The 72,089-nt window shown below is 37.0% G+C and overlaps 1 protein-coding gene and 1 long non-coding RNA gene across 2 annotated transcripts; one reads left to right on the top strand and one right to left on the bottom strand.

Moving 5' to 3' along the window:
- The first annotated feature begins 639 nt into the window (after positions 1-639).
- On the top strand, positions 640-50,440 carry hip1rb (huntingtin interacting protein 1 related b). The gene is made up of 32 exons (XM_039690609.2): positions 640-965; positions 14,208-14,271; positions 15,682-15,824; positions 23,636-23,692; positions 23,785-23,871; positions 24,934-25,010; positions 26,535-26,596; positions 26,840-26,980; positions 29,099-29,156; positions 29,694-29,769; positions 29,889-30,047; positions 30,221-30,273; positions 30,422-30,494; positions 32,194-32,377; positions 32,457-32,545; positions 32,686-32,802; positions 32,881-32,982; positions 33,123-33,317; positions 36,190-36,337; positions 36,455-36,541; positions 36,640-36,747; positions 38,054-38,190; positions 38,645-38,755; positions 39,074-39,132; positions 39,259-39,289; positions 40,079-40,141; positions 40,405-40,505; positions 40,613-40,718; positions 43,052-43,175; positions 43,290-43,351; positions 45,776-46,009; positions 49,261-50,440. Exons 1-32 carry the CDS (start codon positions 873-875, stop codon positions 49,267-49,269), a joined length of 3,210 nt encoding a protein of 1,069 aa, XP_039546543.2. The 5' UTR covers positions 640-872; the 3' UTR covers positions 49,270-50,440.
- On the bottom strand, positions 17,265-18,628 carry LOC120463959 (uncharacterized). The gene is made up of 5 exons (XR_005618586.2): positions 18,588-18,628; positions 18,434-18,485; positions 18,281-18,324; positions 18,093-18,153; positions 17,265-17,991 (listed from the first exon to the last, which is right to left on the bottom strand). It is a non-coding gene; the product is annotated as an uncharacterized LOC120463959 (long non-coding RNA).
- Positions 50,441-72,089: the final 21,649 nt, after the last annotated feature.

Raw genomic sequence — 72,089 nt, forward strand, 5'->3', positions numbered from 1 at the left:
TTTAATGCAAACAGTGGCAGATACTATTTGCACCTCACTATATTGTAGTAGCTACATACAAACAGTATGCAATAATAACAATGTAATATGCAATGTATATGATTATATTCATGAAATGATTATTTATTCTGCCTTTTATTGTTTTGCTTCATGATGACTAAAACCGTCCGTCTTCTCATAGCTTTTTCCAGCTCTGACTAGCTTGGCATTTTCCTGGTTTCAGATAAATCATGAAATAAAGCTTAAACTGAAGGCCTGACTGGATATAACCGTATACATGGTATTGTTTGGTTCAAAATGCTCCCCTGTTGATCAAAAATTGTATTTAACTTGTACCAGATTTTTTTTTTTCTTTGTTTTGTTTTATTTTGTGACTTTGGAAGTAGCCTTAATTTTTGAAATAGGCTTATATTTTATCATTTTAATTATAAACTCTAATGTAACTTGTTCATTAACTTTTTGATAACTGAAAGTAGACCTGCTGGAATGTGTCCTCTGAATAGAAATGGAAGCTAATTGTAAGTTTTAGGTGGGGTGGACTGTATACTAGGCGTGTGACGCAAAGGTAGCACCTCTGACTGTGATGATTTATTTATATGTGAACACTTATGACCAAATGTTAGTTTTGGTGTTATTAAAAGGCGCATTATTACTCCTCCCACAGACAGCAATGCTGTGATACGACTCAAACCGGCAAGCCACGAAGCCAGAACAGGTTTTTCCTCCATGTCCTACTTAGCGTCGCAACACGCAGGAAAATAACCCTCACACAGCCACACTGGATTGTCTAACGAACGACGGATACTTTGGAGCATACCAAGATACGACAGGGAACTGTTTGTTAAGCACAAACCCCGAGAGCACCATAAAGGATGAATTCAATACGACAGGTGCCTTCGCGGGTTAAAAGCAGAAGGACGGAAACGATTTTAGGAGCCGAGAGAGATCATTTCGAAAAACAGCAGGTATGGCAACCTATGTATAGTTGATATCTTGTAATGATGCTAATGGTTAGCGTTCTTATGTGGATACTGTGCTAGCAACGACTATTATACGACATAATATGGTGCACACGCTAACCAGCAGAATAGCCTACATTATTGTGGATGCACGATTACAAACACAGCTTGCGTAGGCACTTTCTCATCTACACTATTGCAGTTATAGCGTATTTCCAGAAATGTCGGCCGTTAATACATTCAAGTGTATTTATTTATTTAAAGTGTTAAACTCTAACTTGCCGAAACGAAACAATAGGTTTTCAACAACTGGCAGGACCAGTTTGTATTTGACACATAACGTCATCCGGGGACTCGTTGAACCTGATACAACGTTACCTACAAAATGATAAGAAGAACACCAATGTTCACCACGTGATATTAACATATGTTATTCTTTTGGCAAGGATTATTCATTCTAGACTGCTTCCAGGATTATCTGACTGGACTATGTGATTTGTGATGCTCATGATGTGCACTGTCAGAGTAAAAATAAATGGGATGACGTACACTGTATCAAAGTAAAACGATGTATAGATTGTTTTTACGGTTTCTTTAGATTTAGCAAACTACAGTCACATATTTCTCTATTATTTGCCACAAAAAAAGCTACTATACAATACAAATCACATCAATTGAATTGGGATAATACATGGGCAGGCATGCATTTATGGGCTGAGCTTGATTTAAAAAGTTTAAATGGACAGATTGATGTTTACAAAAATTATAATAAATCTGAAAGCATGTTAATGGATATTCCTAATTTTGGAACCTTTCAAGGGAATTAAACAGGAATCAAATAAGATCAATCTGAATAAAGAAAAAAAAACTGTAGTATTCACCGATTATTATTTATTTTTTGGCTTTTTGACCAGGAGAATATATCTTGTGTTCAGGCCATTAAATATTAAACTCTTGATGTCACAGAAGTATTTCTATGTCTGGTATTTGTCCCTTAACCCCAAGTATATGTGGTTAGGTTTATTGTAAGTGTCTTCGCAAGTTGATTATATGTCAATACCAACCTATAGTCAATATCTTTTCAGTTGTCAGTTTCCCTGGTCACAGCATTTTGAACAGTTCTGCTAAATAATGCGACAAATAAGTTGAATAATAAATTTCTGTCATGGAAGTAATTGTTTATGCTTCCAAGCAAATTATTGAATTATAAATAAGTAAATAAATATTAAGGTTTACTGTGGTATATCCATACATTTTGATATTTTAATTCAATGATACTTTATAACAGCAATTATACTTTCCACATTACCTATTAAGTTGCTGTTAGAGGGGGACAGAATTTGTGTGATAAAGCATCATACATTTGATTAATTATATATAAAAGGGTTACACTTTATTTTAAGGTGTAATTGTTTTACAGCAATTAGCTTATACGAAAGCATGTGATGTTAAAAAGCTGCATTTTCCCCCCTTAGTTATGCAGGCCCGAGAACCTGGTTTGGCAGGTTGTTCTTCCCTTTTGCTTTGTATTCGACACATAGTGTTGTTGCTGGTTGAAAATGGTGAGGACCAGTCAGTACTAAATTGACTTGAGATATCAGGTAATGGTTTGCATACTATAAGTAGCTTGTCAACTTAATCTCATTAAAGTACTTTTAGGTTAAGGTTAGGTGTTGGGTAAATGGAATTAGTTGACATATAAAGTTACTTATAGTTAGTAGGATGTATTTTGGGTCAGCAGATATTAGGTAGACAGTTTACTAAACTAAAGTGTACATCGAAATAAAGTATTACCCAGTTAATTAGTAGTTTTATGGTAATTTCTTGCAAAAAAAAAAAAAAAGAAAATTAAACCATGAAATATTTTCAGAAATGTTATGTGCTTCAAGAAAGGTACAGTATGTAATTTAATTTAAAGGGATAGTCCACCCACAATTATAATAACAAGTGTAACATGTTCTGTAGCACAAAAAATAAATGTAATGCAGAATTTTAATGACTGACAGCCTCAGTCACCATCCGCTTTCAGTGCAACGTGTCTGTCTCTAAGGCCCAGTTGTTCAAAAGCAATGTAATGAGATTTTGGTTTTCGGACTGGCTCAAATCTTGAAAAAAGTTCAAAAGTCTTCTGAAATCGGATTAGTTCACGTAATCTGGATCAAACCCTCTGTATGTGTTCAAAACTTTTTAGTAAGAACACCTTTGATCCTAAAAATCTGTATTATCCTGATCCCAGCAGAAGGATTCAGGATTAATATAAGACAGAAAATGCAAAACTTGGTCAAAAATGGCAATGTTTCTATTCATGTAGTAAATGCACACATTTATGTTTTACTCTTCATTTGTTTAAACATAGCTTTAGGCTATCGATCAAGCATTGCAGTATAAAGTTGAAAACAATTGAGATTGTGTCCCCATAAAATGATCCAGCTTTCCCTTATTGCATGTATATATTTATTTACTTGGTGTGGGTCAACCCATATGTAGTTCCAAACCTGTATGAACACAAAAGATGTTTGAAAAAATGTTGGTAACCAAACAGTTGATGGTAGACTTTGACTTCCATAGTATTTATTTCCCCCAATGGCTTCTATCGACTCAACTGTCTGTCTTCAGAAATATCTTCTTTTGTGTTCTAAAGAAGAAAGAAACTCATTTTTGTAACAACCTGAGGGTAAGTAAATGATGACAGAATTTTCATTTTTGGGTGAACTTTAATTGTGCTGCTTTCAGTCTCTTCAATTAAATGATTAGTTCACTTTAAAAAAAAAAAAAAAAAAACCTTTTGCTGATAATTTACTCACCCTCATGTCATCCAAGATGTCCATGTCTTTCTTTCTTCAGTCGAAAAGAAATGAAGGTTTTTGATGAAAACATTCCAGGATTTGGAATGTTTATTGGGACTTCACAAATCTTTTTTCGAGTCATTTCGTTCATTTTGTTGGTTGAATGAACCAAATGACTCAAAAAAGATTTGTTCGTTGTCTTGAACGAGTTCGAACAGGAGAATCACGAATGTGCATCACAGAACAGAGCAAGGCGAGCATTTGTGCTTATAAAACTTAATTTTTTTATTTATTTTTGAAATGACCGATCGTTTCGCTAAATAAGACCCTTATTCATCGTCTGGTGTCGTTTAAAGCACTTTGAAGCTGCACTGAAACTGTCTTTTGGACCTTGAATCGTTTGGTTCCCATTGAAGTCCATTTATATGGAGAAAATCCTGGAATGTTTTCATCAAAAACCTTAATTTCTTTTCGACTGAAGAAAGAAAGACATGGACATCTTGGATGACATGGCGTGAGTAAATTATTAGCATACATTTTTTTAAAGTGAACTACTCCTTTAAAAAAAGTGACCTAGCTAGTAGCCAACATTATGATATGTAGTCTTATTTAGAGATCTGGAAATAGGGATTTGGTAAAGTTTGTATCTAGATCAGGGTGATCGGGTCCAGAATTTCTTTTGGCACAAAAGTAATAAGAATTATCTGGATGGCAAAATATGACATTTCCCTATTTAGATCCAGATTTAAGTTTTTAAAAAACTGGGCCTAAATGAAAGAAAGTCATCATGAAAGTGAGGGTGTTAACTGACCTTTCATTTTTAATGGGTCTGTTATCTCACACAAAACGTCAGAAACGATCTCTCACAAAAGCCCAACGTTCTTTTCGCACTGAGTGGTAAAATATGCCACATAGTCCTGTCTGTTTACTTTGCAGGCCTGTGTGTTTGGCGTCAGTCTGCTGTATGCTCTCGCGTGAGTTGGGTCGCCCTGCGCTGACAAATGTTGCCAAGCAACCGACTGCCTTTGTGTTATCTCTCTGTAAAGCGAGAACTCAGAGGTGGTGAGTATATGTCAGCCTACCGTAGGGATGTCCTTGCACGAGTGTAGGTTGTGTCAGGAGGGGCATCCAGCATACTGTAAAACATATGCCAAATGTGAATGATCCTCTGTGGTGACCTCTAGCGGGATCAGACGAAAGTGAGAGTGCGAGAGAGATGTCCTTGCTTCAGGAGTGTGTATGCAGAGGAAGTTACCTTGAAAGAATAGAGTGTATTGTACACTGCTGACGTGCTGAGCTTTTGTTGGTAACCAGACTGTTGACTGTAGCCATTCATTGACTTCCATAGTATTTTTTTTCCCCACTCTGAAAGTCAATGGATTGCGTCAACTGTGTGATTACCAACATTCTTTTAAATATCTTTTGTGTTCAGCCATAGAAAGAAACTCATACAGGTTTGGAACAACTTGAGGGTGAGAAAGTGATGACAGTTTTTGGATGAGCTATCCCTTTAATATTGCAGCAGTGCTACTGAAGATACTGAGGATATTCACACACAAGCCCTAAAACATAACAAACCGCAACTATGACAACACAAAATATGGTACAAACATATTACACGTTAGTAATACAACTTTTGTGTTTGCAAAACAACATAGATTGTACTCGGATAGGTGTGTCAGCATATTTTATAATGGCTTTCAATGTGGCCAATCAAACCAGAAATGAAAATGTATGAAAATCTGAAGTTGTCTGTCTGTCAGTATGTAATGTTTTACCAGTGTTCTTGTACCTCAGTTTCACACAGTCGTTCTTTCTTATTAAGTAGGTATAGGATGCCATCCTATTCACTGAGAGCAGGAAGGGCAAACTCAGTTCTGGCTCGGGTTTCCTTCAGTGTTGAGTGTTTAGCCGCCTCTATTTGGTGACACAAAAAGACAGTAGGGAAAATGAGAAGCATGTGAAACAAAGTCTTCCCGGGACAGTTCCTCTGCTAAAGGAGCACTTCACCCATTTCAACATTTAATCTTTATTGAAAGTGGATCATATATGTAGTCGAAATGTAAAATAATTTTTGACCGAGAAAAGACTGAAGGGCACATTTGTTTGCAAGACAACAACTCCCACAATGCAACACATTGCACAGCTCCGCAAGCCACGCCCACTAATCCGGAACCGCGCAAACAGAGAAATCACACTTCCGTCTGCATGGCTAACGTTAGCTGTCACCAGAGTTTGAAACTCATTTCACACAAATTTTCTAGTTAGTTGGCTGTGGCGAGCAGGACGAGGGCGAGGGATGTGAGAGGACGGCGTGAGTGATAATGAAAGCCACCTGTGAGGTGCGCGGCGGTCTCGCGTCTCTTACGGAGAAGCGACGACGGCAGATCGAGAGAGAAACAGGTTGTGTGTGGACGGCAGTCGTCAATGAGGGTCTGTTGGCTTATACTTTTGTTTAGTATTTGTTCAATTTACTGTTTAAATGTTCGCCTGTTCCCGCCTCCTCCTTCCCACAACAACGAACTCCGTTAACGTTACATTGGCAAACTCATTAGTGAATTACTCCTCGTTTGTGTTTCTTTCTATATGGTGAATTACTGCATGATACCTGGATGTTCAGTCATGCGAAACTAAGATTCACATCACTAGAACCAGACCGATATATCGGCAGGCCGATATTATCAGCCGATATTAGGCATTTTCCAAACTATCGGCATCGGAAGTTATAATGGCCGATAAATGAATATTTCAAAAATAAAATAAAAATGGATGAAACATGCTTGAACCATGTCATGAATGTTGGAGTTGTATAGTTTGTCCACCAGAGGGCACTCTACACCGTCCCTGTTGGCAACACTCGTTGAATTGTTCACGATACATCCATTGCTTGAATAACAATTAAAAGAACATCCCATCAGTTCTCTTAACTCTAACAAGCATGACAAAATTTGTGACTATCATGTCCAGTTTTGCTGCTGTTAAATAAGCCGAGAGTGAAGTGGAATTAGCTAGTAATAGTTACGTTGCGTTATAACAGTATAGTTGACTGACTGTCCTTTTAACTTTTGACAATGTGACTAAAGTATTTCTTTAATAGCGCGTGACAGTTATAGCAATGGGACGGATCATCTCTCTTTGGCCTGTTATATTTGAAAATGTATGTTTTACAATTATGACGTTATCCATTGCTTAATTATGGCTCATCATAGACTACCTAACCATAAAGCTAGCTAATGCCATTCTCATCAGTCTGTTCTGTTGTGACATTAAAAGAAAAAAGTTTCTTTTTAAAATGCATTATCATATTATTTTTGTTAACTCAAATAACTAATGTTAGGGAAATCTGTTAATGTTTTGTTTTGCGTTTCTGAAATAAAAAAAAAATATCGGCCGATATATCGGAATATCGGATTTTAAAGCCAAAAAAATATTTGTATCGGTATCGGCCTTCAAAATCCTTTATCGGTCGGGCTCTACACATCACAACACAAACATCCATGTGCTCGTCTGATTCAGAGATTTCGTTCAGGAGAAATTGGCATTGTTGAAATTCTTAGTAGCTGACGGACTCTATCTGTGTTTGTAGTTCACAGCGAGAGCACATGCACAGCAGTCCGCCTCAGCTTGAGCCAGTGCTCTTCACTATACTGCGACTTGTAAAGATAGCCACGAACATCGGATTCGAGCAGCAAAATTTCAAAATCCTCTTCTTCCATATCATGTTTAGTTTCTTCCATCATTATCATAACTTCATATCTCCACAGCGCTTGTTAGCTTAGCTCCCAAACAAGATGGCGGATATTGATTCATTATTTGCAAGTAAAGTCCCACCCACTGATCTGTAATAGGCCTGTAGGGTGAGTAGTTCCCACACCCTGATATAATAATGAGCTAATGTTTGTAGTCTCTACAATTTTCAATGAAATGTGACTTCCTGCTTATTATGACGCAAAATGACGATTTTTATGTCATAATAAGCATGAGGTTAAACACTTAAATCACTATTTCTTCCATCTCAGGGGAAAATAAGGGAATTAAATATCACCATTCAAAAATATGCTTAAAGGCATACTCCACTTTTTTTGGGAAATAGGCTCATTTTACAACTCCCCCAGAGTTAAACAGTTGGGTTTTACCGTTTTCGAATCCATTCAGCCAATTTTCTGATATTTAGAAGAATATCAGTAAGCAAACAGTTTCTAGTCACATTGACTTCCATAGTAGGAAAAAAATATATACTATGGAAGTCAATGAGACTTAATAAATATATATCAGATAATATATCAAATAAATATCAGAAACTCGGCTGAATGGCTTCAAAAACGGTAAAACTTGACTGTTTAACTCTGGGGGAGTTGTAGAATGAGCCTATTTCAAAAAAAAAAAAGTGGAGTATCCCTTTAATGCAAATGGGTGAAGTGTCCTTTAATAGTCAAGTTAAATTTTATGCTCTGGAATGTTTTTTTGTAAAACGTACATCCATTTTTTTTTTTTTCCATTTTAATGGTTTAATTAAATTAAAGAGGTCATCTATTATAACCTTTTACAAAGTCTTGATTTTGATTTTGTTGAATAGGTTTTCATACTTCACATATTTTTCATTATTGCAGCGCATTTATGCTAGACTGTAACACTTTTGTTTAGTTCCTGTCACTATGAACCCAAGTGCAGTGTGCTCTGATTGGTCACTGGACCAGTGGGTTTTGATTGGCCATCCGCTTCGCCACGCCCCTTACCATAACCACGAGTTTCAACACACTACTAATGTAGCTCAACCAGGACTTGCCCTTATTATTTTTCTTTGCATATGCCTTGGTTAGGAATTATTTAAATGAGGAATAATGACACGTTCATTCCCAGAAGAAAACTTCCAGGGCGCTTCAGCCTTCAGGGAGTTCAGGCGTTTCAGGGAGTGCACACACTGATATAGAGAATTACTCCCTTTGGAGTGACTTTGTGCTTTGTGACTTTGCAGAACTACAGTAAATAAATGTAAAAGAAGCACAATAGTTTCTCTTTAACTTATTAAAACATGTCAATTGAATTCATAAAGCTTAATTTAATCAATATTTTAAAATCCAATGAAATGAAAATATAACAATTCATTTTCAATGAAAATTGTATTATACAATAGTAAGATATTTCTATATTAATTTATTTAGATTAACCAGACTTTTGTGAAGATTCTGTTTCTGTGTGTGCAATAATTACTGACGCATATCTTGAATTTGGGATTTTCATAAGCTGTAAGCCATAATTTATGACATATCTTGATATATTTATCACAAACTTTGCATAATGAGTCTATATAATATATTAGTTTCATTACTGTAGTTGAATTACTGAACCTGTACGTAAATGCCTCATTAGTGTGGGTTTCTGCGGGCCGCTAAACGTCCACCTTATTGGAATGGTCGAATCTGGTCCGTGAGCTCTCAAGATTAAGTTACTGCATCTGCAACCTAGTTATTCACAAATTTGAATATCTATATGTGCAATAGGCATTAGCAGATGATTTTCACAGCATTCAGTTTATCATTAATGTGATAATTCTGCATACTACTTATGACGTTATACATAAAAACACAAACCAGCACATTCTCACCTTTGAAAGGTTATCCCATTTCAAATGGTGGTTTTTACAGCCATAGAGATGTATAGTAACGAAGTAGAACTACTTAAGTACTAAAATGCTGTATCTGTACTCTACTAGAGTATTGTTTTTTTCTCATACTTCTACTTTTACTTCAGTAGATATTTTCGATGAATTTAATACTTTTACTTCGATTTTTTTTTAATGTTCTGCTAGTTACTCGTTACAATTTACAAAAAAATTACGAATCATTCGTTGCAAGTTGGCTTTGATGCTGCCTAAATCACATGCCAGTTTTCTTGGGTAATGGTATTGATTGACACACACATTGACAACTAATGCAGGGGTTGTCCTGCAATGGCCGCCAAAGCGCCTTGTTTGATTGCTAGCTCAAACTTTTGACTGCTTTCTTTAATAATTACATGACACAATACTTGTACTTCTACTTTTAGTACTTAAGTAGTGAATTTTAAAATAAACTTGCAATACTTAAGTACAAAAAATGTTGAATACTTTAGTACTTCTACTTAAATGTGGTGCTTAAAGAGCACTTCAGCCTCTACTCAAGTCACTTTTTTGATAGAGCACTTGTACTTTTACTCAAGTCCAGGTTTCTAGTACTTTATCTAGTATCTCATAGTCTTCACAATGATGTGATATTTTCTATGAAAATTCATTGATTTGTTAGTATGAAGAACAGCATCGTGTTAACATGTTTCCAAGATGGCCGACGCATCAACGTGTGGTCGAATGTGGCATCTACGTATCTATGAAAAACCTGGCAGTTTAAACCAATGTGACAAGACTGAGCCAGCTCTTTACTTAAAGTCTGTGTGAACCGGAAGTTGAAACCGGCTTTACTTCAGCGTTTTGACGTATTTCTTAATGAAACTGACATCATTGGTAACAATCTTCCACTATCTTTCCAGTGAGTGCGCTTAAATGTCATTCTCTGCATCTGTTTGGTGTGCTGTAAAACAGTGTATTTGGTGATGTTCTGGGGAAATCACACAGATCTGATCCTCTGATCAGACCGCTCGCACCCGGAACTTTCTGGATATATCCATTATAAACACACTTCATGTCATCCCTCAATGATATTCTTTAAGTATGTAATATGCACAGTTTAACAAACCCATTAGTAGTATTTCTGCTCATTTCATAGTTTCTCATGCTTATAGATTATTGCAAAGACTCATGGTTTTGTCTTAAATAATGTATTATGTTTATTAGTTTAATATGTTAGGATACATAAAACAGGATAATCTAGATTTTTGGGATCAAAGGTGTTCCAATCGTACTAAATAGTTTTGAACAACACATACAGAGGATTTGATCCAGATTATGTGATCTAATCCGATTTCAGAAGACTTTTTTTTTTTCTTTTTAACAACCCATTTTCAAGATTTGAGCCAGTCAGAAAACCAAAATCTGATTGCATTTCTTTTGAACAACTGGGCCTTAGAGACAGACTGATAAAAGTTGCACTGAAAGTGGATGGTGACTGATGCTGTCAGTTTAACCATGGAGGGAAGGACCCCCCAAAATGGGGACTATCATGAAAGTTAGCCAATAGGAAGACCATCTGTCTAAGACTGTGTGCCAGCGTTTGGCACATAGCCAACCCAATTCCTGGGGCTGACATGCTTTGTTCTGCACAATCTGCTCTTTGTGTTGTCCATTGCCTTCATTTTGTTCTCCCAGTTTTGGGGCCGACCAACACAATCTCACTTGCACATTAATGAGCCACAGATCAACATTCAAAGAAATGCACACTCAATCCTGTGCAAAAACATCTTCCAAACTCAAGATTAAGTTGTCAACGTTTTATTTTGTTATATATATACCTTGGCTGTTTTATATATACATGGAAGAGAATTTATGAAATTATTTATTTATTTTTTGCATTATTTTTTCATTTTCAAGTATGTAATTAATTATTTAATTAATGTAATGAAGATTAATGTTATTTCTAGTAGTATAATTTGGAAGACTTATTAGATTATTAGTGAGCAAGTGATAAAGAGTGGTTGTTTTATTAGAAGTAAAGATATTTTCTGTGTGCAGCTTTAAATTGTACCTTTTGCCACACAAAGGTTTATCTAGTGTAAAATCCATAAATTGGATCATATTTAATTTAGGCGGTGGTTACATTGAGAAGACATCATTTTTCTGTGATGCCACAGCACGTCATGTGACGCCTGATCCCAGAACCAACCCTGAAACTATATTCTGGACAAATGTGGGCAAAATAGTTTTGATTTATTTTTAAAAAATACTTCCCTTGATCTGAGCGGTACAAGACTTGGCTACTTGTCCAATTTTTTTTGACTCAATTCTACAATGTTAAGTAGGTGAAAAGAAAAAACCTCCTTAATCTTGTATTTGGGTCATAAATGGGCACCCATAGAAATGAATGGGAAAAACTGTAATTTAGAGCATTTTAAAATGAGCCAAAATAAGACACCAGGTGACAGCAAGGTCACTTCATCTTTAGGTTTTAGCTCTAAGAACTTCTTGGAATGATATTTTAATGTAGTTAAAAAAAATATATAAAATAAAACATAAAAATAAGCATAATTTACATAGAAAATGTGGTACTTTTTGAAGTAAATAAATTCAAAAATACACCCAAAATGAATAAAAACACAATAAATGGATAGACAAAACTTTATTGAAGACAGTGATATAACATATATAATAAATAAAAATTAGGTTCACGTCTGACTGAGTCCTCTGTGCCCACATTTGTCCACAATTACAGGAATAAGGGCTATAAAGTGAATAAGGTTTGAGGGCTACGACGTATCGCTACAATGTGATGAGACGGTCAAAATGGCAGCAGTTTCAGCTGTAAAACGTAGTTATAATACTGATTATTTTTAACGTCTTAATAATGTAAAATAATCAGTTTAATGTAGCTATTTTAGAGTTAATGTTTTAAATAAGGTAAGTAAACTTTAGGCATTTGCATGACTGTTACTTGCATTGTGGTTGTTGTACACATTGTGGCGCTAATATTATGTTTAATTGAGTTTTTGAAAGGAAAGATAACACGGCTGCGAGGGATGAAGTACAGTGAGCCACAGACCAACATTCAAAGGGTTCAATGTTCAATAGATTGTACTGTTGACCGAACAACAGACCGATTGTTCAGCTGGCATAACCACTTTCCAAAAAAGTAGACAAACACGTCATAAAACAGTTTTGAAAATTATTGAAAATTACATGACCTGGGACGTTGTCGTGTGCCATTGTAAATCGATAAGTTTTTTCATGTTTTTAAAAGAAGTCTTTTTTTTTTTTTACCAAGGCTGCATTTATTTGATTAAAAATACAGTACAAAAACAGTAATATTGTGAAATATCATTATAATTTAAAACAACTTTTTTAGTTGAATTGAATATATTTAAACCTGTAATTTATTCTTATGATGCAGAGCTATATTTTCATCATCATCAGTCTTCAGTGTCACAGTGATTTGCTGCTCAATAAACATTTATTTTTATTATCAATGTTAAACGGTTGTGTACATTTTTGTTTTCAGGATTCTTTGATGAACTTAAATTTCAAAAGAACAGCATTCATTTGAAATAGAATCTTTTATAAATGTATTTACTGTCACTTTTGATCTATTTAATGAATCCTTGCTGACTTTTGAACTGTAGTGTATAATGTTACACAAGCTTTCTATTTCAGATAAATGCTGATCTTTTGAACTTTCTATTTGAACTTTCTCAAATAATCCTGAAAAAAATAAATAACACAACTATTTTCAACATTGATAATAATCAGAAATGTTTCTTGAGCCACAGATCAGCATATTAGATTGATTTCTGAAGGATCATTCAGCTTTGCATCACAAGAGTAAATGACATTTTGTTATATATTCAAACAGAAAACAGTTATTTTGAATTGTCATAGTATTCCACAATATTACTGTTTTTCTTGGCGAGCAGAAGAGACGTATTTTAAAAACTTTAACTTATTTTGTATTTATTTATAGATATGCATGCATGTATAGATTTAAGAATTATTTGCACGTAAATACCGTGTATATATCAATACATAATCTATATTATATATAAGTACACTGTAAAAAATATTTTCAAGATTTGTTATCACAACATATTTTCTTTTGTCAAATCAACTTTATAATAATTTATTTAGTTGAGATAACTTATTATTTTGAGTTTCTGATGATTAAATTAATCTCCAACTTTTTCCAGTTCAATCAACTTAGAATTTTAAGGCAGCCCAGGTTACTTACTTTTTTTAAGTTAAACCAACAATATTTTTTTACAGTTTAGTAATCACAACATTTTTTCTTTTGTCAAATCAACTTAAATAATTTATTTAGTTCAGATAACTTATTATTTTGAGTTTCTGATGATTAAATTAATCTCCTTCATTGTATTAACTCACTTTTTCCAGTTCAATCAACTTAAAATTTTAAGGCAACCAGGTTACTTACTTTTTTAAGTTAAACTATCAATATTTGTTTACAGTGTATTAATATTTTATATATGAAAAGCACATTTTCTTAAATATATACATGCATGTGTGTATTTATATATGCAAAATAATTATACACAGCAGCACACAAATTTATTATGTAAACACGCACTTTTATTTTGGATGCAATTAATCCTAATTAATCTTTGCACAGCATAATATATATATTATGGAGCCTTCACATGACAAGACACTACGCCTAATGTTTTTAGTTTACTGTTTTTATATTTTTATTTATTTGACAGGGAAACCTTGAAAAATTACTTTGAAAAGACATGAGGATAAATAAATAATCACATAATTTAAAGAAACTTGCAAAGTAATTTTTTTTGATTGTTTCTCTTTCCTTTACAGCTCAGCAGTATCAGTAAGGCCATCAATTCCACAGAGACGCCGCTGAAGGAGAAACATGCACGCAGTATCCTTAATTCAGACATCTATTTATTATTGTTTATTCAACTATTATCACATCAGGTAGGTCAACTGAACCCTTAACTAGAGGATGAGGAGTAAAACTGCAATCCGGTTTGAACTTCTGTTTGTTAATAAGTGTTTCAAACTTTGGTGTCTGATAATGCTGTTAATGCATGTCATCTCATTGAGTGTGTTGACACGTACGTTTTTAAACCGGTTATAATAAGCCGACATCATGCGTGGCCATATAAACACGTTAAATTTTTTTCCTTTATTGGTGTAAGATCATAAACGGCTTAAGAATAAAGTGATCGACAGATCTAGATGATTGACCATTACCTGGATTTCACCCAGCATGTAAACACCTTAACCTGTTCTGTCAGTTTATTAAAATGCGCACGTGGCAGGAAAACGTCCTTATATACACGGAAGGCTGCTCACTGCAGAGCAAATGGGTGGAGCTTACATCTAGCTCCTCCTCAATAGACATCCAGCGGGGAGGAGTGAATGTAATCTGGGCCTAATGGGTGGAGCTTGAATATCCAACACATCCTAACTCTACCCTCAACTCTATCTCTCCACTCCGTTAGATGTCCAGAGAGGAGGAGCTGGACTCATTTGACTCTGCAGTGAGCACAGCAGATGTAAGCACATCCAGTCATAGCGAATGTTTTGCGGTAGGGGAGGAGAAATATATGCATCACTGTATATGCAGACTCCGACTTTTTGTTGACCCAAGAATTACAGTGCCCAGACAAAAAAAAAAAAAGTCACTGGATTTAAATAGGCAAATGTTGAAATAGTCTGTGATTGGATCATAATTGCAGTTATGATTGTGTTTCTTGCATGCTACATGTTTGGCAACAGTTCTTCTAACTTTAATTGATGGAGTGTGAAGCTTTTCATTTCTTAAACAGTCATGTAGGAAACACCTCGTGGCCAAATTCCAGGATGACAATGTCAAGATTCATCAGGCTCAAATTTTAAAAGAATGTTTGTGAGGAGTGTGAAGAATCATTTTCACACATGAATTGTCACCTCAGACCTTTAAAGGGACACTATGCAGTTTTTTTTTTTTTTTCAGCTTAACTGAACAGCTTCACATTTTGAAATACTCTGCGCTTTTAATATTCTAACATCACCACTCACTCACATAATAAATAGAATACACTGAGTAAACGTGTACAGGACCAAGTAGCTATAATACATTTCATTTACAACACCGAAATGCAACTGTTTGCCATAGTTATTGTGTAGCAAACATTACCTCATAGCAATCAGTTTGAACATGGATGCCATACTTACACAGCAGACTTTCCCTTAGTTTGATGAATTGTGATATTACATTAAACAATTTATTAGTGTGATGTGAGAATCAAATGTTTTGAGATCTTTTCCTTAAAGGCATGAACAGGAATTATTTTGGGAACCCACAGAGAGAAGGGGGCCTACACCTTCTGGTCATATGCTGTTGGTCTGCCGTTGCCGACCAGTGCCATCCTTAGCTGGAAGTTCTTCCATGTATTACACAAAATCTTGCGTGATGGTCACCGAAATGTAAGCATGCTTTCATTTAAATTTTGTTGGAATTATCTGTTCAAATAAACTTTTATATGCATCATGCATGCAATCCCGAATTCAGTTCTCTTTCACAGTTTATTGCGCTTGCATGGTCAGATACACACACTATTGTCAAAATGCTCATTGTGTGGAGTATTTATGTAAACACAATCTGCTATGTTCTATGTGAACGTTAAAGTCAGATGTGTAACGGGATATTAGATCGGTGCATTCATTCTTAAAGGGACAGCAGCCTCATAAACTGCTGCCATCTGTTTTATTAATGTTAATCAAATAATCTCTCACTGCTTTTGGCTGAATCAATTTTTTATCTTTAATATGAATCAATTTATAGAGCGAAGACTATACAATGTTATATTTTTACATCCGATTATTCAGGTTCTCTACTTGCATGTTAAAGGGTACATATCATGCTAAATCCACTTTTTTTCACACTTAAGTGCTTTTTGTTGTATATTTGGAGTGTTTATAAGTACAGAAAATATTCAATTATTCTCTTCAGGTGCTTCGTTTATATCTTTATATTCTGTTTTGGTTATATTTTGCAACCTGTTCAGATTTTTCTATTCTCTATGACTTTCACTGCATGAAAAGTGGGGTTTTCGTCCCCGTAAACTGCCGGAAATCTCCCTAATTTTCGGCAGTTAACGACAATTTACAGACTGTGAACGTCGCGTTCGTCTGTGCCACATATTGACGGAAACGAACCATGACGTATGCATGGAGCGCTCGCGGAGGTGTGAATGGCCCTAATTAGCATATGAATAGCAGCACTGCGCGCGCCTTGCCAGAGAATGGCTTGAATTTCCTCACTCAGTATTGGTTGAAATTCACTACATTTAAACAAGAAAATCACTCGTGATTGGTTGGCAGATCTGTTACTATTGGTCAGCCGACATAAAATTATAATAATAATAATATATATATTCATATGATATGCTATTATGTTGTATATTCATGTCATTGTTATCCTATGGACTAAATTATTATTACCATCAAAGACATGAATTTATTGAGGAAAGGAACATTTGCCACATACTGTTTATTCAAAGAAATAGTTTTATTAGAACAAACACACAACTATGTACAAAGCATAGGAGAACATCTTCAAAGCACAGAAAACATGTCCTCCACCCTCTGGAAACATGGGACAACATACATACAGCACTACAGTTATACAAATAAATCAATAATATATTGCATCTTTATTCAAAAATAAATTGCCCTGAATGGCATCAGAATTGGGCACCAGATATATCAAACACAGAAGGCAGAATTATGAACGAATAATAAGGATGTAATTTAAAGGGATTGTTCACTTTGAAATTAATTTTTGATATGTTTTAGCTTACCTCAAGGGCATCCAAGATGCAGGGGTCTTTGTTTCCACAGCATTTTCAATTTTGATATTTTTAGGTCAAACCGTTGTTGTCTGTCAGTCATATAATGCAGGTCTATGGTCACCACCTCAAAGAGCATGCACAAAGAAGACCAAATTAAACATGATTTAATGACTCATAAATTAAGTACACATTGATGGACTAAGACACGAAATGAGCGTTTTGTGAGAGAAAACAAACAGTATTTATATTGTTATTGTATAAATGTGTATATATATACATATTTAGATATACACAAAAATGCAATATATCTTAATATGTTTAGATCTTCACAGTAAAACTTCTGAAATCTGTGTAAACAATGAGTGACGTACCAGTGCAAGATCGCTTCTGGCACTTTCCGCCGCATGCACAGATCATATATATATATATATATATATATATATACACACAAACACACACACTGTTCATTTTCTCACACAAACCGCTCGTCTCGCATCTTAAGCCATCAACGTGTACTTACAGTTATGATTCATTAAATCATGTTTAATTTGTACTTCTCTGTGCATGCTCTTTTAAGAGATCCCCATAGACTTCCATTATATGACTGATGCCCTTGATGTAAGCCAAAACATTTCAAAAAAATAATTTCAAGTAAACTATCCCTTTAAAACTCTTAATTCAAGTCCTGTAGGCTTGGCTCATCAGGGCGAAGTGAATCCAAGTCTTTGTGACGCGTGCTTGAGGTTCACCTTGATGTACATACACCTCAGTGGCTGTGGAACCGAATTTCATGACCCCTTCTGCAAAGTTGAAAAAGACAATGATTTAGATGTATGCAAAGGCAATCTGCCCCAATTCCCCACATTTGTAAGCAAAAATATGTTTCTTCTGCATCCACTACCTGGTTTCCTTCAGGCGATGGCGGATGTCGACCAGTAGTTTCAGGACCTTTTTCTGGAACACTGAAGTAAACAAACACATTTGGTGATGTTTGCAATGCTCTAATTAGAATAACAAAGTTTGCTAGCTCACAAGGGAGAAGGTGTCTATTAAAAGTGTCTTCTCCACTGCCAATAGATCAATACTTACCACCAGGTTTCAGTCACTGCATCTCCCAGTCTCAGTCACTGCATCTATACCACAAAAAAATGTGTTATAAAGTTATTATCAAATGATGAAACTGAACAGATTTATAATATATTTAATAACTTGGTCAAACATTTATAACTGAATATAACATGCCATGTTCCAGTTCTCTTTGGCGTTTTCACCACTGTCTCACGCTCAAAGTCATCTATAAACACAAACGTTAATACAAATTAGTTTAGTTTTACTTTTTATTTGACTTGGGCCTGTTCAAAAGAAAAGAGGATGAGATCACAACACGTAACGTTACCTCGTTTAGGTGTTTTTTCTCCTATCAGCGAAGGACACCTCAACTCCTTACAGCCCCTGAGAGACAAAACAAATCACAAACACCTGAAGATTTCACTCCATCACACAAAGTGATGCAATTTTACAAACAAGGATAGCCTACACTAGAGCATACAAGCACATTACGCGCTTTATGTTTTATGACCCTGGCACTTATTATTTTTTCATAATTTCTGACGATATTCACAGTAAACGCATTGGGAAAAGCCAATTGAACACTCAGAACAAGTTAGTTTGATTACTAGCAAAGAATGGTAGCTAGCTTGCAGCCAGATAACAAAGTGCAACCTAACGTACAGTTTAGTGTCCCAAATTGTTCTAATTGAAACGAAACTAAAAAAGAATTAAGAGCAGCAAGCTAACGCAAAACAAAAAACTGTTCCGTTAGGTTAACACCCTTGGACATTCGCGGCAGTAATCACAGCAGATTTGTGAAGTTTAAGACAATAACGCTAAACTACCAAACACTATAAGTACACATGGACATAGAATTCACTAAGTTGGACGAACTTACCTTCAATTTAGAGGAAAAGATGGGTTCACCAGCGATCATGACGGCGAAGCAGGCTGAATATCTGTGCCGTTATTTCTGCTTGAATGCCACATGCCTGGCACGTTGCCTCAGCCAATCAGAGTGGCTGACGTTACAGGTTGGATTATGATGATATGCTGCCTCAGCCAATCAGAGTTACGTTTACTGGTTTTTGACTCAGGTTGAAAGGCTGTCGTCGGCTGTCCTTGATTTTTCTGCTGCTGTTCATTTTAAATTAGGAATAAGGTGGATAAACCCAAATAGGCTACCATGAAATGTAAAAATACATATATGCATAAATAAATAACTTTATTAGGCTACTTAAAATAAATTAACCAGTAAAAAAAATTTGTAAAAAAACAGAAACAAAAAACATCTGTTTATAACTGTGAATTAACATCCAAAGATGTTATCATATATTTTGAAAACTACTTCTGTAAATGTTATGATGAATCATGTAATTGTATTAGGAGAATTTCATATTCATGAGAGTAAAATGAATTCTAAACCTTGTTTGAAGTTTTTTTTTTTGGGTCTGATTTTCAGTTTTCAGTATATTGAGTCTCTCAAATGTATCGATAAAAATGTAGTGATACAATTGTATTTGCTAAAGAATATTGAAGCTAATTGAAAAGTGAATTTATGTGTATGCTATTTTCTTTCTTTAAATAGTACAAATTACTGGTTTCTAACTTTCTCTTAAATCATAATATTATACACAATAGAGATAGTCCCTTTCCTGTTTTTATTTCATTTGTTCAATTCTGTCCTATTTTTATTTGTTTCTTATTTATTGTGAAATTATTATTTGTTGATTGTTATCTTTTTGGATGTCATGTTGCAATGTTAAAAAACAAAAAACAAAAAACAAAAAACACGGTAATTAGGTTATACTGAGCCTGATCTATTTCTACCAGAGATTGTCTTAGAATGAAGTTCCTTTCAGAACCTGGGGTTACCTGGGGTGAAACTCCCCTACCCTTATTTGCATGTGTATAGCTCACAGCATTTTCATTTACATGTCAAAGCCTCCTCTAGATTTAGGAGAAGGGGGGACAATGGGGGGACAACTGCCAAGCAAGGCCCACGTCAATTTTCGGCAATTCACGGCAGTTTTGAGTGTTACCTGTAAATTGCCGTGTGCAGTCGTAAACCTGAACTTCCACGACAATCTACAGTGCCGCTTACTGACGAAAATCCCACTTTTCATGCAGTGTTTGAACAATTACATCACAGTATTTGCAGCAGAACTGACAAATAAGGACATTGACTACCAGCCCAACACTTCCGATGGAGCAATCCGCCATTTTTAAAAAAAAAAAAATTTTAAGTTAGGGTCATTTTTAACTTAAGTTACGAGATGGCAAGTCAAAATGTTCGGTTGTTGGATGTAGTGACCCAAATGCTTCATTACACCGTCTCCCAGCATCAGAAACTCTTTGAAGTGCCTGGTTGAGCTTTATTTATCAAAGAAATGGGTAAAGTCATTTTGTCAAGTCAACTTCAACAAATTCCGCCATATAAGATGGGTTTGCCGATCGACTTTGTCTGAATGAGGGGTCAATTCCTTCTATCTTTGGAGACGACGAACAGAGCATTTCGATAAGCTGTAAATATCGTAAAAAAAAATAAAGTACTTTATTTTCTTAAAACACACGGTGGTCATGGTTTAGCAGTCTTTCTTTATTTTTGTTTTTTAAGGGGTCATGAACTGGCTTTTTAAATTTTATTATATTGTTGTCTGAGGTCGACTTATGACGTTCGCTTGGTTTTTTGCATTCAAAAACATCAAAATGAATAAGTAATTGGCTATTTTGTACCCTACTTTTGAGCGTAGCTGAAAAACGCTCGGTTTTTATGGGCGTCTCGCACTGAAGACTTGGAAGTAAACGCCCACTGCTGTGAGTGGATAACAGTTTTGCATATTATGATGAGTTTCAACTCACCCGTCGATGCACTTTGGGGAAATTGTTTGAACCGGAATGATTCGCCCATACATGTTCGACCCAGAGTCCGTGTGTTGCACAATTCCTGTCAGATCCAATATAGACGGCACAGCACCGTTCTTTACTCTTAATCGGTCTGCAAATCCAGTCTTGTTTATAAAACAATCCTCAGTGAAATGAAGCGAACAGACGGACAATGTTTTACCTCATCAGCTGGAACGTCATTAAAAATAAAGTTAATCCATGCAGTCCTATTGGAATCCAGAGGAAGCATATGCAGCGACTGTCTTCCACAACCAGGCGTTGCACAATATTCTGTATTGCTCGGTAGCTCGATCCGGTTTGTCATCACGAGGTAGGCCTATGTTATTTATCTATGCGTGTAATGCGCGAATCGGTGGGCGGGGCGAAGTAGGCGTTGATCTTCTTCTGCGGGGGTGGTGTTTATCCTCTTTGATGTCATAGTTCCCCACTTTGAAAAACGAGTCGTTTGCTGAGCCTGGTGTCAATAAAAGCTTTTATTGGACTAACAAGGACGTTTTCAGTTCTGAAACTTACAGGATATTCTTATAATATGATGACCTCTTAGATGTCAAAAGCTCAAGGAAAATTTGATTTCTCAGTTCATCACCCCTTTGAGTAACGTTACACGTCTGCAGTATTATTGTTCTTTAATTTCATCATGACAATGGTCATTTAGCTGCTGTGTTTTCTGATGCTTTTCTAAACACGTCTTATTATCATTACAGATTTTTAGTGGTAAGATTAGACCGTTGTCATTTATCTTGTTAGTGTGCTTGTTTTATCAAGAGAAATAATCGACTTTCATTTACAACACAAGACGGTAACATACCATTGCAATTCATCCATATGAAGACGTTGTTCCGCAGGTTCGTCGTCTTCTTTTGTCAACTCGCTCGCTCTGGCTCGAACATGTAAGGCTTGATGGACAAGTCTTCCGTTGTTGACATTTTGTTAAAGGGATACTCCACTTTTTTTGGAAATACGCTCATTTTACAACTCCCCCAGCATTAAACTGTTGAGTTTTATCTTTTTTGAATTCATTCAGCCAATCTCCGGTTCTGGCGGTACCACTTTTAGCATAGCTTAGCATACATCATTGAAGTGCACAAGACCATTAGCATTTCTCCCAAAAAAATTACCAAAGTGTTTCGATATTTTTCCTCTTTAAAATTTGACTCTTCTGTAGTTACATCGTGCACTTAGACAGACGGAAAATGTAAAGTTGTTATTTTCTAGGCTGATATGCAGGGAACTATACTCTCATTCCTGTGTAATAATCAGGAAACTTCACTGCCGTACCATGAGTGCAGCAGGCGCGATGACTACACAAACTTAGTCCCGGTCACGTTGGAAGCTGGGCACTATTTTCAGGCGCTGCGTCATAACATTACGCCTGCTGCACTCATGGTACGACAGTGAAGTTTCCTGATTATTACGCAGGAATGAGAGTATAGTTCCTAGTTATATCAGCCTAGAAAATCGCAACTTTACATTTTCCATCTGTCTTAGTGCACGATGTAACTACAGAAGAGTCAAGTTTTAAATAGGAAAAATATCGTAACACTTTGGTAATTTTTTTGGGAGAAATGCTAACGGTCTTGTGCACTTCAATGATGTATGCTAAGCTATGCTAAAAGTGGTACCGCCAGAACCGGAGATCGGCTGAATGGATTCAAAAAAGGTAAAACTCAACAGTTTAACTCTGGGGGAGTTGTAAAATGAGCGTATTTCCAAAAAAAGTGGAGTATCCCTTTAACATGTGAATAAAAATGTCGTGTGATGCTATATAATGCTATAAAAACTTCAAAAATGGCCGAATGGGGTGCGGACGGGGTATGACACATCTCCTTTTTATTTAAAGAGGCCGCTTCAAAACGAGTTGCTCACAGACGCACATCAGAAAAGGGGCCTGTGGAGCTATAATAATGAGGAATTTAGACCCAAGCATTGCAGTTATGCTTTATATAGTCCACAAATGTATGATTTATATGTAAAAAGGGATGATTTAAAAGCATGATATGTACCCTTTAAATTACTGTACCTGGAAAAACCTGTCAAATGAAGTTAAATTTGTTAAATTAAATGTGTTCAGGTATTTGTGTTATTGTTTGAAATTAGCTTCTTTGTTCCTATTTCTAATATACAAAATGAAATTGCCTGCGTTGCTTTATTACAGAAGATTGCCAGTCATGTGAGTAATGATTGCAGTCAGCTTAGTAATAATATGGGGTTGACTAAAATGGGAAGACAAACAAAATAAATGTCATGGTTCACATTTAGTGTGATTTACTTTAGTCAAATAGGAAAAGTAACACAAAACCGTAAAATTTGATTCAAAATCAAGAACCGATTCAATGAGGCACCAAAATATTCACAGCCCTATAGTTTTAGAAACATTTTCGTATTTCTTAAATATATTCATTTAAATTACCAGTATGTGTGCATTGTCTAATGTCTTTTGTTGTTGGATCAGACTGTATTGTTTATTGTTTTTTTCATTGTTACCAGAGCTTACAAGACTGCATGAGACACTACAGCAACATTGCCGAGACAGGGTTAATGTGGGTAAGTCAAGGTTCATCCACAAAATCCCTAATCTCAACATTCACAAAAAAAGGAAACTTTACTGGTTTACTGTCAATCATTTCCATCTTCAGAATAACACGCGGGACAGACATGGGTATGCACAGCTGGTTTCTCTACATTCCAAACTCCTCTGCACCAAGATTGAGTTCCACACAAAGGTACATTTTGATATATTCACATTGAGCCCATAACATATTGTCCACTTCAGACAGCCATTATTATTATTAGGTCAGTGGTTCTCTTTTGCATGAGACGATATTCAAAGGCCCTCCAACTAGATCTCATGAAAAAATGTAACTCTTTTTTTTTTTTTACGAGGTGGCGATTTTGCATGAATAAAAAAACACCCATAAGTAAATCATACAGACCTGTATGCATGACATTGTACCAATTCATACCAATTAACCACCAATTTGCCAAAACTTAAAATTGTAATGAATTGCGTTGAGAGTGTGTTGGGCCTCTTGTTGCAAAGCTTTGGCATATTGACACCAAACGTTTCACTGTCACCTCACACTGATCACAACACATTAATCTGGTAACATAAGTCAAGCATATTAGTGATAGAATTTATGATTTTCAGCTATTTTGATCTAAAAATGTCATTAATTACTCTTTGTTTCAGTTAGTCTGATGCTCCCAGTCATGCTTACATAACTCATTATGCCTTTTTTATTCGTGGCCCTATTAGTTGCCGCTTGCAGCTATATTTTCATTTACAATTATTTATATATCTACATTTAAATAATTTAAAACTTATTGGGGCTCCCTTAGAGGTTTGACTCCCCTGGTTGAGAATTACTGATTTAAATAATTAAGTATACCTCAGTTTAGTTTACTCAGTAGAATTACACTTAACATGTGAAATGTTCTTAAATATGGTGTTATCTTTTACATTTTTCCATATGATGAAAATATCATTTAAACTTGCTCTAGACTGAAGTGATGACATCTCCTGCAAATATAAAAGGATATAAAAATATAAAATATAAATATAAAAGTATTCTTTGCATTAAATGCCAACGGTTTATTTATTTATTTATTTTTCTCGTTAACATGCCAGGGATTGGTGTCTTGTTATGAGCCTAATGCTCATGTGAATAACTTTTGTGAATGTTTTTATTTTAACTTATTTCACCAAGTTGCACTATGGATTCCAGCGTGAACAAAGGGATAGTCCTACTTAGTTGAAATGAAGTTTCTCTGTGCTCTCTTTGCAGCATTCTGAAATCCCAGCCAGTCTCGAGATCTCGGATGAACTCCTGGAGCGGACAGCGGGAACAGACATCAATAATGTGTATGTGAAATTGATTTATTTACATCAATAATGTGTATGTGGAATTACAATTACTCTGTATTTATTTCTTTTGTATGATATCGCGGCAACAATAGCTTTGGACCCATACATTAGGTCTCCAATTATTATTGGCTCTCAATTATTAAAAATGGTTCTTATTATAAATGTTGAAAACAATTTTTGCTGCTTAATATTTTTGTGGAAATTGTGATACAGTTTTTTCAGGATTCTTTGATGAATGGAACCATTTATTTGAAATCTTTTGTTAAATAAAAATTTCCATTACTGTCATTTTAGATCAATGTAATGCCTCCTTGGTAAATAAAAGTATTTTTTTTCTTACTTACCCCAAAATGTAGAATGGTGGTGTATCATGGTTTCCACAAAAAAACATCAAGCAGTGCAACCTTGATAATAATAGGAAAGATTTCTGTAGGATCATGTGACATTGAAGACTGGAGTAATGAAAATGGATGATGAAATTCAGCTTTACATCACATGAATACAAGACATTTTTAATACTTTACAATAAAAAATAGTTATTTTAAATTGTAATAATATGTACTGTCTTTTTGATCAAACAAATACAGCCTGGCTGAGCAGAATTTTTGTAACGCTTTCAAACATTAAGAATAATGTCAATATGATGGTGTCAATGTGAAGTTCTTCTACTGCTTATCGCTGGCCTAACAAGTGAAAGCACTTTACTACTGTAGATTAAAATGCACTTTACTAGATTACTAGATCCCTCTCACTCCAAATACATTTTAGATGGTTTTAAAAGAGAAACATTATGCTTTATTGACAGCTTTGTTTGGACACTGAGGACCCAAGAGCAAAGTTAGTTAATCTTTATTGAATGATAAAGTCAAATAAGTAATAATAATAATAATAATAAAAACCTCTCCGGCTAAACATTGTAAAAGACTCTGGCTAATGTAGATGTGCACCAGGTCATTTTGAGAGATTTTGAGGCCTTTGATGGAATGTCCCACATGGCTTACAGAATGATGTTAGTCATGTGGGACATTCCACTCTATCTAGATGAAGAGTGTAGTGGCTAAAAAAATAGCTTATTCTTATGCACATAAAAAAAATTATAATAGCTTCAAAATAGCAAAATAATTGTTCTTATAGTGTAAGCCAATCACATGGCAGCAACTCTATCCATTTAGGCATGTAGTCATGGTCAAGACAGTCTGCTAAAGTTCAAACTGAGCATCAAAATGGGGAAGAAATGTGATATAAGCTATTTGTTTGAACGTGGCATGGTGGTTTGCCAGACAGGCCAGTCTGAGTATTTCAGAAACTGCTGATCTACTGGGATTTTAACTTTTAACTTATTATCTTTACCTCTAATTTGGCTTAAACAATATGATAGCATGAATCCATCCTACCCATCCTGAAAGCATGGGCCAACCCGGCACTAGCTCGGTGTACCTAATAAAGTGGCCGGTGAGTGTATGTTACTTTACTTTAACATGTTAACTTCTAAAAGGGTCTTGTCTCTGATTCCTGCCTCAGGTTCCAGCTCACAGTAGAGGTGTTTGATTACATGGATGCAGAGCTTCGATTAGCAGAAGCTGGTGAGTGTTCAGATTATGGTCTTGTCCCCAAAAAAAGGGAATGTGGTTATAAAAGTTTCTGGCAAACCAAAATCAACCTCATTATAGAAGTATAAGAGGTTAATGTTGGATATTGTAGTCTCCTACGTTTAGTTTGGTTTTGATTGTGTCGTGGGGGTTACTGTCTCTTGAGTTTGACATGCATGAAAAAACCCACATAATCTGGTGCGTGGTTATTTTACTCTGTATTCTTTATATTCATAGTGCTCCGCCAGCTCAACGTGTCCATTGCTATCTCCACACTGACGTCAAGCCAGTGTAAACTAGCACCGCTCATCCAAGTCATCCAGGACTGCAGTCACCTGTACCACTACACCGTCAAACTGCTCTTCAAACTGCACGCCTGTAAGAGCTCGAGAGCATCATGCTTCCAACACTAATTCTACTGATAATAGTTCAAGCTGATCCACAAAGAAAATAGTTGTCTTAATCAAATCATATTGAAGCTTCTTTAACCCTTGTGCTGCATTAGATTTTTAACACCGTTGAGTGCATTAAGGACCAAAAATGGCCACATATTAAACATTGCCTAAAATATTATATATTATTATTATTTTCCACTTTTACCAAGTTAAATCTTTTAACCAGCATCAGTCCTCATCATAACTACCAAAAATGTATTCAATTTCAGGATTTTAACCCTTTAATTACCAGTTTTGTTTGCGAAACCATCGATTTGTATAAGAGGAAAAAACACAAAAATTCAATTATTTTCAATAAACTAAATGCAAAGAGAAAACTTTAGATTTGGATTATCACAGTCCCACTTTGCAAAAAATCCCACTTAGCGCGTTAGAGACCAAAAATGGCCACCTATTAAACATTGCCTATTGCCTAAAATAAGGTGCATTTCCACCCATAGGGAATAAATATGTAGTGACGTCATCTGGTGGAATACACTATATAATGCAAATATAATGCTTTTGTTTCAAAATGAAAGGATGTTTGTGCAAAAATCATGTTTCATGTATTACTGACAGCCTCAGATTTAAACAACGTTTTAATGGGTTTCAATGGGCCATTTTTTGGTCTTTATGGTGCTGAGTGTTACTACTTGATCTACACAGTGTGTGTTATACATATTTTGCAAAATGGGATCACATTTTTTACATGTATCCAAAAAGTCACAATTTTGCCAAATTTCATACAATTTGCATTAAAACAGCCAAAATGGTCAAAGAAATTAAACTGCAAAAGACCAAAAATGTCCCTAATGCAGCATAAGGGTTAAAGCTTACCAATGGGGCAGTTAAGTCATGTTGGCCTTTATTATCTTAGTTTTCACAATTATCGAACTTAATTTGTAAATCAAAACCAGCTAATAATACCCACATTGTGACTTTAACATTAAAGCTACAATACCTAAGATTTTATGCCGCTAGAGGGCGCTACATTCAAAAAAACAACAACGGCTTTGCTTGATGACGCCGCTGAGGAACGCGGAATGATGGGAACTGTTGTTTTCAACTCCACCGTGGATAAATCATAGACCGTATAAATCAGTCAGGCGGGAATCGAAAGTTAGTTGTCATGGATGAGGTAAAGTTCGATTTCTATAACTGTTGTGTTTAATGACATGCTTGTTTTTCATTAAACTGAAATAACCGCAAGAAAAGTCAGGTTTAAAAGTAAATTAGTTATCACAGATGTTAGGGGAGAGCCGGGACGGTTGAAACACTTTTCAGATAAACGTCGTTTTCTAAGATACAGCCAACAGTTCACATTCCGAGAAGTATTCGCGGTGAATACGACCGTACGATTTTTCACATCATATGCATAGACAACAAGACATTCTAAAAATAATACTAATTGTTTTGCATGGTTTACTGACATGAAATTTGAATACAGAACACGGTGTTACTCACCTGTCAAGTAAAACAAGATCTCTTTCTAGTTCGAGTTTTTCACGAAGTTCTCTCCATTTAGGAAATGCCACACCGATGTTGAGCTGGTTTTATTTCTCTCGTCCCAAATTCTTGGGTCGTTTGGTTGACCCGTTAGTTGACTTTGCGTTTATGAGACTTTGTCGACAGAACCAGGTGCAATCGCTAAAGAATAATTGTGCTCCATTTCATAACAAATGCGCGAAACAAGCTGACGTTTGTTGCTTGATAGACGCTAACGCACAACTACAACTTCCGCATTTGTCCAGGACTACACGCAGTACGAGCGGAAACCGAGGTAACGCAGATATGGCGTGCTTGACTGGCGACTCCCAGCTCACCCATGCTCACACGCCCCGTTTCCTTGGTTAAAATCTCAATTTTCTCGCGATTTAAACATTGTTTGAAACATTTGGAATATTGTAAGTTGTCATCTTAACTAAATATATAACACTGGCCTTGTGATTTTGGGATATTTTAATGCAAAAATCTTAGGTATTCCACCTTTAATGCACTTCTAATACATGCTGAAATTGCACCATAATGGCTGGTTTATTGATACTGGTTGGTATGCTGACAGGTTTACCAGCTGACACACTCCAGGGACACCGCGAACGCTTCCATGAACAGTTCCAGAGGTACATGTAATCATTTTCATACTTGATTAAAAAATTACATTTGCATTTTGTCTGTAGCATTTTGTTATCTCCATATGATTCACCTTAAATTGCATCTTAAATAGTTTACATATTCTCAATATCTATCATTTTCATAAAAAAAATCTAAGAAGTAATAAAACTGAAATATACAAAGATATTTTTGAACAGAAGATTACAGAATAATGATTTAAATGTATCATACAAAGAATGGCTTCAGAATATTTATGTAGTGCACAGGTTGTATCTATGATCATATTATAGTCCTTTTTAAAATTAACTTTTGAAGCAATATCCGCTATCCATGATCTCTATATTTTTTACTGTTTAAACCAAATCAATCCAACAAATTATGAAAATGACTGTATCGACTTGTAACACATTTTCCTTGATAGAGTAATAGATTTATAATTACATATTACCTTAAGGATTTTTAAAGAATCCCATTGAGATTTTCTTTTCTTTTGTACAGTTTATATGATTATTAATTATCATTATGATGATGATTCTATTTTTTAGCCTCCAAACATTCCTCAATAAAGCCCGAGATATGCTATACTTCAAAAGGCTCATCCAGATACCTAGACTGCCTGATGTAAGTAAACTACCGTTCAACTTATTGAAACCTCATGCTGACAAGGAATAAGGATATAGTTGTAAGTGTGATACATATGTTTCTGATTACGTATTTTCAAAGCCTTTTCTTTTTTTAAGTCTCCACCCAACTTTCTCCGGGCCTCTGCTCTGGCTGAGCATGTTAAACCAATGGTTGTCATCCCAGATGAGGAGGAGCTTGAGGAGCCTGAGGAGGATGAACCCGAGCCTCTAATAGATGTTAGCGAAGCAAACCCTATCATGGCATCTCAGCCAACGGTACTTAAAACTAATGAGCATGATCATATAGATAGGGTGATAAATTAAACATTAATTGTGGATTGTCAAATGTTGGAGCTTTATAGAACATATAGCATGATCCATTCTTGAATTTCCCGGCTTGGATTTATTTAGCTTCTCTAAATAAAATGTCTCCCTTTTTGTTTTTTAAGAGTGATATATTTGACCAGGCCTTTGGACCCCCTAATAATGGATTTGATGATAGGTAGGTTATTTTTTGATAATCATACCATAATCATTTTGTTTTTATGGGGAACTATGAAAGAGACATTTATGAAAATGTCAGAAAGTTCATGTTTTAAAGATATGTATACTTAAGTATGTACCTTTACTGTACTTCTTCTGTAACACAGAGACCTCCAAATCGAACACCTGAAACGAGAAATTGAATTGCTGCAAGCTGAGCTTGAGAAGATCAAAGGAGAGGTGAGACACTGTCCATATTATTTTTCAAGCATTTGAACCTTTGAAACTGGAATACAGTTTTTGAGATGAAACAAGACTCCAGCAGATTAACATCTGGACTCCAGACTTGCCACGATATTGTCATTTTCCAAGTCGAAATACAATCTTGAGAGTAAACTCATTAAATATCGAGAATAAAGTCATTGTGTTTCGAGAAAAACTTGTTAAATTTCAAGAAAAAAAGGCGTAATACAATCTTGAGAATAAACTCATTAAATATCGAGAAAAAAAGTTGTTGTGTTTCGAGGTTAAACTTGTTAAATTTCCAGAAAAAAGTCGAAATACAATCTTGAGAGTAAACTCATTAAATATCGAGAATAAAGTCGTTGTGTTTCGAGATTAAACTCGTTAAATTTCAAGAAAAAAAGTCGTAATACAATCTTGAGAATAAACTCATTAAATATCGAGAATGAAGTCGTTGTGTTTCGAGGTTAAAGTTGTTAAATTTCGAGAAAAAAAGTCGAAATACAATCTTGAGAATAAACTCATTAAATATTGAGAATAAAGTCGTTGTGTTTCGAGATTAAACTTGTTAAATTTCGAGAAAAAAGTCGAAATACAATCTTTAGAATAAACTCATTAAATATCGAGAATAAACTTGTGTTTCGAGATTAAACTCGTTCAATTTCGAGAAAAAAGTCGAAATACAATCTTGAGAATAAATTCATTAAATATCGAGAAAAAACTCTGTTTCGAGATTAAACTTGTTAAATTTCGAGAAAAAAGTCAAAATACAATCTTGAGAATAAACTCATTAAATATCAAGAATAAAGTCGTTGTGTTTCGAGATTAAACTTGTTAAATTTCGAGAAAAAAAGTCGTAATAAAACCTTGAGAATAAACTCATTAAATATCGAGAATAAAGTCGTTGTGTTTCGAGATTAAACTCGTTAAATTTTGAGAAAAAAAGTTGAAATACAATTTTGACTTTATTCTCGAAATTTAATGAGTTTATTCTCAAGATTGTATTTCGACTTTTTCTCACATTATAATAACTTTAATCGCGAGATGGTTTTATGTTTTTTTTTTCACATCCTTTCTAAAAATATGAAAGTTTTTGGTTTTGGTTTTTAATATATTCTTAATATATAAGACTGTCTATCTAATTTCATGTTGTTTTATATTTTATTTGTTCATTGTTTATTTTGTTGGATTTTAGTTGGATTTTTTTCTATAATAGTTATCTGCATGATGCCTGCTGCCTTTGGCAGAATACAAATGTATATAACAGTTTAAGGGTATGTTTTAGTGCTGGTAACTTGTCCCACATAGTCCCACACAAACTTATGATCGTCCTACATTTGGTTTGTTTGATGGTTGTCACCCTACCCCTGTGGTGTGGTCCAAAGGAGTAGCGCTGTTTCGTTCTGCTTTTGGAGTGTGTGCCTTTTGATGTTTCTCATATACACCAGATATGACAGTCCTTATCAGTTGAGCAACTTGATAGTGGCAACAGCAGGAAAAAAAGGTTGCAAAATGTGACCATTAAGTCACAGTTTAGAGCCCTGTAAAATGATACTGGCTGTATCTTCTTCATGCTTCAGCCAAACAGCAAGTCCACATAGCTAGATTTTGTTTACATTGATCGCTATAATCTCAACATTTTTTTTTCTGTCCCTTTCGCCCGTATTCTACTCTTCCACCTCTCCCCTGTGTTCAGGCTCAACGCTATATCACACAGCTCAAGTCGCAGATTAACATTCTCGAGGCCGAACTGGAGGAGCAGCGCATGCAGAAGCAGCGCACCCTGGTGGAGAACGAGCAGCTACGCATGGAGCTAGAGACCATCCGCCAACGCAACACTGAACACGAGAGCATACAGAGCAACTTTTTTGAGGCAGAGAGTGAGTTTGTGCATGTCTGCACGTAGAAATTCTTAAACGAAAATGTGGCAGCTGATACTGATGACTTTCTCATTCGTAGAAAAATCCCAAGCAACAGAGTTGCGTTATAATAAACTGAAGGAAAAGCATGCTGAACTGGTTGCCAACCATGCTGAGCTCCTACGAAAGGTATGACAAAAATGCAGTGTGCCTATATGTGTGTATATGCGATCACAGAGATATTACTTACCTTAGATTGCATTTGTTTCTAATAACTTGTGCATGTTTAAAGGATATGCAGTTGTGAATGTGTCCTTTATCTTTCATAGAGTGCGGACACAGTAAAGATGCTGTCAGCCACACAGCAGACTCAAGAGGAAATTGAACGAACTAAGCAACAGTTATCCTTTGAGGTAGAAAGAATCAGACAAGAATCAGACATGAAGGTAAGTGTGCACACAAGTCTTCCCTCACTTGAACTGTAACACAAGGACTGATTGTAACAAGTTATCTTGTTGCTTTAGTTTGAAGAACAAAAGTTTGATATGGATAAGATGAGAAGGGAACTTGATGCGAAGAATGCAGAGATCCAAAGAGTCAAGAGTTCATTGCAGACCTCTGAGAAGGTATAGTATCTACTGTTAACGTAACTTTCAGGATGCTCATTGACTTGCACCATCAGCCAACGAATTACTTTTATACAGTCTTCAGATGGAGGGTTTTCCCATAGTGTCAGTTCATGAATGTGTTTCTGTGATTCGTTCAGTCAGGAGAACAGATGAACACCACCATGGCAGCACTTTTGGCTGAAAAGGATAGGCTAACACAGTCTGTGAGCAAGAAAGAGGCCGAGCTGTCCTCCCTGAGGAAGGAAGCTGAGCTGAAAGAGTGTTCTCTACAGCAGGAGCGAGACAGGACCATTAAGGAGCTGGGAGAACTACAAGGCAAACTCAAAGAGAAGGTAGGGTTATGGGTTATGCTAATTTGATCTATATGTGACCCGCTCTGGCGAAATGAGTCGGAAGTCGCAATGTTCCATTATAAGATATGGGCCGATTATGTGGAAAAACAATGAAATAACATTTTATTTATTTATTTATTTATTTATTTTTTGCTAATTTCAAAGAAAATACATTAAAAAACAATCTCCCAAAGTTTCGTAGTTCAGATAATTGAGTAAAGGTATTTAAATGACGATTAGCTTTAAATTCGCTGAAATAAACATTGCTCTTCTCAACTCCAATTTCAGCTTTATGGATAGCCAATTTGTTGTCAAAAATTCCCAGATAATTAAATATTTTAATAAATAGGCCTATGTGAATTACACTGCACAAACCAAACGTAATCCTACCCGGATGAAGAAGGGTTGACTCTCCCCAGAAAATAAAATCTTCATTTTATTTTCCGTGTTCGCATTTATGAGGAAAAAACAATGATGCGAACGTGACCAGGACTAAATCTTTCACTGAACCCTAAACAGAAAGCAAGCACTTTAAAGTGAATTTTGTTTTGTAATAATTGTATCTTAATTTAAATCAGTTTCATCAACCAATTACCAGGATTTAATAATAATCACAAGCACGTCACGGAGGCGGCGGCACGTGAACTCTAGCTCGTTTCATGAACCGAAAGTCAGCGTATAAGGTGTCCTACTTGCCTCACAGACCTGAGAAATATATATATATATTGAAATCAAAAAGAAAGAAAACAGACTGCTTTCTGCTTATGTGGGCTAATCGGTACGAAAAGTTAATTTCTCTCTTGCACCTCTGTTCAATCTTTCTGATTTTAGAACATTTTTGTAAAAGTGCCTTTTTTAATTTTTTATTACAAAAAAGCTTAAAAATAATTTGAGCTTCAGTCTGGTTAAATTGCATTTATATATATTAATGTATTTGGTCAAATTAAGCTATAAAATAAATAGTTTATCTCTTAAAATGCAATGGATTTCGAAAGATATCAACAACAAAAAAACGGGCAAAAAAACTTTAAAAGCGATTTTCTCAGGGTTTCAATTGGGAAAAAAAGGGCAGACGACCAGAATTCAAACGTGTATATCTTTACAACCATTCAAGGTATGACTTTGACTAAGATATCACTTGAAAGCTTATGGTATCCTCTTTCCATTAATACCTAAACATCAATTTTTAAATTTGGGTCACTGTGACTCATTTTGCTGGATCTGGTCACATATTGTGGCAAATTCACTGCATATATTTTTTTGCAAGTCATTGAATAGAGCACAACATGGCTCTATAACATAGTGACCGCCCACTCAGAACACCTTAGCAACCCAGAACACCATTGAAACTGTTTAGCAAACGGTGGCATGTTGTCATTATCATGTGACCTACCAGTATCAGATGCGTTGTTTCACCAGTCACCACCATTCACAAATCCTCTCCCATGGCGTCACAGGATAGTAAAGTGTCCATCGTATGCACACTTCAGAATCTCAGTCAAAGAAGTTGGTCATCTGTGTATTTTTCCTTCATTAGCACCGTGAATTCGGACAGACTTTTGTCATGTTTTCTACTATATAGTAGTAGGGAAGTATATGATTTCAGATGCAGTCACAGCCTCAAAATGAGGGCCATGTTTCTCAAGACACTACTAACACTGCATGCACATTTTGAAGACCCTCGGACCAACAGGTCGTTAGTTAAAGACGATGTAATGTTTTGTTGTATTATAATGCCACCAAATGACATATTCTAAGTTTAGCAACAATACATCAGTGCGTTTGTAAATAATAGTTATGTTCTGCAATTTTCAAAATGGATTGCTCCCAAAATGGTTGACATGGGAAAACTGTGTATCGATCATTGTGGTACAGTATCTATCGAGACCAGTCTCATGATTTTTGGTCAAACTAGAATTTCAATGAATATCCAATATTAAAAATCCTGACCCCTATTTTGGGGTCACTAGCTTTATACCATAGACTGTAAAAAATATGGACAAAGCGTCTGTGACGTCACCCATAGAGTCTCTGAAGAACGGGTTTGAGGCTGTTTGGGGTATGGGCAGCCCCAGATAGCAAACTGACATTGAATCAACGTGGAAACAAGACATCGAAACAACGTTGATCTGGTATTGTTTTGCTCATCGAATTAACGTTGAACCAACGTCAGACACGCCATTCTTCAAAACTAGCAGAGAATCAACTTGAAATCAACGTTAGGAAAGCAAACCAATTGCGTCGATTTTCAGTTAGTTTTGAAGAATGGCGTCTAACGTTGGTTCAACGTTAATTCGATGAGCAAAACAATGCCAGATCATCGTTGTTTCGATGTCATGAGAGAAGTCGTTTCCACGTTGATTCAATGTCAGTTTGCTATCTGGGGCGCCATACTGGAAAATCTTGGGAAATATAAAATACAAAAGTTTGAGAAAGGATGGTATGATGTGTTGTGTCAGATCATGGCCGAGACGTCAAATTCCACTCGGCGCAGCCCGTTATCAGCTGTCAATCAAAGTTAACCGCCATTATTTGTCATACATTTTATATTTAAATACAATCTAAACTAACGAGTTAGAAAAAAATTCACCCTCTCACAGTTTTCAGGCACTCAGAACATATTGAAGATTACAATAAAAGTCCATGGGACCAAATTGTAAACATATGAATTTATGCTCTGAAAACGGATATTTTAACATGACGTCTATGGATATTTGCTCCCTTTTGGGACCTCCCTCTAGTGGATTTGAGATGTATTGCAGTTTTTCGCACTTCCGGGTTGGCTTCATTTTTCAGATTAGAATGTTGCCGCTTGCTTTATACGTATATACCAGCACTGTGCTAAGGTAACTTTTGCGCAATGTGTTTGTAGTCGAGTCATGAGGAGCAGCTGCAGCAGAAGTTGTTGGAAGAGCAGTTTAACCTTCTGCAGGCGACAGTCACTGAGGCCGAGAACATCATTCAGGACGCTGTCGCTACACTGGACGACCCCCTGCACATCAGCTGTTCCAGCTCCCCTGGTACTGCCACTCATCCCAATAAAACTTTTTATTTAACAAATATTTACTTTTTTTTTTTTATGAGCTGGATGATCTGCATGACTTTAATAAAACAATCCTCAAATTGACTGCCAATAGATTACCTCATTACCCGAGCAGAGGCCACGCTGGGCTCCATTGACAAGGTGCAGACGAGCCACTCTGAGTATGTGAAGAGTATGAGGGGTATGTTCTGTCTCTCACTCCCTCACCATTTTTGTGTATGTTTGCATATTCTTTATTCATGCTTGAATGTTATGTCCTGTTTACTGTTTTTGGTTCAGATGCTGGGGGTCTGGTTAGGGCTCTTACTAAGTTTTCTCATCTTGCTGCTGACACAATAACCAATGGCAGTGCAACGGCACACATGGCCCCTACTGACGACGCTGACCGTAAGAGCACACACTGTGGAAAACACTTACACATGCACAAACTCACAGCTGTGATAACATGGACTAAGAATTTGTTAATGTGCAAGACGAATTTATATTTTAGGACGAATCGAACATGTTTTGTGAGTTTCACTCCAAAATCTAATTCATAATTAATATATTAGAGAAAATAATGCCTATTTTTGCTGCATAACATTATTTCATGATAATTAGACATGTCTTCCCAAACTCATTACTCTATTGAAATATATATATGTAATTCTCCAAAAATATGTAAATTTTTTGTAATATGAAAATTGTACTATTTAACCCTAAAACCGTATTCTGGACAAGTATGGGCAAAATAGTTTTGATTTATTTAAAAAAAAAAAATACTTCCCTTGATCTTGATCTTGATCTTTTTTTTTTTTTTTTTGACTCAATTCTACAATGTTAAGTGGGTTAAAAAAATAATCTTAAACCTTTAATATTTGGGTCAAAAATGGGCACCCATAGAAATGAATGAGGAAAACTGTAATTTAGAGCATTCTAAAATAAGGCAAAATAAGACACCAGGTGACAGCAAAGTCACTTTATCTTTAGGTTTTAGCTCTAAGAACTTATTGGAATGATATCTTAATGTAGTTAAAAAAAAATAAAAAAATAAAACATAAAAATAAGCAAAATTTGCATAGAAAATATGGTACTTTTTGAAGTAAATAAATTCAAAAATACCCCCAAAATAAAAAAAAACACCATACATGGATAGACAAAACTTTATCGAAGACAGTGATATAACATTTATTATGAATAAAAATTAGGATCACACCTGAGTCAACAATTACAGGATTAAGGGCTATAAAGTGAATACATTGTACTAATTGTATTCATAATTTTATTAGGGGATGCTGATGCAATCATATTAATGTATCATATGTTATAATTGATATCAAGGTTTCAGGTTATTGTCAATATTTTAATTGGTTGATATGTCAATTTCCCTTGCATTTGCTGCCAATATGGATATAATTAAGTTATTGTACGTTATTGAGATGTATTGAATCATTCCAGATGTCATGAGGTGTATCATATTGTAAGGTAGTTGGCCTTTTTTGCCTTATTTTATTTATTGATAAGTATTGAAGACTTAAAAGTAGAGTTGAGTTGGACGGGATAAAAGTGGTCGGGGTCTGCATAAGCCGACAGCTCGTAAGTACTAATGGGGTGAAATGTGAACCTAGGCATGTTTTCATGAGATTTGCTCTTGTAAAATAGCCTACTGTGTAACTTTGTGTCAGCTTATGTGTGTATGCGTGTTTATTTATAGGTTTGACAGAGCACTGTAAGAGTTGTGCCACCCAAAGCCTGCAGTATCTTAGGAATCTCAAGTCAAAATCAACTCTAAAGGGGGCTGATCCCAGCTCGATTCAAGCTGCGGTGCAGAGGATTCTTAGAATAGCACAGGTGAGGAGTTGCAAAGCACACACACACAAGCTCTATTCCAAAACAGAGTGAGCTGCTTTGCTGTCTATATAGGCAGAAACTTTCAGCATCATTCTTACTGAAATGGAACAGTTTTCTTGAAGTGGTCATGACATGCGAATCTTGATCTTTTGGCAAATAAGAGGTCTTTGTACAATTAAAACATCCTATGAGTTTCACAGCTTAAAATCTCCTCATCTTCTGCCTCACATAAATGACTGCTTTGTTAATGACATATTGTCTGAAGACAAATATTGAGATCATTTGTGTTAGCTATACCACCCAACTCAATAGACAATACTTTATATACATATTTAAATGCTCACACAATTGATATCTAATTCATTCTTTTACTCCACCTTTCCTCTGCTTTTTGTCTTGTCCCTCTATATCTTGTATTATATATTGTATTATACATTTCCCTTTTCTTTTTCAGGATCTGAGGCCAAAAGGAATGGATGTTGGAAAGGACGAGCTGGGCGACATGGTGGATAAAGAAATGGCTGCTACCTCTGCTGCTATTGAGGAGGCTGTTAGGAGAATAGATGTGAGTAAAAGGGGTACAGAGTCATTTATTAGTCACAGAAAACCTTTGGATATGGTGTAAAACATTGCTGGCACATAATAGCCTCATATTGATGCATAATGTCCAGCTATGAACCACAGACGTGTTCACAGCCATGTAATGGATAATAGCTTTATGAAGTCTTATGTCAGTATTTGTGTTTATACTGGGTCACAGAGGAGCATATTTTGTTCGTATTTACATGTAACTTTAAGATTTTGGCATTGAGGCTTTAAGGTTATTATATATCATATCTTTTGCATTTGTTGTGATCTTGATTTGAATTGTTTGGCTTTCTAGGAAATGATGAGTCAGACCAGGAAGGACGCAACAGGAGTCAAACTGGAGGTCAATGAAAGGTCTGTGATTTGTATGCCTGTGACCAGTTGATTTGTTGAAACCTATAAAGTGTCACTCGTTTAAAATACAGCAAGCTTGCGTGTTTCCATTTATATGTATTTTCTCTTTTCTTATATTTCTTTAAGGATCCTAAATAGCTGTACTGGCCTTATGAAGGTAAGATTTGAACATATGGAATTATAATTGAAGAGTTCAGATGCAAAAGCCTCTAAATGCCATTTGAAATTTTCTTCTTTAATGATGATTTTTGTCAAACTTGTATATTTAAGTTCAGTAATTTCACTTAAATAACAATTAATAGGTAATTATCATTGCCATTTAAGTGAAATCACTGAACTTAAATATACAAGCTTGATAAAAAATGATCATTCTAGAAGAAAATTTCAAATGGCACTTACAGTAGAGGCTTTTGCATCTGAACTCTTCAATTATAGATGTTGGAATTGCCTAAATATTGGAACTGGAAAATTTGAATTCTATTTACTTCAGTAGATATGTTTCCATCCACCTATTTTTATGCAAATTTGAGGGTATCGCAGGGGTATCTAGCAACATTAAGCAACTTTCAAGCAGGCTTTATCTACTTTCCATTGAAAGCTGTCAACATTGCACATGGCTCTCTGAATACAGCAACTTACATTTTTATTTCAGGTATTTACCCTGCAAGTGACGATTTTCTTTTCTTAAAACATATGGGATGGAAACTATGCTTGTGTGCAAATATGCAATAATTCAATTTTGAGTATTTTATTTTAAGGTGTCCTTGTTACTGTGTAATTACACATTAGTACTGAATGATATTAATTAACCACATAGGGTTAGTGTTTGTAAATATGCATAATTGAATATTATTACAATAATAAGTGCATGTGCCATGTATTACAAGGTATACATACAAGTATAACTGTTAAATTTATTCATTATTCGAATGTTAATATCCTGCAGGCGATTCGTCTTCTGGTGTTGGCATCCACAGACCTGCAAAAGGAGATTGTGGAGAGTGGAAAGGTAAAGTGCTACAAGTAGTATTAATATTGTATTGTTTTATACTGTACTTAAGTTATCCTTAGTGGCCTAAATTGTACTTAAAGTTAGTTTCAGTCTGTAGTATCAAATGGAAAGTTTTAAATCCTAAAAATGTTTGTTTCTGATATTATGCATTTTGTGCATGTTTAATTTATAATGAGAAACCCTCAAAGTTTCAATAAAATTGATATAAATGTGATTGTTGTGTGTTACCTGAAAGATCCCTCAACATGCATTCTTCCTAGGGCGCAGCTTCGGTGAAAGAGTTTTATGCCCGTAACTCTCGCTGGACGGAGGGTCTTATTTCTGCCTCCAAAGCTGTGGGATGGGGCGCAACACAGATGGTGTATGTATTTTTGATACATGTCCGAGAGTTATAATACATCTTATGATACACTTTTTTTTATATGAAAACTGTTTTGTTAATGAATGTGTGCTTTCCCTTTCCAACAGTGATTCTGCTGATAAAGTGGTGTTGCACACGGGGAAGTATGAGGAGTTGATCGTCTGCTCTCACGAGATCGCTGCTAGTACTGCACAGCTTGTTGCCGCCTCCAAGGTGACACTTGAATAAATATATAGCTTTTTTGTTGCTTGCAACAATACTGTTGCATCACCTATTGCCTGATGGACATATTACACATGGCTCATCAGCATTACATCATATACATGTGCAACTAATGTGATATTTTATTCAGTAGCAAACCTGGCTACACCCATGACTAAATATCCTGGAGAAAGCATGCCGGATCCAACTAATACTTGACCAATACATTTTAAAGAATCTTCCTACACTGCTTTTGTTGAAATTTAACACACATTTAAAAACTACAGATATACACAGTGGTTCTTGAAGCAAAGTTATTTATGTTGAAAGGACCCATTGTGTGCTGAATTAAAGGAGTAGTTCACTTTTAAAAAACTTGCTGATTATTTACTCACCCCCATGTCATCCAAGATGTCCATGTCTTTCTTTCTTCAGTCGAAAAGAAATTAAGGTTTTTGATGAAAACATTCCTGGAATGTGAATGGGAACCAAGTGGTTCAAGGTCCAAAATTCAGTGCAAACTGTTCAAAGGGCTTTAAACGATTCCAGACCATGTATAAGGGTCTTATCAAGTGAAACGATTGTCATTTAATAAATAAATAACAAAGTTTAAGTTTTATAAGCTCAAATGCTCGCCTTGCTCTGTTCTGTGATGAGCGTTCATGACTCTCCTGTTCAAACTCATTTATCAAAATCAGTGTTGGGAGTAACGCATTACAAAAGTAATACATTACAGTAACATATTACTTTTTGCTGTAACGCAGTAGTGTAAGGCATTACTAATCAATTTTCAGTAATATTTTACTCGTTACATGTTCAGTGAGGCTTGTATTACAGTTGTATTACAGTGTATTGTCTGCTTTTACTTCTTAAAGGCAACAGACTATGTGAAAGTTTTAAAGCAGTCTTTTAGTGCCAGTTCAGAGCGGTCGCGTCTGTAACATTGTTTTTTCCTCATAAATGCGAACACGAAAACTAAAATAAAATGAATATTTTAAGTTCTATGGAGACTGGAGAGCCAACCCTTCCTCATCCGATTTGCGCAGTGTAATTAACAGAATTACAAAAAATATATTTTGCCTCCTATTTTTTTTGTCACGCGTGAATGTGTGTCTTTTCCCTAATATTAAAAATAAAACATAGACTGATATTTGTCTAATGTCTGGAGTCCTTTAAGGAAGTAGCCTATATACGTTTCAATACATGTATTTTCTGAAAATTTTTATTTCAAGTTTTGACTGCAAATGTCATCATGTCCATAATGCTGGACCCAATCCCCAATTTTAAATAATTTATCCTCAACTAGTTTTGTGGTGTAGGTCTGCGTATTTTATAATGTTAACTTCAAATAATACTAATAGCCTAATTTAAAGATAAGGCAGCATTGGATATGGACGGTAAGGAGAATAACGCTGGGAGTTGGAAGAGGTGTGTCTCGATTCTGTAGGTTCGTGGATCTGAGTGCGGCGAATCGCGATTTCGGTTTCATATCGCATATCGTTACAGCCCAAAAGTTAAGTTCTACTTAGTTATTTTGGTGAAAGTAACTCAAAAGTAATACATGAGTAATGTAACGCATTACAATTCTGAGACAGTAATATTGTAAGGTAATGAATTACTTTTAAATAACAGTAACAAGTAATACCTAATGTATTACAGTTTGGAAGTAACTTGCACAACACTGATCAAAATGAACTAATTTTCTTCTAATCATTCAACGAACGAAATGAACATGTTGACTCGGGAAAAGATCCGTTCATTTTGATGAACAAGTTTGAACAGGAGAGTCATAAACGCACATCGAAACTGTCTTTTTTTTTTTGCACTTGGACCTTGAACCGTTTGGTTCCCATTGAAGTCTATTATATGGAGAAAATCAAAAACCTTAATTTCTTTTCGACTGAAGAAAGAAGGACATGGATATCTTGGATGACATGGGGGTGAGTTAATTGTTAGTAATTTAATTGTTGAGCACTGCAATAAAATCATTTATAAACTATAAAACTTTTGAAAGGATAAGCAATAGCCATTTAATTAAAAGTGACTTATTCTCACTACGTTGGTACACAGCCTTATCTAGTCACCCATAATGAATGCAAATTTATGACATATTATATTACCCTGTCATTAAATTAAACACACACATGCATAGACAAAAAGTCAACACTGCTGCAATTATCCTGCATTTCAGAAATGTAAATAGGGTCATAATGGTCTCTATTATGTTGTCTTGTCTCGGCCGTTTAGTTTCAGTCTGGAGCCCTGCACAATATTTGTAAGATTTGCTTTGTTTTATGCCTGTTCTATCAGTTATTTTGTTATCATCTTTGCTCTATCATCTCCAGGTGAAAGCTGACCGTGGCAGTAAGAGGCTGGGTGTTCTGCAGCAGGCCTCGCGTCATGTGAACGAGATGGCTGCTGGAGTGGTGGCGTCCACCAAGACCGGGCTGGACCAGATCGAGGATAAGGGTACGTGGGATGTCACAGGGGCTTTTGTGTCATGGTTGCTCATGCTATATATATATATATGCTGACATTTATTAAACAATTATTATTTCTTTTTCTTCTCATGTGAATATTAAGACACCATGGACTTCTCTGGCATGTCTCTAATTAAGCTCAAAAAAGAAGAAATGGAGGCACAGGTTTGTTTTAACAAGTTTATTTTTGGTCACATGATTTATGAAATTGTAAGGATGTTGTTTATTTGCATGTATGACTTGACAAATAGTTTTTTCTGTAAGGTATTAGTGTTGGGGAACAAAGGTTATCGTATCTTTTGGGAGTTTTTATTTAGCGTGGAGGATGAGATCTAAGCTAAAGCCCTCTCTACTCTTTCCCCTCTAACCACCACACACTTCCTTCATTTTGTGGCGAGAAAAATTTCAAGCTTATTTACATTATCAGAGTAAGCCGATTTTTGTGCTGTTAAACTCTGATTACTATAAAAGAAGTTTAATGAAAGTTATATGGCACATGTCAACATCCAGGAAAGTAAGACATGAAATGAGACGTTACATTAATTAGTCAAGCGGCTCATTCAGAAGGTACTAAAAGAAGTACATTTTTTAGGTTTCAATTCTTTATTTGGTGTAAAATACTTACGCATTCTCAGCCTGGTGCGTCATATAGTGACGCTTTTGACATTTCGTCTAAATCCAACGCACATGGCACCCTTTACCATCAATATAATACGCACAGAGCTTTGTTCGGTTATGGGTAGGTTTAGGTCTGGGGTAGGGTTAGGGTTAGACCACTAGGAGGCGCCTTCTGGCCCATATAATATATCTGCGTCACATATTGACGCTAAAGGGTGCCATGTGCGTTGGATGTAGACGAAATGTCAAAAGCGTCAGAATATGACGCCTTTGGATGAGACCGGGCTGAAAATACGATATAAAACAAATTGAACAGATTTTCGAGAAATGTGAATTCTTTGTACACTTAAAGGGATACTCCACTTTTTTTTGGAAATAGGCTCATTTTACAACTCCCCCAGAGTTAAACAGATGAGTTTTACCGTTATTCAGCCGATTTTCTGATATTTAGAATAATATCAGAAACCAGACAGTTTCTGGTCCCATTGACTTCCATAGTAAGAAAAAATATATACTATGGAATTCAATGAGACCAGAAAATGTCTAGTTACAGATATTCTTCTAAATATCAAAAAATCGGCTGAATGGATTCGAAAACGGTAAAACTCATCTGTTTAACTCTGGGGGAGTTGTAAAATGAATGAATAAAATTTCCAAAAAAAGTGGAGTATCCCTTTAAGTTCCCTGAAAGAAACAAAATCTTTTTTTTAACGGAAGTGTTTAACTAAGGTATTTTAAATTTACACACCCATGACCCATCATCCATTATTTCCCCCACTCAATCAAGCCACTCTTTTGATGACATGGCGTTTTTTTTTTTTTTTTCCAGATGTCTAGGCAATTTTCTATGCCACTCATGACAAGCTTTTTAGGACATAAACCCTGAGCTGAACCCGAGGGTGTGGGTAATAACCCACTAACTAACTCGTTAGTTTAGATCATATTTAGATATAAAATGCATGACAAATAAGGGCGGTTAACTTTGATTGACAGCTGATAAAGGGCTGCACCGAGTGGAATTTGACGTCTCGGCCATGATCTGACACAACACATCATACCACCTCTGGTAATATATGCATTATGTTTGGTAAACTCACACCCCAACCGATCGGACCCGTGCAACATAAAAACAGTGATCCGAAATGCACCTCATTAAAATAAATCTACTAATGCATCACCATATCTGATGAGTTCTGCGTAGCACGACACAAGCCTGTAATAAGGATTGTATCTCGAGTCGTGCGTTCGGTCTGCTCACCAGGGGATGATGGTAATAGTCAGACAGGCAGAGGTCAGCTCTGAGAGATCAGTCCACACACAGTTTTAATCCAGGGATGAAGCGAGATCAAGGTCAGTAACAGACAGAGTTTGTTAGGAGAAAGCAGTCCCAAACAGCAAACAAATAAAACTGGAGCAATCTCACTCCTGGTAAGAGTAGTACACAAGATCAAAGCCAGGCATGAGCTCTGGTCTGGACACACATGTAGTCACAAGACTTAACAGACCGAGAGCCCAACAGGAAAACAGAGAGCGAATCATTACATTTAGACTTGCTGTCGAAATGTGATGTAGACTTGCTTGCTCTTTGGTGTCAGAGCCAGTAATGGACCAAGCCTCTGTGGGGAGATGAAAAACAACAACAAGCTTACACACTCTTGTTCTGACATTTACACAAGGTGAAATTCTTGTTGAATTTTGTTGTGATGTGCTCCACTCATCTGCAATGCTTTGGTTGATCAATTCTGCTGTCCTAGCAATCATGCTATTCTATATTTTGAAACAAATTGCATGCAAATGAAAGGCTCAATCTCAAATAGAGAGAAAGGGTGTTTGAATTTTTAAGTGATGTACTGATTTTTAAGAGTGAATTAATGAATGCTAGTGATAAGTTTCTGAATCCGAGCAGCAGTTCTGTGGGTAAACTCAATATGATGCATATAATCTAATCTTGCCTTTTGTTTGCTCGCCCAGGTGAAGGTTCTAGAGCTTGAGACCATGTTGGAAAATGAGCGCCTGCGTTTGGGTGAGCTAAGGAAGAAGCACTATGTGATAGCTGGCGTCCCTCTAGAGGATCTGGCTCAGGACAACGGCCTGGTCGCCTCTCCAAACGTGACCGCGGGCCCACCATCCCCCAAACCCTCAAAACCCACTCTAATGAAGAAACCAGTTCTTGCACAAAAACCCAACATCGCACCCAAAAGCACGGTAACACTCTTTTTGTAACTGTTACACGCAATTTCATCTGTGTTGGTTATTGGCTTTGAGGAGTTTTCATATGTTTCATTGAGTCTTTAATTAAAAATAGTCATTTTTGATCACACTTTGGATTAGAGTCCAATTCTCACTATGAACTATGACTTTTGGCCAAGCGGCAACATTCTAATCTGAAAAATGAAGCCTACCCGGAAGTGCGAAAAACTGCAATACATCTAAAATCCGCTAGAGGGAGGTCCCAAAAGGGAGCAAATATGTTAAAATGTCCGTTTTCACAGCATAAATGCATATGTTTACAGGTTAGTCCCATGGACTTTTATTGAATTTTTCGATAGGTTACGAGTGCCTGAAAACTGTGAGGGGGTGATTTTTTTTTTCTAACTCCTTAGTTTAGATCGTATTTAGATATAAAATGCATGACAAATAAGGGCGGTTAACTTTGATTGACAGCTGATAAAGGGCTGCGCCGAGTGGAATTTGACGTCTCGGCCATGATCTGACACAACACATCATACCACCTCTGTATCCTTTCTGAACATTTGTATTTTTTATTTTCCAATATGGCGCCGCCCATACCCCCCAGAAAGTCTATGGGTGACGTCATAGACGCTTTGTCCATATTTTTTACAGTCTATGCTTTTGCCTCAGTAAACTCCTAATGACTGTTTATTAATAGTTTGTAATGTATGGGGATTTACAAACCCAGAGTCAGACCCGGAGTCAGAATTAAAATACATTTAAGAATTTTTTTTCTGAAGATAGATTGCAGTTTCATCAGCAGAAGTCAGCTTCAAGGCTCACTAAGAGTTCATAGGCCGTCCCCCGCTTACAGTTACAAAGATCACATCAGTTTTACCCTTCACTAAGGTCTAATCTACATCACTGCTTCAGGTTGAATGATTCTCATTGGCTTAAAAATAGATAAACATAGTCATTTTCCACACATATACAGACTGAGGCATATCTCCATAGATTATGCAGCTGACACTCGGACCCTGAAGTTAGGCACGCCGTGTCCTTCCAGGTCGCAGATTTGGGTTTCTGGGTGCCAGCCTGTCCAGAACAAGTCAGTCAGTCTCCAATAATGCCAGTGGTTCCTTAACCTGTAACCAAGAAGACTAACACACGCACACTGACACAAAGCTTTTTCAAGGTTAGATCTGGCCATTCCTCTCAAAACATCAAGATAATGCGTTCTTTCTCTCAAGGAGAGGACACTTTAATCTAACTGGAACGTAAGGCTTTAAAGGGATAGTTCACTTTGAAATTAATTTTTGATATGTTTTAGCTCACCTCAAGGGCATCTAAGATGTAGGTGTCTTTGTTTCCACAGTATTTTCAATTTTGATATTTTTAGGTCAAACCGTTCTTGTCTGTCAGTCATATAATGGAGGTTTATGGGGTTCGCCTGAAAAAGCATGCACAGAGAAGTCCAAATTAAACATGATTTAATGACTCGTAAATGGAAGTACACATTGACATGAACTGTACGTTTTCTCGCACAAACCGCTCGTTTCATGTCTTAGGCCATCAATGTGTACTTACATTTATGAGTCATTAAATCATGTTTAATTTGGACTTCTCTGTGCATGCTTTTTCAGGCTAAAACATATCAAAAATTAATTTCAAAGTGAACTATCCCTTTAATAAGAAATGGTCCCTTAAACTATAGACTTCAATGACCATACTGAAGTTGTCAGTATTTATTTCTCAACAACATAAATCCATTCAGATATCAAATACAGACATTAGAGAATGCATGAAAACTATATTTCAGTAATCACATCGATAACTTTTATAACAGTAAAATCTCATAAGCCTAGAGAAATCATTCAACTCATGTGGTCTTTAGAAGGAAAAATATTAGTATGTTGATTATAATCCCTCATTAGATATATATTGATGTAAGGTAGTTGTTAAGTTTATATAGGAAATAATGGATGTAGAATATGGTCATGCTGATTTAAAGCATTAATCTGTGCTTTATAAGTACTAATAAACCGCCAAAATCCAAGTAATATGCATGCTAATACAAAACTAGTTCATAGTGAGATTTGGACCCTGAGCTAAAGTGTTTCCTATTTGTTCTTTCTAGTTTGTTGATTAATATTCTATACACTGATCAGCCACAACATGACAGGTGATTGATTATTTCGTTACAGTGGCACCTTGGTGTCAACGCTAATCTGATTTGAGACCAGTAAATAGTTCTGCTAATTAAAAGCTTTATTACTGTATCAATCATCTTGCCACTGCAATATGTAGCAAATAATAGTTTCAATAGAGCCAGGCCAGACGCTTTAGTAACACACAAACACAACTTTGTTACTCTGAAATTGATTAGAAACAAACTGATGTTGGACATCGAAGATTTACTTTTTTTAAACAGTCGTCGGACTGTTGGTTTATAGAAAATGTTGGATTGAATCTCCATGCCAGGAATATTGAAACCATTTTCTTTACTATGGAGCTAGAATTGTGTCTTTATTAAATGCGAGAAAATAAATTATCTGAGAAAGAAAAAAAATGTTTGAGAGAAAAAGTTTCTATCTATGTGGACCGATCAATGGTGTAATAATGATTCAGTTCGACTCCCAAGACAAGACGATGCTCACCCGACTGGCCAATAGGAACGTGACCCCGCCCATGACACAATTTTCACAGTGAAAGCAAAATCCTGACTCGAGAGAGCGTTTTGAGAGAAACACTTTTTTTTTTTTTGAGAAAATGTTTTTACACTGATATCAAAAAATATATGAGTTTGTTTGTTTTTTTTCTCAGAAATAATTGTACAAATTTCAAATTTATATTTTTTTATGTTCTATGAGAAAATAGTATACTTTCTCTCAAAATCATTTTAGTCTCAAATATAATTTTTTGCTATTGGTATGAAAACTTTTTCTCTCATGAAATGCTTTTTTGCTATCAGTGTGATAACCTTTTCTCTCAGATCATTTATTTTCTCGCATTTAATAAAGACAATTCTATCTCCATACTTTACCAGATCCCGTCTCTTTTGTGTGCTATCTAAAACATATATATGTTCAATATTCAAAACAGAAAGTCTTGTCTAATGCCCATTTCTGGTACCAAAACTGTCTTAACTAAAGTCTTAATCTAATCTAATGGGTCATTTCTGAAACGGTTATCGTGTACGTTGGTCCAAAGGAAACTAGTTAACAGGCTTGTGATTGGTTTTTATCACACATCATCAACTAAAGCTTTCTGTTCATTTCTTACAGTTGAGGTGAGCACATCTGAATGAAGACATTTGAAGACTCACATTGACACACCCAAAACCTTTATTAGTTTCTCTTTCTTTTCCCCATGTCTGGTCATTCAAACGGTTCACCATTTACATGTGACACCTTTGCCTTCTTTCCATGTGAGAGTGCCTTAGAGGCTACAAATTATTTTTATCTTAGATTTGGAGCTATATATAGTACTGGGTGTTCATCATTTGCATACAGTTTTAAATTATAGACATTGTTTTATTTACAATACAAATAGTATGCAATAGGGCAAGTAGTGGCTTAAAGGGATAGTTTAACAGAAATAATGCTAATTCCAACATGGGCTCATTGGAAAACCGTGCCTACAAAAACCATAGATCACTCCTTTTCACACAAATTATGATTACAGGGCAGATTGATTCATAATTTAATTGAACTTATTTTAATATTTCTACTGTTTTTATTTAAACAATGTTGTTTTTTTGATCTCATTGACTTTCATTGTGCAGTATTGGCAACAACAACCAAACAAAAACACTAAGATCTAAACACTAAGATCTATTTTTCAAAATGTCTTTTTGTGTGTGTTTTCCACAGAAGAAATGCAAACAGGTTTGGAATGAGTACACTGTAAAAAAAAAAAAACCTGTAAATAAACGGTAAACTACTGGCAGCTGTGGTTACCGTAACTGTACGGTGTTTGTTACTGTGTTTCGTTAGAGCATATAGCTGTTACAAAGTTTTGTTAAATGAAAGTTTTGACAATACAGTATTTAGCTGTTAATTTCAAAAACAGTAACACACCGTATTTTTTACCACAGCTGCCAGTAGTTTACCGTTTTTTTACAGGATTATTTTATTACAGGAGTATAATCATGTTGTGAACTATCCCTTTAAGGACAGAGATGTGTGGATGTGTCTGTTCATTCACAAACGTTATATTATGTGTGATTCTTATATAATGTATTTAAAATATATTTAAAACATACTTCATTTTATGAAATACATAAGGGTATTAACATGGTGGAAAATAATTCTGCAATGTTGTGCATTTATCTACCAAGTACTGTATAACTGGGATTTTGTGTTTTAAAATAGTCTTACAAAAATGTATTTTGCTTTTCCACTGTGTCTTAATAAAATGCGTCTTTACACATCAACATCTATAAATAAAATATATATTAACATATTTTAGTCATGTTTGACTGTCCCTTGTGATAAATGTAAAATGAACAATAAATATTTGAAGGAAAAAAAGTTTGGAAATTGATTTATTCGTCATAATTATGCAATTCAATTTTGCCAGGGCTGGAACTAGCCTGCTTTTTGCAGAAAAAAATAAATAAATAATAATAATAAAACAATTCTTGTGACTGTCCCCACAAGAAGAGTACATGACCTGATATCAGCTACTGTCTCTGCAGTAACTTCAAATAATACACACACGGGAACACTTGAAACATACTTTTAAACTTTTACTAATTATTAAAATCATTATTTAATGGACCTCCTGAGCGAATGAACTAACAATGGACGATTCATTTTAATTAACTAACGTTAAATATGAATAAATAGTGTAACAAATATTTGTTCATTAATGCGTGAACTTATATAAAATAGATGTTTTATTGGAAATAATGATTTTATGATACCAACATTTTCGATATTAGTGATTTAGAAAGTTCTCAAGGAATTATTGAAGACAAGCACACAATCAGTAATAACATAAAAACAGAGAACGTGTGTCTGCTGCATAACCACTTAGATAATTGTTTTAAATTAAAATGAATAAAAACAAAGTAAAACAAATAAATACAAAAAAACAATGAATAAAGGCAGAAAAGTAAAAAGGTTAAATCAATTCTTTCAGGACTAAATTTAATTTAAAAAAATTAATTGTGGGCTACTTGTTTAGATTTATCAGGTAATATATTCATTTTTCATTTATCTTATAATTATATATCATTTATTTTATTTAAATTGCATATCAAAAGAGGTATTTTTATCACTAATCGGCAATATTCGTATAAAATGTTATATAATCAAACCTTTGAGGTGTGTGTCTATACCTAAACTGACTTTATATATATATATATATATATATATATATATATATATATATATATATATATATATATATATTGACTGGAGTAGAGTGTGACTCACCCCGGTCTCGATTTGTACTGTCATGTCGCCTTTGACCGCTAGATGGCAGTTAAACATAAAGTCCGTTAGTGTTTGTTCCGAGCGAGAGGGAGAGAAGAATCATAAAAACAAACATACAAAATGCTTTTGAATAATTTACTAACGTACTGCACGTGTGTTTTATAGCCATGCTGTTTGCAAACAAAATTCATGGAAATAAAACTACTTTATAGCCTGCAGATTTGCCATCAGCCTTACAGGCTAATTTATCGTTTGATTTTGTTTTACCAGCTGAAAGATCTTGAATCGCTTTACGTCTATTGTTATTTATGCCTTGACCTTGGGCAAATTATGACCAGCTTGAACTACTTAGAAATCACTTAATAGCTATGTTCCTTTACATAGCTACTGCAGATTTCAGGGGATTTTCAAGCTGAGTAAGGAATACAGATGTGGTCTTTCAAAAGCATACAGCACATACACACTGCAAACAAGCCGTGAAATATGCTTTGATTAAAGGCTATTAAATCTTGTTTATTAGAAGTTCATCATCAAAATATGTTTGATCATCTCAATCAGAGTCTAGAGGGGATACTGACGGGCCCCATTTACTGATTCTATAAATACAGAAGCCACACACACTCCCTCTCTTTCTTTTGTGCCTTTCTATCTCAGTCACACACTTTTACCTGTCTCAAAGGCAAACTTTATTTTTACCTGTCCCTTGAATTTCTTCTGAGAGAAAAAAAGATAAATAGATGAGTATGTGAAGTTAGTTCTTGCCTGCCTGTAATCTGCTGGCATATTTTTGCTATAAAAGACATAAACTAAACAAATTTCACAGACATTTGACGAACTGAAATGGAATAATGAGTCCCTGAACAGACCATCTCATCCTCAAGGACGGCAGACAGCAGATTTGTCAGTTCTTGCTGTGAGATGTTACTCCAGTCTTCCACCCAGACACATCTGGAGGGACAGATGTTACACTGCACTGCAAGGACGATCAGCTGTCCTCCCCGTCTCACTTGCAGTTTATTGCTCAGGCCTCATGTGCAGTCCTGCCGCAGGAACATGACATGAGCACGCTGGTGATTCTGGACCCTGGGCTCTTTCTCCAGGGCCTCATTTATAAAACTTGCATACGTACAGATTTGAACTTGGAATGTGCATCCGCCCAAATTGATGCCAACATTCATATTTATACAAACGGTCTTTGACGTGTAAAAGTGCTTAGCGCTACGTCAGGGTCTATGCAGACGTGTGCACTTTTCCTTGTGGCGAAGAGTCGGTGTACTGCAGGGATTTGGATATCTAAGCAATGATTGGCTGGCTGATTATGATTTCACTTTTCTAACTAGTGTAATGTTGCTGTTAGAGAGCATAAACAACATCTGCAAAGTTACGACACTCATATTACGACACTCACAGATATATTCTTTTAAAGCAACACCATGAAACTTTTCTTTTGAGGTCGCCCTACTGGTCGGAAACGAAATTGTCCATTACCGCTGTCGTAAATAATTTAGCCTACCATCGCACACACGCTCGTTGTTTATCTAGCACCGGCTATGGAATGAACAATGTCCACAGACAAGGTGTGTTACATGATTTCATGAAAGGATGATGTATTGCGACATCAGAAACAAAGAAAAACTAAATAATGACTATTGTATCGCTTGACGTAAAGCAGTCTAATTTTGTATTTCTTTGTATTTGTAGTTCCGTAGTGCCAGTAAAAGCGATACAGACCCCGTCAGGCTATGGCAGAGTGCCTTTCACCCTGTTACGACTTGATGAACCACTGATAAGATTTTGGAAACATTATTTTAAGGTAAAAAAAAAAGTTACATAGTGTTGCTTTAAAGAAATTGCTTTTTAAGGACTTCAACAAATGGCTGGTAAGGACAACACAAGCTTCCTTCTGGGTTAGTGATGTCTCCAATTTACATAAACCCACCCCCAGAACATGATTTATAGATGATCAAGACAGAATATGCTAATCAAGATAACTACTTATTAGCTACATAAATTCGCCAACTAAATGTTCCGAAATGTTGTCGTCACTTATTCCCGAGTCTCTCCATCTTTGGCTGACTCCGGTTGAACATAAAAGGCTAAAAGTTTTTGAAATTTTCAGTGCATGTCTATGTGAGGTAATAGGCTATATGCACGCATAAGTTCCGCATTTGACGCAAGGCTGCTCTTCAGTTTCTGATTGGGGAGATTTAAAGGGGAGGAAAACCGAAGAAAACGGGATTATGGCAGAGTCTTCAAAATTTACTGTTGAAACGAAACTTTAATACGTTTAGATGTAATTTTATATATAGTTATGTTTATTTAATATAATAAACAAATAAGCATAAACAAAATGAGGGGTGTCTGTTTTGTCTGTTTTTGTGACTAACGTTTCTTTAGTATAGCCATGGAGTATAAAGGCCGATATAAATTCTCGGCATAACATTGGACTCTACGATCGGCGGAAGTAATCCAGCATCCTTATGGTGTGTTCACACCGAACGCGAATTTAATCGTTTGCGTGAGTAGATTACATACAAAGTCAATGCAAAGACACGAATAGACACATCATTCGCGTCGTGCGTTGTGAATGACGCAAATTGGGCGACACGTTTTGCCGTGAATGTTGACGCACACATTACGCGCAAGTTGAAAAATTTGAACTCGAGCGGAAGATTCGCATGACACTTTGTTGCGACAGCCAATCAACGAAGAGCTAATAGATACGTCCGGTAATGTATTTAAAACAGGCTACATTTATGTGTCTTTACAATAAATGGATTTTAAAAATAATTGTTGCTATATATTTTACTAGGTATATTGAGCAGCTACAGATCCAAACTTCATTCAGAAAGTCAGCATTAACATTCTCAAATAGCACTGGAATGAAAATTAAGTAAATGAAAATTAAGTCATTAATTACTCATCCTCATGCTGCACCAACCCCGTATCACGACCTTTGTTCGTCTTCGGAACACAAATGAAGATATTTTTGATTAAATTTGAGAGGTGGATCACTGCTACATAGGCTGCCTAAGGGATTGAAACTTTACGGCCCAGAAAGTCAATGAAGAAAATGTTTAAATATTTCATGTAACAACAGTGGCTCAAGTATAAGTTTATCAAGCAACAAGAATACTTTTTGTGTGAAAAAAACAAACAAAAATAATGACTTTATTCGACTATTCCTTTTTTTCCTTGTAGGCCTGAGTTCAAGAGATTTTCACGGCACGTGCGAGAATTGAACTGAAGTAGTTGAAGGACATGGCAATTCTCGCGCATGCATCGTGGAAATCTCTTTCCACGCCACTGTAGCCACATGGAATATTTAAACATTTTCTTCAATGACTTTCTAGGCCGTCAAGTTTCGATCCCTTAGGCAGCCTATGTAGCAGTGATCCACCTCTGAAATTTAATAAAAAATATCTTCATTTGTGTGCCAAAGACGAACGAAGGTCTTACGGGGTAAGTACAGCATGGGTTGAGTAATTAATGACTTAATTTGGGTGAACTAACCCTTCACTCTAAACTTAACAACTGCTTTATTAACTAAGCATGAATTATTTTATTGAGGCGAAAGTTGTAGTTAAAGGACCCCAATCAAAAGTGTGACCACTATTCTTCTTTCAAATGTTAAATCCTTAATGGAATAAATTAATACAAATAGTCAACATGGCAATTCTGTGCTTTTCAAGTCACATCAATTGATACCAAACAAAGTGAAAATCCTTGTTCCCCGGTCCACCTGCTTGTCAACTAAAGCACAGAAGTTTGGAGATTCTCTGTAGGTCACAGTTTGAAAATAGTAGTTTATTGATTGTGAGCATTCAAGTGTATCCAGATGGACACGGACACAGAGAGTGAAAACCCCAAAACCCATCTGTTGTTTGAAGCGATTCCTGTTGGGACGAGATGGGGGGAAAGATAAAGATCATGCCTTTCATCAAACTGAGAAACAATGAAATGAAACTCCTTCCAAACAAGAACGATTTATTGTAAAAGATATGAAAATAGAGAAAGACTGAACCCAATTGAATCCATTTTTTTTTTATCAAGATTTTTATTTTATCGTATTACAATGACTCGGGCAATGGTAATTATATTGAAGTATTATTAAAAATGTTCCATTGTTTATTATTATTATTCTTGTTTTATAACTTGAAAAGCTACAACAAGATTTGTTTCTTTCTAAATGGGTTCCTTTCTGCCCCAGATCTGTGGTGTGGGTCACAGCTGGTGTCCCATTGGCTCAGGTAGGTTGGCCCGCAGTGATGCAGAGAGTAATGCAGGACAAAGACTGGCATCTGGCATGGCACTGGACACACAATTCCATAAAAAAATTAAAGGCCCAGGACAATTTGATGGGTCTGAGAAAACACTTTTTGCATTTACAAGTCACTTGGTGTACAAACAATTCACATGATCATTCTTTAAAGATAGCGTGTGTTTGGATAGAAGACGAGACAAAAGGCACTACAATAGGCCGATATTGATAGGATAACATCTTGCAGTTAAAGGAGTTCCTTTTCATAAATTCAATATTTAAAAGAAATAAAACCTTTTACCTCCATTGCTTGTCACCAGGTAATTGATTTCAAATCCCAGACTATCCAGTGCTATGACTCCATGGGTCAGAGACAAGATGACATCTGCCACATATTGTTGTGAGTTATGTCCAATTGCAACTTTGGTTTTAACCTCAAAGGGCATTGAAGGCATGTATGGATGTCTCATGTGTGATTAAATAACAGGAAATACCTCATGGAGGAGAACACAATCAAAAAAAAAAACTGCTGCTTTGAGGCTTCCAGATGGACCATCGGCCGAATGAGAACCAACGCATGCATACCCTCATATGCATACGAAGTTATACAAATATTGTTTAAAGTGTGTCTTTTTTTTAACCGTTATACTTACTTGGATTTTTGTATCTAGGCAATTCCCAAACAGGCAAATGAAAATGACTGTGGTGTTTTTAATATGCAAATATGCAGACTTCCTTTCTCAAGGAAAGCCACCTACCTTCAGACAGGTACATGACCAAGCTACTACATTTATATTTCTCTCAAACCAGATTCTTAACACTCGTTTGACTTTATCAATAACCATATCTATCCACTAACACTAGTACCTACCTCACTCCTAGAGCCTCCATTTTTGCACTCAGGTCTAAGTCTCGTGGCCCTCTATCAGAATCCAGAGTTTCAAGAAGATCAGAGAAACTCAAAATTTCGACCCGAAAAAAATAAAATAAACGACAGTGGTACCCCTTTCATCTTTTTTCGGGTCGAAATTTTGAGTTTCTATATCTCAGCTCTGGAAGGGTTTAGAGCCTCCATTTTTGCACTCAGGTCTAAGTCTAATGGCCCTCTATCAGAATCCAGAGTTTCAAGAAGATGAGAGAAACTGAAAATTTCGACCCGAAAAAAAAACGACAGTGGTACCCCTTTCGTTTTTTTTTCGGGTCGAAATTGTGAGTTTCTATATCTCAGCTCTGGAAGGGTCTAGAGCCTCCATTTTTGCACTCAGGTCTAAGTCTCATGGTCCTCTATCTGAATCCAGAATTTTAAGAAGATCAGAGAAACTCAAAATTTCGACCCGAAAAAAAAAAAACGACAGTGGTACCCCTTTCGGGTTTTTTTCGGGTCGAAATTTTGAGTTTCGATATCTCAGCTCTGGAAGGGTCTAGAGCCTCCATTTTTGCACTCAGGTCTAAGTCTCATGGCCCTCTGGAGGCTCTAGCCCCTTCCAGAGCTGAGATATCGAAACTCAAAAATTCGGCAGAACGAAAAGAATTGGAGAAACTTAATTTTTCGTCCAAAAAAAAAAAAACGTAAGGGGTATCACTGTCATTTTTTTTTCGGGCCGAATTTTTGAGTTTCGATATCTCAGCTCTGAAAGGGGCTAGAGCCTCCATTTTTGCACTCAGGTCTAAGTATCATGGCCCTCTATCAGAATCCAGAGTTTTGGGAAGATTGGAGAAACTTACTTTTTTGCCCCAAAAAAAAAAACCGTAAGGGGTACCACTGTCGTTTTTTTTCCGGGCCGAATTTTTGAGTTTCGATATCTCAGCTCTGGAAGGGGCTAGAGCCTCCATTTTTGCACTCAGGTCTAGGTATCATGGCCCTCTATCAGAATCCAGAGTTTTGGGAAGATTGGAGAAACTTAATTTTTCGCCCAAAAAAAAAAAACGACGTAAGGGGTACCACTGTCGTTTTTTTTTTTCGGGCCGAATTTTTGAGTATCGATATCTCAGCTCTGGAAGGGGCTAGAGCCTCCATTTTTGCACTCAGGTCTAAGTCTCATGGCCCTCTATCAGAATCCAGAGTTTTGGGAAGATTGGAGAAACTTAATTTTTCGCCCAAAAAAAAAAAAAAAAACGTAAGGGGTACCACTGTCGTTTTTTTTTAGGGCCGAATTTTTGAGTTTCAATATCTCAGCTCTGGAAGGGGCTAGAGCCTCCATTTTTGCACTCAGGTCTAAGTATCATGGCCCTCTATCAGAATCCAGAGTTTTGGGAAGATTGGAGAAACTTAATTTTTCGCCCAAAAAAAAAAAAAAAACGTAAGGGGTACCACTGTCGTTTTTTTTTTCGGGCCGAATTTTTGAGTTTCGATATCTCAGCTCTGGAAGGGTCTAGAGCCTCCATTTTTGCACTCAGGTCTAAGTCTCATGGCCCTCTATCAGAATCCAGAGTTTTGGGAAGATTGGAGAAACTTAATTTTTCGCCCCAAAAAAAAACGTAAGGGGTGCCACTGTTGTTTTTTTTGTTTGGGCCGAATTTTTGAGTTTCGATATCTCAGCTCTGGAAGGGGCTAGAGCCTCCATTTTTGCACTCAGGTCTAAGTTTCATGGCCCTCTATCAGAATCCAGAGTTTTGGGAAGATTGGAGAAACTTACTTTTTCGCCCAAAAAAAAAAGGAAGGGGTACCACTGTCGTTTTTTTTTTTCGGGACGAATTTTTGAGTTTCGATATCTCAGCTCTGGAAGGGGCTAGAGCCTCCATTTTTGCACTCAGGTCTAAGTCTCATGGCCCTCTATCAGAATCCAGAGTTTTGGGAAGATTGGAGAAACTTAATTTTTCGCCCCAAAAAAAAAAAACGTAAGGGGTATCACTGTCGTTTTTTTTTTCGGGCCGAATTTTTGAGTTTCGATATCTCAGCTCTGGAAGGGGCTAGAGCCTCCATTTTTGCACTCAGGTCTAAGTCTCATGGCCCTCTATCAGAATTCAGAGTTTTGGGAAGATTGGAGAAACTTACTTTTTCGCCCAAAAAAAAAACGTAAGGGGTACCACTGTCGTTTTTTTTTTCGGGCCGAATTTTTGAGTTTCGATATCTCAGCTCTGGAAGGGGCTAGAGCCTCCATTTTTGCACTCAGGTCTAAGTCTCATGGCCCTCTATCAGAATCCAGAGTTTTGGGAAGATTGGAGAAACTTAATTTTTCACCCGAAAAAAAAAACGGAAGGGGTACCACTGTCGTTTTTTTTTCGGGACGAATTTTTGAGTTTCGATATCTCAGCTCTGGAAGGGGCTAGAGCCTCCATTTTGCACTCAGGTCTAAGTCTCATGGCCCTCTATCAGAATCCAGAGTTTTGGGAAGATTGGAGAAACTTAATTTTTCGCCAAAAAAAAAAAAAACGTAAGGGGTACCACTGTCGTTTTTTTTTCGGGCCGAATTTTTGAGTTTCGATATCTCAGCTCTGGAAGGGGCTAGAGCCTCCATTTTTGCACTCAGGTCTAAGTCTCGTGGCCCTCTATCAGAATCCAGAGTTTTGGGAAGATTGGAGAAACTTAATTTTTCACCCGAAAAAAAAAACGGAAGGGGTACCACTGTCGGTTTTTTTTCGGGACGAATTTTTGAGTTTCGATATCTCAGCTCTGGAAGGGGCTAGAGCCTCCATTTTTGCACTCAGGTCTAAGTCTCATGGCCCTCTATCAGAATCCAGAGTTTTGGGAAGATTGGAGAAACTTAATTTTTCGCCCGAAAAAAAAAAAACGTAAGGGGTACCACTGTCGTTTTTTTTTCGGGCCGAATTTTTGAGTTTCGATATCTCAGCTCTGGAAGGGGCTAGAGCCTCCATTTTTGCACTCAGGTCTAAGTCTCATGGCCCTCTATCAGAATCCAGAGTTTGGGGAAGATTGGAGAAACTTAATTTTTCGCCCAAAAAAAAAAAACGTAAGGGGTACCACTGTCGTTTTTTTTTCGGGCCGAATTTTTGAGTTTCGATATCTCAGCTCTGGAAGGGGCTAGAGCCTCCATTTTTGCACTCAGGTCTAAGTCTCATGGCCCTCTATCAGAATCCAGAGTTTGGGGAAGATTGGAGAAACTTAATTTTTCACCCGAAAAAAAAAATGGAAGGGGTAACACTGTCGGTTTTTTTTCGGGCTGAATTTTTGAGTTTCGATATCTCAGCTCTGGAAGGGGCCAGAGCCTCCATTTTTGCACTCAGGTCTAAGTTTCATGGCCCTCTATCAGAATCTAGAGTTTGGGGAAGATTGCAGAAACTTTATTTTTCGCCCAAAAAAAAAAAACGTAAGAGGTACCACTGTCGTTTTTTTTTCGGGCCGAATTTTTGTGTTTCGATATCTCAGCTCTGGATGGGGCTAGAGCCTCCGTTTTTGCACTCAGGTCTAAGTCTCATGGCCCTCTATCAGAATCCAGAGTTTTGGGAAGATTGGAGAAACTTAATTTTTTGCCCAAAAAAAAAAAAACGTAAGGGGTACCACTGTCGTTTTTTTTTTCGGGCCGAATTTTTGAGTTTCGATATCTCAGCTCTTGAAGGGGCTAGAGCCTCCATTTTTGCACTCAGGTCTAAGTCTCATGGCCCTCTATCAGAATCCAGAGTTTTGGGAAGATTGGAGAAACTTAATTTTTCGCCCAAAAAAAAAAAAACGTAAGGGGTACCACTGTCGTTTTTTTTTTTCGGGACGAATTTTTGAGTTTCGATATCTCAGCTCTGGAAGGGGCTAGAGCCTCCATTTTTGCACTCAGGTCTAAGTCTCATGGCCCTCTATCAGAATCCAGAGTTTTGGGAAGATTGGAGAAGCTTAATTTTTCGCCCAAAAAAAAAAAACGACGTAAGGGGTACCACTGTCGTTTTTTTTTTTTCGGGCCGAATTTTTGAGTATCGATATCTCAGCTCTGGAAGGGGCTAGAGCCTCCATTTTTGCACTCAGGTCTAAGTCTCATGGCCCTCTATCAGAATCCAGAGTTTTGGGAAGATTGGAGAAACTTAATTTTTCGCCCAAAAAAAAAAAAAAAAACGTAAGGGGTACCACTGTCGTTTTTTTTTAGGGCCGAATTTTTGAGTTTCAATATCTCAGCTCTGGAAGGGACTAGAGCCTCCATTTTTGCACTCAGGTCTAAGTATCATGGCCCTCTATCAGAATCCAGAGTTTTGGGAAGATTGGAGAAACTTAATTTTTCGCCCAAAAAAAAAAAAAAAACGTAAGGGGTACCACTGTCGTTTTTTTTTTCGGGCCGAATTTTTGAGTTTCGATATCTCAGCTCTGGAAGGGTCTAGAGCCTCCATTTTTGCACTCAGGTCTAAGTCTCATGGCCCTCTATCAGAATCCAGAGTTTTGGGAAGATTGGAGAAACTTAATTTTTCGCCCCAAAAAAAAACGTAAGGGGTGCCACTGTTGTTTTTTTTGTTTGGGCCGAATTTTTGAGTTTCGATATCTCAGCTCTGGAAGGGGCTAGAGCCTCCATTTTTGCACTCAGGTCTAAGTTTCATGGCCCTCTATCAGAATCCAGAGTTTTGGGAAGATTGGAGAAACTTACTTTTTCGCCCAAAAAAAAAAGGAAGGGGTACCACTGTCGTTTTTTTTTTTCGGGACGAATTTTTGAGTTTCGATATCTCAGCTCTGGAAGGGGCTAGAGCCTCCATTTTTGCACTCAGGTCTAAGTCTCATGGCCCTCTATCAGAATCCAGAGTTTTGGGAAGATTGGAGAAACTTAATTTTTCGCCCCAAAAAAAAAAAACGTAAGGGGTATCACTGTCGTTTTTTTTTTCGGGCCGAATTTTTGAGTTTCGATATCTCAGCTCTGGAAGGGGCTAGAGCCTCCATTTTTGCACTCAGGTCTAAGTCTCATGGCCCTCTATCAGAATTCAGAGTTTTGGGAAGATTGGAGAAACTTACTTTTTCGCCCAAAAAAAAAACGTAAGGGGTACCACTGTCGTTTTTTTTTTCGGGCCGAATTTTTGAGTTTCGATATCTCAGCTCTGGAAGGGGCTAGAGCCTCCATTTTTGCACTCAGGTCTAAGTCTCATGGCCCTCTATCAGAATCCAGAGTTTTGGGAAGATTGGAGAAACTTAATTTTTCACCCGAAAAAAAAAACGGAAGGGGTACCACTGTCGTTTTTTTTTCGGGACGAATTTTTGAGTTTCGATATCTCAGCTCTGGAAGGGGCTAGAGCCTCCATTTTGCACTCAGGTCTAAGTCTCATGGCCCTCTATCAGAATCCAGAGTTTTGGGAAGATTGGAGAAACTTAATTTTTCGCCAAAAAAAAAAAAAACGTAAGGGGTACCACTGTCGTTTTTTTTTCGGGCCGAATTTTTGAGTTTCGATATCTCAGCTCTGGAAGGGGCTAGAGCCTCCATTTTTGCACTCAGGTCTAAGTCTCGTGGCCCTCTATCAGAATCCAGAGTTTTGGGAAGATTGGAGAAACTTAATTTTTCACCCGAAAAAAAAAACGGAAGGGGTACCACTGTCGGTTTTTTTTCGGGACGAATTTTTGAGTTTCGATATCTCAGCTCTGGAAGGGGCTAGAGCCTCCATTTTTGCACTCAGGTCTAAGTCTCATGGCCCTCTATCAGAATCCAGAGTTTTGGGAAGATTGGAGAAACTTAATTTTTCGCCCGAAAAAAAAAAAACGTAAGGGGTACCACTGTCGTTTTTTTTTCGGGCCGAATTTTTGAGTTTCGATATCTCAGCTCTGGAAGGGGCTAGAGCCTCCATTTTTGCACTCAGGTCTAAGTCTCATGGCCCTCTATCAGAATCCAGAGTTTGGGGAAGATTGGAGAAACTTAATTTTTCGCCCAAAAAAAAAAAACGTAAGGGGTACCACTGTCGTTTTTTTTTCGGGCCGAATTTTTGAGTTTCGATATCTCAGCTCTGGAAGGGGCTAGAGCCTCCATTTTTGCACTCAGGTCTAAGTCTCATGGCCCTCTATCAGAATCCAGAGTTTGGGGAAGATTGGAGAAACTTAATTTTTCACCCGAAAAAAAAAATGGAAGGGGTAACACTGTCGGTTTTTTTTCGGGCTGAATTTTTGAGTTTCGATATCTCAGCTCTGGAAGGGGCCAGAGCCTCCATTTTTGCACTCAGGTCTAAGTTTCATGGCCCTCTATCAGAATCTAGAGTTTGGGGAAGATTGCAGAAACTTTATTTTTCGCCCAAAAAAAAAAACGTAAGGGGTACCACTGTCGTTTTTTTTTCGGGCCGAATTTTTGTGTTTCGATATCTCAGCTCTGGATGGGGCTAGAGCCTCCGTTTTTGCACTCAGGTCTAAGTCTCATGGCCCTCTATCAGAATCCAGAGTTTTGGGAAGATTGGAGAAACTTAATTTTTTGCCCAAAAAAAAAAAAACGTAAGGGGTACCACTGTCGTTTTTTTTTTCGGGCCGAATTTTTGAGTTTCGATATCTCAGCTCTTGAAGGGGCTAGAGCCTCCATTTTTGCACTCAGGTCTAAGTCTCATGGCCCTCTATCAGAATCCAGAGTTTTGGGAAGATTGGAGAAACTTAATTTTTCGCCCAAAAAAAAAAAAACGTAAGGGGTACCACTGTCGTTTTTTTTTTTCGGGACGAATTTTTGAGTTTCGATATCTCAGCTCTGGAAGGGGCTAGAGCCTCCATTTTTGCACTCAGGTCTAAGTCTCATGGCCCTCTATCAGAATCCAGAGTTTTGGGAAGATTGGAGAAGCTTAATTTTTCGCCCAAAAAAAAAAAACGTAAGGGGTACCACTGTCGTTTTTTTTTCGGGCCCAATTTTTTAGTTTCGATATCTCAGCTCTGGAAGGGGCTAGAGCCTCCATTTTTGCACTCAGGTCTAAGTCTCATGGCCCTCTATCAGAATCCAGAGTTTGGGGAAGATTGGAGAAACTTTATTTTTCGCCCCAAAAAAAAAAACGTAAGGGGTACCACTGTCGGTTTTTTTTCGGGCCGAATTTTTGAGTTTCGATATCTCAGCTCTGGAAGGGGCTAGAGCCTCCATTTTTGCACTCAGGTCTAAGTCTCATGGCCCTCTATCAGAATCCAGAGTTTTGGGAAGATTGGAGAAACTTAATTTTTCGCCCAAAAAAAAAAAAACGTAAGGGGTACCACTGTCGTTTTTTTTTCGGGCCGAATTTTTGAGTTTCGATATCTCAGCTCTGGAAGGGGCTAGAGCCTCAATTTTTGCACTCAGGTCTAAGTCTCATGGCCCTCTATCAGAATCCAGAGTTTTGGGAAGATTGGAGAAACTTAATTTTTCGCCCCAAAAAAAAAACGTAAGGGGTACCACTGTCGTTTTTTTTTCGGGCCGAATTTTTTAGTTTCGATATCTCAGCTCTGGAAGGGGCTAGAGCCTCCATTTTTGCACTCAGGTCTAAGTCTCATGGCCCTCTATCAGAATCCAGAGTTTTGGGAAGATTGGAGAAACTTAATTTTTCGGCCAAAAAAAAAAAACGTAAGGGGTACCACTGTCGTTTTTTTTTCGGGCCGAATTTTTGAGTTTCGATATCTCAGCTCTGAAAGGGGCTAGAGCCTCCATTTTTGCACTCAGGTCTAAGTCTCATGGCCCTCTATCAGAATCCAGAGTTTTGGGAAGATTGGAGAAACTTAATTTTTCGCCCAAAAAAAAAAACGTAAGGGGTACCACTGTCGTTTTTTTTCGGGCTGAATTTTTGAGTTTCGATATCTCAGCTCTGGAAGGGGCCAGAGCCTCGATTTTTGCACTCAGGTCTAAGTTTCATGGCCCTCTATCAGAATCCAGAGTTTGGGGAAGATTGGAGAAACTTTATTTTTCGCCCAAAAAAAAAAACGTAAGGGGTACCACTGTCGTTTTTTTTTTCGGGCCGAATTTTTGAGTTTCGATATCTCAGCTCTGGAAGGGGCTAGAGCCTCCATTTTTGCACTCAGGTCTAAGTCTCATGGCCCTCTATCAGAATCCAGAGTTTGGGGAAGATTGGAGAAACTTTATTTTTTGCCTCAAAAAAAAAACGTAAGGGGTACCACTGTCGTTTTTTTTTTCGGGCCGAATTTTTGAGTTTCGATATCTCAGCTCTGGAAGGGGCTAGAGCCTCCATTTTTGCACTCAGGTATAAGTCTCATGGCCCTCTATCAGAATCCAGAGTTTGGGGAAGATTGGAGAAACTTTATTTTTCGCCCAAAAAAAAAAAAACGTAAGGGGTACCACTGTCGTTTTTTTTTCGGGCCGAATATTTGAGTTTCGATATCTCAGCTCTGAAAGGGGCTAGAGCCTCCATTTTTGGACTCAGGTCTAAGTCTCATTGCCCTCTATCAGAATCCAGAGTTTGGGGAAGATTGGAGAAACTTTATTTTTCGCCCAAAAAAAAAAAACGTAAGGGGTACCACTGTCGTTTTTTTTTCGGGCCGAATTTTTGAGTTTCGATATCTCAGCTCTGGAAGGGGCTAGAGCCTCCATTTTTGCATTCAGGTCTAAGTCTCATGGCCCTCTATCAGAATCCAGAGTTTTGGGAAGATTGGAGAAACTTAATTTTTCGCCCCAAAAAAAAAAAACGTAAGGGGGACCACTGTCGTTTTTTTTTCGCCCGAATTTTTTAGTTTCGATATCTCAGCTCTGAAAGGGGCTAGAGCCTCCATTTTTGCACTCAGGTCTAAGTCTCATGGCCCTCTATCAGAATCCAGAGTTTTGGGAAGATTGGAGAAACTTAATTTTTCGCCCAAAAAAAAAAAAACGTAAGGGGTACCACTGTCGTTTTTTTTCGGGCTGAATTTTTGAGTTTCGATATCTCAGCTCTGGAAGGGGCCAGAGCCTCGATTTTTGCACTCAGGTCTAAGTTTCATGGCCCTCTATCAGAATCCAGAGTTTGGGGAAGATTGGAGAAACTTTATTTTTCACCCCCCAAAAAAAAACGTAAGGGGTACCACTGTCGTTTTTTTTTTCGGGACGAATTTTTGAGTTTCGATATCTCAACTCTGGAAGGGGCTAGAGCCTCCATTTTTGCACTCAGGTCTAAGTCTCATGGCCCTCTATCAGAATCCAGAGTTTTGGGAAGATTGGAGAAACTTAATTTTTCGCCCGAAAAAAAAAAAAACGTAAGGGGTACCACTGTCGTTTTTTTTTTCGGGCCGAATTTTTGAGTTTCGATATCTTAGCTCTGGAAGGGGCTAGAGCCTCCATTTTTGCACTCAGGTCTAAGTCTCATGGCCCTCTATCAGAATCCAGAGTTTGGGGAAGATTGGAGAAACTTTATTTTTCGCCCAAAAAAAAAAACGTAAGGGGTACCACTGTCGTTTTTTTTTTCGGGCCGAATTTTTGAGTTTCGATATCTCAGCTCTGGAAGGGGCTAGAGCCTCCATTTTTGCACTCAGGTCTAAGTCTCATGGCCCTCTATCAGAATCCAGAGTTTGGGGAAGATTGGAGAAACTTTATTTTTCGCCTCAAAAAAAAAAACGTAAGGGGTACCACTGTCGTTTTTTTTTTCGGGCCGAATTTTTGAGTTTCGATATCTCAGCTCTGGAAGGGGCTAGAGCCTCCATTTTTGCACTCAGGTATAAGTCTCATGGCCCTCTATCAGAATCCAGAGTTTGGGGAAGATTGGAGAAACTTTATTTTTCGCCCAAAAAAAAAAAACCGTAAGGGGTACCACTGTCGTTTTTTTTTTCGGGCCGAATATTTGAGTTTCGATATCTCAGCTCTGAAAGGGGCTAGAGCCTCCATTTTTGGACTCAGGTCTAAGTCTCATTGCCCTCTATCAGAATCCAGAGTTTGGGGAAGATTGGAGAAACTTTATTTTTCGCCCAAAAAAAAAAACGTAAGGGGTACCACTGTCGTTTTTTTTTCGGGCCGAATTTTTGAGTTTCGATATCTCAGCTCTGGAAGGGGCTAGAGCCTCCATTTTTGCATTCAGGTCTAAGTCTCATGGCCCTCTATCAGAATCCAGAGTTTTGGGAAGATTGGAGAAACTTAATTTTTCGCCAAAAAAAAAAAAAAAACGTAAGGGGGACCACTGTCGTTTTTTTTTCGCCCGAATTTTTTAGTTTCGATATCTCAGCTCTGGAAGGGGCTAGAGCATCCATTTTTGCACTCAGGTCTAAGTCTAATGGCCCTCTATCAGAATCCAGAGTTTTGGGAAGATTGGAGAAGCTTAATTTTTCGCCCCCAAAAAAAAAACGTAAGGGGTACCACTGTCGTTTTTTTTCTGGCCGAATTTTTGAGTTTCGATATCTCAGCTCTGGAAGGGGCTAAAGCCTCCATTTTTGCACTCAGGTCTAAGTCTAATGGCCCTCTATCAGAATCCAGAGTTTTGGGAAGATTGGAGAAACTTAATTTTTCGCCCAAAAAAAAAAAACGTAAGGGGTACCACTGTCGTTTTTTTTTCGGGCCGAATTTTTGAGTTTCGATATCTCAGCTCTGGAAGGGGCTAGAGCCTCCATTTTTGCACTCAGGTCTAAGTCTCATGGCCCTCTATCAGAATCCAGAGTTTGGGGAAGATTGGAGAAACTTTATTTTTCGCCCAAAAAAAAAAAACGTAAGGGGTACCACTGTCGTTTTTTTTTCGGGCCGAATTTTTGAGTTTCGATATCTCAGCTCTGGAAGGGGCTAGAGCCTCCATTTTTGCACTCAGGTCTAAGTCTCATGGCCCTCTATCAGAATCCAGAGTTTTGGGAAGATTGGAGAAACTTAATTTTTCGCCCCAAAAAAAAAAACGTAAGGGGTACCACTGTCGTTTTTTTTTCGGGCCGAATTTTTGAGTTTCGATATCTCAGCTCTGGAAGGGGCTAGAGCCTCAATTTTTGCACTCAGGTCTGAGTCTCATGGCCCTCTATCAGAATCTAGAGTTTTGGGAAGATTGGAGAAACTTAATTTTTCGCCCCAAAAAAAAAAACGTAAGGGGTACCACTGTCGTTTTTTTTTCGGGCCGAATTTTTGAGTTTCGATATCTCAGCTCTGGAAGGGGCTAGAGCCTCCATTTTTGCACTCAGGTCTAAGTCTCATGGCCCTCTATCAGAATCCAGAGTTTTGGGAAGATTGGAGAAACTTAATTTTTCGCCCAAAAAAAAAAAAAACGTAAGGGGTACCACTGTCGTTTTTTTTTCGGGCCAAATTTTTGAGTTTCGATATCTCAGCTCTGAAAGGGGCTAGAGCCTCCATTTTTGCACTCAGGTCTAAGTCTCATGGCCCTCTATCAGAATTCAGAGTTTTGGGAAGATTGGAGAAACTTAATTTTTCGCCCAAAAAAAAAAAACGTAAGGGGTACCACTGTCGTTTTTTTTCGGGCTGAATTTTTGAGTTTCGATATCTCAGCTCTGGAAGGGGCCAGAGCCTCCATTTTTGCACTCAGGTCTAAGTTTCATGGCCCTCTATCAGAATCCAGAGTTTGGGGAAGATTGGAGAAACTTTATTTTTCACCCCAAAAAAAAAAAACGTAAGGGGTACCACTGTCGTTTTTTTTTTCGGGCCGAATTTTTGAGTTTCGATATCTCAACTCTGGAAGGGGCTAGAGCCTCCATTTTTGCACTCAGGTCTAAGTCTCATTGCCCTCTATCAGAATCCAGAGTTTGGGGAAGATTGGAGAAACTTTATTTTTCGCCCAAAAAAAAAAAACATAAGGGGTACCACTGTCGTTTTTTTTTCGGGCCGAATTTTTGAGTTTCGATATCTCAGCTCTGGAAGGGGCTAGAGCCTCCATTTTTGCACTCAGGTCTAAGTCTCATGGCCCTCTATCAGAATCCAGAGTTTTGGGAAGATTGGAGAAACTTAATTTTTCGCCCAAAAAAAAAAAAACGTAAGGGGTACCACTGTCGTTTTTTTTTCGGGCCGAATTTTTGAGTTTCGATATCTCAGCTCTGAAAGGGGCTAGAGCCTCCATTTTTGCACTCAGGTCTAAGTCTCATGGCCCTCTATCAGAATTCAGAGTTTTGGGAAGATTGGAGAAACTTAATTTTTCGCCCAAAAAAAAAAAACGTAAGGGGTACCACTGTCGTTTTTTTTCGGGCTGAATTTTTGAGTTTCGATATCTCAGCTCTGGAAGGGGCCAGAGCCTCCATTTTTGCACTCAGGTCTAAGTTTCATGGCCCTCTATCAGAATCCAGAGTTTGGGGAAGATTGGAGAAACTTTATTTTTCACCCCAAAAAAAAAACGTAAGGGGTACCACTGTCGTTTTTTTTTTCGGGCCGAATTTTTGAGTTTCGATATCTCAACTCTGGAAGGGGCTAGAGCCTCCATTTTTGCACTCAGGTCTAAGTCTCATGGCCCTCTATCAGAATCCAGAGTTTTGGGAAGATTGGAGAAACTTAATTTTTCGCCTAAAAAAAAACAAAACGTAAGGGGTACCACTGTCGTTTTTTTTTCGGGCCGAATTTTTGAGTTTCGATATCTTAGCTCTGTAAAGGGCTAGAGCCTCCATTTTTGCACTCAGGTCTAAGTATCATGGCCCTCTATCAGAATCCAGAGTTTTGGGAAGATTGGAGAAACTTAATTTTTCGCCCAAAAAAAAAAACGTAAGGGGTACCACTGTCGTTTTTTTTTCGGGCCGAATTTTTGAGTTTCGATATCTTAGCTCTGTAAAGGGCTAGAGCCTCCATTTTTGCACTCAGGTCTAAGTATCATGGCCCTCTATCAGAATCCAGAGTTTTGGGAAGATTGGAGAAACTTAATTTTTCGCCCAAAAAAAAAAACGTAAGGGGTACCACTGTCGTTTTTTTTTCGGGCTGAATTTTTGAGTTTCGATATCTCAGCTCTGGAAGGGGCTAGAGCCTCCATTTTTGCACTCAGGTCTAAGTTTCATGGCCCTCTATCAGAATCCAGAGTTTGGGGAAGATTGGAGAAACTTAATTTTTCGCCCAAAAAAAAAAAAAACGTAAGGGGTACCACTGTCGTTTTTTTTTTTCGGGCCGAATTTTTGAGTGTCGATATCTTAGCTCTGGAAGGGGCTAGAGCCTCCATTTTTGCACTCAGGTCTAAGTCTCATGGCCCTCTATCAGAATCCAGAGTTTTGGGAAGATTGGAGAAACTTAATTTTTCGCCCAAAAAAAAAAAACCGTAAGGGGTACCACTGTCGTTTTTTTTTTCGGGCCGAATTTTTGAGTTTCGATATCTCAGCTCTGAAAGGGGCTAGAGCCTCCATTTTTGCACTCAGGTCTAAGTCTCATTGCCCTCTATCAGAATCCAGAGTTTGGGGAAGATTGGAGAAACTTTATTTTTCGCCCAAAAAAAAAAAAACATAAGGGGTACCACTGTCGTTTTTTTTTCGGGCCGAATTTTTGAGTTTCGATATCTCAGCTCTGGAAGGGGCTAGAGCCTCCATTTTTGCACTCAGGTCTAAGTCTCATGGCCCTCTATCAGAATCCAGAGTTTTGGGAAGATTGGAGAAACTTAATTTTTCGCCCAAAAAAAAAAACGTAAGGGGTACCACTGTCGTTTTTTTTTCGGGCCGAATTTTTGAGTTTCGATATCTCAGCTCTGGAAGGGGCTAGAGCCTCCATTTTTGCACTCAGGTCTAAGTCTCATTGCCCTCTATCAGAATCCAGAGTTTGGGGAAGATTGGAGAAACTTTATTTTTCGCCCAAAAAAAAAAACGTAAGGGGTACCACTGTCGTTTTTTTTTTCGGGCCGAATTTTTTAGTTTCGATATCTCAGCTCTGGAAGGGGCTAGAGCCTCCATTTTTGGACTCAGGTCTAAGTCTCATGGCCCTCTATCAGAATCCAGAGTTTTGGGAAGATTGGAGAAACTTAATTTTTCGGCCAAAAAAAAAAAACGTAAGGGGTACCACTGTCGTTTTTTTTTTTTCGGGACGAATTTTTGAGTTTCGATATCTCTGCTTTGGAAGGGGCTAGAGCCTCCATTTTTGCACTCAGGTCTAAGTCTCATGGCCCTCTATCAGAATCCAGAGTTTTGGGAAGATTGGAGAAACTTTATTTTTCGCCCAAAAAAAAAAAAGTAAGGGGTACCACTGTCGTTTTTTTTTCGGGCCGAATTTTTGAGTTTCGATATCTCAGCTCTGGAAGGGGCTAGAGCCTCCATTTTTGCACTCAGGTCTAAGTCTCATGGCCCTCTATCAGAATCCAGAGTTTGGGGAAGATTGGAGAAACTTTATTTTTCGCCCCCAAAAAAAACGTAAGGGGTACCACTGTCGTTTTTTTTTTCGGGCCGAATTTTTGAGTTTCGATATCTCAGCTCTGGAAGGGGCTAGAGCCTCCATTTTTGCACTCAGGTCTAAGTCTCATGGCCCTCTATCAGAATCCAGAGTTTGGGGAAGATTGGAGAAACTTTATTTTTCGCTCAAAAAAAAAAAACGTAAGGGGTACCACTGTCGTTTTTTTTCGGGCCGAATTTTTGAGTTTCGATATCTCAGCTCTGGAAGGGGCTAGAGCCTCCAGTTTTGCGCTCAGGTCTAAGTCTCATGACCCTCTATCAGAATCCAGAGTTTTGGGAAGATTGGAGAAACTTAATTTTTCGCCCAAAAAAAAAAAAACGTAAGGGGTACCACTGTCGTTTTTTTTTCGGGCCGAATTTTTGAGTTTCGATGTCTCAGCTCTGAAAGGGGCTAGAGCCTCCATTTTTGCACTCAGGTCTAAGTCTCATTGCCCTCTATCAGAATCCAGAGTTTTGGGAAGATTGGAGAAACTTAATTTTTCACCCGAAAAAAAAAACGGAAGGGGTACCACTGTCGTTTTTTTTTCGGGCCGAATTTTTGAGTTTCGATATCTCAGCTCTGGAAGGGGCTAGAGCCTCCATTTTTGCACTCAGGTCTAAGTCTCATTGCCCTCTATCAGAATCCAGAGTTTGGGGAAGATTGGAGAAACTTTATTTTTCGCCCAAAAAAAAAAACGTAAGGGGTACCACTGTCGTTTTTTTTTTCGGGCCGAATTTTTTAGTTTCGATATCTCAGCTCTGGAAGGGGCTAGAGCCTCCATTTTTGCACTCAGGTCTAAGTCTCATGGCCCTCTATCAGAATCCAGAGTTTTGGGAAGATTGGAGAAACTTAATTTTTCGGCCAAAAAAAAAAAACGTAAGGGGTACCACTGTCGTTTTTTTTTTTTCGGGACGAATTTTTGAGTTTCGATATCTCTGCTTTGGAAGGGGCTAGAGCCTCCATTTTTGCACTCAGGTCTAAGTCTCATGGCCCTCTATCAGAATCCAGAGTTTTGGGAAGATTGGAGAAACTTTATTTTTCGCCCAAAAAAAAAAAAGTAAGGGGTACCACTGTCGTTTTTTTTTCGGGCCGAATTTTTGAGTTTCGATATCTCAGCTCTGGAAGGGGCTAGAGCCTCCATTTTTGCACTCAGGTCTAAGTCTCATGGCCCTCTATCAGAATCCAGAGTTTGGGGAAGATTGGAGAAACTTTATTTTTCGCCCCAAAAAAAAACGTAAGGGGTACCACTGTCGTTTTTTTTTTAGGGCCGAATTTTTGAGTTTCGATATCTCAGCTCTGGAAGGGGCTAGAGCCTCCATTTTTGCACTCAGGTCTAAGTCTCATGG

Source organism: Pimephales promelas, chromosome 4 (genome assembly GCF_988280905.1).
Source record: "Pimephales promelas chromosome 4, fPimPro1.hap1.1, whole genome shotgun sequence".
Classification (NCBI taxonomy): domain Eukaryota; kingdom Metazoa; phylum Chordata; class Actinopteri; order Cypriniformes; family Leuciscidae; genus Pimephales; species Pimephales promelas.

What these genes read in the sequence shown, in the direction of transcription:
- hip1rb (XM_039690609.2), top strand. Translation starts at nt 873, where the DNA reads ATGAATTCAATACGACAGGTGCCTTCGCGGGTTAAAAGCAGAAGGACG. An exon ending in TGCGTGATGGTCACCGAAAT is followed by an intron (nt 15,825 to 23,635) that starts GTAAGCATGCTT and finishes CATTGTTACCAG; the next exon opens with AGCTTACAAGACTGCATGAG. An exon ending in TCATGGCATCTCAGCCAACG is followed by an intron (nt 30,048 to 30,220) that starts GTACTTAAAACT and finishes TTGTTTTTTAAG; the next exon opens with AGTGATATATTTGACCAGGC.